The following is a 72,089-nucleotide window of genomic DNA, read 5'->3' as shown; positions in this document are numbered from 1 at the left end:
GGGAGTGAGTGACATGATTCTAATTCTGCCTATTAAGCATGATAGGCAACTGGAGAGCCAGCTGAGATGTGCTTAAATTCTGACAGAATCACAGAATAAGCTGAGTTGGAAGGGACCAACAAGGATCATCGAGTCCAACACCTGGCGCTGCACAGCACCATGCCCAAGAGTTCAGTGGAACTCACCGCCTATCTAAAAGGTAGTGGAATGCTCCTGTTCTGCACAGAAGGAGCACCAGCAGGAGAAAACACAAATTTACAGACAGACTACTCAAGAGAGCTACATCTCCAAAACTGAACATTACATCGAGCACACGTAGATACTGGAAAGCAGCCTATTGTTCTGTCTGCAGACACAGTGAGAACTGGGAAGAGTAACCCTGGTCTTGATCAATATGCAAAGATTCAAAACCTGGGGAATCATTCCTGCTTTGGGTGATTTTTTCTAGATGTGAAGATAAATCAGATCTTGATAAGATATATTTCATAATTGTTTGGGAACAAGAAATACCAAGGCCAGCAGATCAGGTATGTATGTTTTGGTTGTGGTTTTGGGTGACTGGGGGGGAGGGGCATGTTTTGTTTTGGATTTTTTGTTTCTTTTAAAAAGCTCCTATACTGTAGGACAAAAATCCTTAGAGATATAAAAATATCTTTCCAAGACATCATTAATAGAAGAGGTAATTGTATCAGCAGATTATGAAACAGAGAAGAGACTGGAACACAAGTAATAAAAATAGTCCTGCCATGCTCAAAAAAACCTCTCAATGATAATTTAGGTAGATCAGTGGCATTTAGTATTCTAGGAACTTCAGTAGCTAGATTTCACTGGGAGGAGATGGTCACAAAGTATTTGTCCAACTATGGCAAAAAAAATCATCCCCTAGCTACTGAAGAGGAGATTTTGTGGCAAAAATATATGTGTTTGATATTCTGTATTTATTGAGATTTTTTTTCTTTAAAAAGAAGTTTGTTTGGCATGGAGAACTGTAGCTTTGCTGGCTTACATTTGGACTTAACTCTGTACCTGAAGTACAATCCCAAATAATATAAATAGTTGAAGCCTATAGTTGAAGGTTATTAAGGTATAATACAGAGGATAGTATAAGGTAAGATGAAATGATATAGGAACATAACTAGACACTGGTAAGTTCTGAAATCAGTTCATGTAGCAGATTTAAAATGCAACACCAAATACAAGACTAAAGAAAGCATATAATAAAGAAAGCATATAATTAAGAAGAAGTGTCTTGTGGGATGTGTCAATATGATAGAAGTGATTCCTTGACCTATAGAAATAAAATTAAGTACAAAAATTTGTGAAAAGATATGTTTTGGGGAAAGTTTTTTGCCTATTCACTTGCTTTCTTAAGGGCCTTTCTTAATAAGCAAAAGTTCAGAACAGGGAACAGATACCATCAAAACAAGGAGTTTGACATTCTTACTCAATTCCAGCAGAAGACAACTGTCCTGACATTCAAGCACAGTTAGTGCCAGACAAAGCTGCCACCTGATGCTTGTAAGCAGGGCCTCGGGGGCACACTTGCACAGAGGCAGAATGATCACTTGACACTCGAGCATAGGTTTCCAAACCATGGACTGACTGAGCAGTGGTGTGCAAAAGCAGAAAAAGGATCTCCAGTTTTACTGCATGCAAGGAAGGATATATGTTGCTTTTTTTTTTTTCCTGAGGGAGACCAGGTTTGATAGAAAAAGTTCATGAGTTTTGAAAGATGACTGCAAAAAAGAAGTTAAAAAAGGCTTCTGAATTTTAGAAACTTTCAGTTTCAGTTGTATAATTTACAAGCAGAGATGGAAAAGGAAAAGACTTTGTGGGAACAGGAAGCTTGTTTTAAGTTTGGGATAGAAATGAAGTAGGAAGACATTCAGGTCCCATACTGGAGCTGGGTGAGCCTGTTCAGAAAAAATTCTTCACGAGGTATGACCTCTCTCAGAGGATATGATCTGTCACTGCAGAAGCCACAACATAAAATCAAACTGCCAAAGTTAGTGATGGTAATTAATATCTTGCCCTTATAACAATGTTGAAGGTCTTTCTGACACAGATTATACTGTGTTTAAGAACAACAGACTTCATCCTCTGTTGATTTCTGGTTGCAATTTTCTACATATGGTAGTGCCAGAAATACAAATGTTAAACACAAAGGTCAGCTAAGTCTGTGGTTAAGTTACAGAGTAGTATCCTTGAATCTGATCCTTTCACCTGTTCCAGTGTTGTTCAAGTGAAATCAGAAATCAGATCATTAAACTCTTTAGCCAAAAGTAACGCTGCTGTACGCTGTTGTAAATACTGTAAGAGATTGGGTGTGGAGTGCTGTATAGATATATATGCATATATATGGAGGGAGGATAAAGATAGGCAGAGACAGCTAGGTCCAATATATAATTTTTTTAACAACATAGAACTGGTTTTCTGTGTATGTTATTGAAATTCAAATAAAACATAAGAATATGGGCAAAAACATAGGAATCTTTGAGGAATTTTGCCTTATTCTGGGGATGTGGTAGCTAAGCAAAAACAACTGTATAAAGAATGGAAAACATTTTCAGAGTCTTGATCAAGAGAAGACAGGAAAGAAGTGGATCCTGTGTGCCTGTCTTCTAAAAAAGAAAAACCTAGATACCAAAAAGGATCAGAGGAGGTTCTGAGCAACAAGACACAGAGGAAATATGTAGTAGTGTGCACTGTCTCTTTGTAAAGGGTTGTTGAAGGGCAAGTAATGTGTAACTTAGTGTTGCAAGGCAGCACCTCTGGAACATTCTTGTAAAACTGGTTTGACGTCTGTACACAAGGAGAGCCAATATGGATACAAGGACAGCTGTAGACCTTTCCTCTTCCTCTTCAGATCTTAGAAAAATATTTGTAGCTCGCTTCATAAATAACAAAGGTTTGCCTTAGAAATTAGTCCAGGACAGAAGTCTCATTACCTGCAGTAAAGCTGCATGGTCAGGGCTGATTCCTGGATCTGTGAAGGCCACAGAAAGTTGTTGTGTCCACTGCAGCTTCTGCCCTTCTAGCATGGCCTGGTTTTCTGTCAGGCAAACCAAGGTGTGGCTGGTCTGTGACAAGATCTCTTCTTGGATATGTACTGGGGAAAATGATAACTCTGAGTGAGCAGTGGCGCACACCATCCCTTCAGGGCCAGTGCTTGCTCAGAGACATTAACAGAGTTAGAGACAGTAACACTTAACAACATTACTTTCCCCTGGAGGCTGCCCAGTTTCTGACTGTTTAGTCTAATCCTTAATTTTTGGTCCAGTTCTAATGAACCTAATCTGACAGCACCTAAATTATTTCTTCTGTTTCATTACCAAATGTACTCTCCTCAGCTCAGCAGCTCCATTCCCTGAAGCCCTGCTAATTGCCAGTCCTTTTCCCCTTGTTTTGTTTATTTCACTTAGGATATTTTTTAATTCTGTTTTCTTCTCTACAAGATCTGTACCACAATTTTCTCTATCATCCATTTATTTGTTCCATCCATTTTTCCTTGATGAGCCTAGGATTTGGATCTTGTCTGCTCTTTTAGGTCAATGCTTAGACTTCGCCTCCCTATTTCTTGCAGGCTGGAGAAGCAGGGTGTACCACAGACAGCCTGTGAAGAGACAGATACCCTCTTGTTTTTTCCAGTTCTAGCATCTGTGCAATCCCACTCCTACTTTCCTGATGGTGAAAATTGCTAAATGGAAAATCTGACTTTCCATTTAGTGACTCTGTATCTTTAGTTTACATTTAGGTTATATGGGCCCATTGCTGAGCCCATGACTCACTGCAGAAGCTGTGAAAGAACATATGGTCTAGAAGCACTCTGAAGATATGAGGGGACTGAGCACAGTAAACTGTCCCACAGATCTGGTGCCTGCCCTGGCTGGTCTGAAGCTGTGATAAATTCAAATGTGCGAATCTTTGTTTCCTCTGGCAAGTTATTATTAAGCTTCTATAGGTGCTGTCAGGCCCCTGGGAGCACTAAGAGGTCTTAGATACCCTATCCAACCTCAGCTAGGGCCCTTCACCCTCGCCCTGCCCAGGACTGTGATTTAAGCTTGGGCTGGCAATCCGAATTTAAGGTATGACATAGTTGTGCCTATGTTAAGACCTTCTTCTGGCCTTGTCTCCTGGCTGGATCCCCGATACAGACTCCAGCCCTAGTTCCTCACTTGCTTTGTCTGTGACTGTCTGAAGACCCTATTAGCAACCCTAATATAGAGCAGAGCAACCACTGGGAGCAATATCACTTGTGACTTCTCAGCCCTGAGGGAGCAGCTATCCGTTGCTGAGCCCTGACTCCCATGTGACTAGGCTGAAGGTCAAAAGGAAAAGGCAAATATCAAATGAGAGTGTTAAAACAGAGCAATGATACTAAAAGAGTACAGAATTATCTCAATTTATCCTTTCTTCTGGCAGAGCTTCCCAGTGTGCAGCTCCATGGCAACTTTAACATCACAAGGAAGTTATTTATGGAAGGCACTGTAAGTGGGAAAACGAAAATTCCATCCGTTCGAAGAGCTGGCTGCTAATGCAGTTACTCTGAATGCTAGATATCTCTGGTAGGTGTTTGTCTTCATGGCAGATTTCTGTTTAATGTTGTACTACTTCCTGCGGTGCACTGACTCTCTCAGCCCTGCACTTTACTTTACTGACCTTGATTATGCACCCTTTTTGTGGGTAATAAGTGCAGGCTTTAAAAAAACCCACATCATTGTACTTCTTAATTCTCTAGCCAGTTCAAGATCCTTTCTCTCACAGAAAGTGTTTGAGATTAGTATGAGACTTGGGTTTGCCTGAAAAACTAATGAAGCATTTGTACCTTTGGCTTGTGGGTCTTTTATTTAATTTCAATCCTTCCTCACAGCTTGGATCATGGAGCTGGAGCCAAGGGAGCTAGTGGGCATGCCTTCAAATTGTAATTTGCCTTCAGCTGTAGCTTTTCCTGGCTCATGAATGCAGTCCCTGAGTGTCACTGCTGAAGTGCTTCTATTCATGCTGTGTCTAACTGAGCACTTATGGCATACTGGTATAGGTACCTCTCTTTGTTTAGGAATGTGTACACTATAGTTTTGTACAAAAGCTATTACACTGGGTAACTGTGGATTGTCTGAGGGGCTGGATGTTGTCATATCTAAAGAACTTTTCTTCCTTCTGGTTGCAAAACTTCCATTCAGCACACTTCTTACTCTTTATGATTCTTGTCATCTTCCTCTCTTCCGTCATCATTGTTTTGCCTACTTATGGGTAGGAGGCTATTACTATATTTATAAATGATGAATTTTCAAAGAAGAGAAGTTTTGGATTTTTTTCTTTGATTTCTTCTATGGTTTACCTCATTTGCTATTTATATCATCTAATCTTTCCAATCAAATTATTCTACTGCATGTCTGATCATATGACTGGATCAGTTTACAAAATTGCGATCCTTTTCTCCTTAAACACAAGAAGGGTAGTGTGCAACATTTAGTTGTCATCTAGTGAATAAGGCTTTTTCTTAACACTTTATTTTTTTCCCTTTGACTTGCATTTTTTTCCCCCAAGCTTTCAAGCAGAAATAGAAACAGCTGTTGAAGTGTAACTTCTCTTTCCACATTTTTTCTCTTTATAATTAAAGTTGGTTTGAACATTCAGTAGTTATATCTGAATTTCACTCTCTAATGTGGGATTGCATCTCAGTTGGAATGCTCTCAGGTGGAAGATTTCACCAGTGGAGATCTCACCCTGTATAAAATATATGTGATATGTATTAGGAGGGAATGGTGTTAGCAGATCTCAGTGAAATACTTTCAGACAGTAAGATGCATCTTTGTAATGACTGCTTATGAATGATTACACTGGGTTCCAGGGCAGCAGAAGGTTTATAAATTTGTGGAGGGGGAGTTTATTGTTTATTTTGCATTTTATTTTATTTACAATAAATAATTTACTTACAAGAATGATGGAAGAACCATTAGGCCATCACAATTAGAAATTCCAGTGATTCGCAAAGGATTCTTCCCATGTGAGTGGAGTCCTGCTCGACATTCTTGCTGTCCATAGATTCAGAAGTAAGTAATTTTTGGGATAGGGATGTTGAATACTTCTGAAAACAATGATAGTTACATGAGTCTTTGCAATCTGTTGGATATGAAACTAAAATGTGCTTTCATCACTGTGACTTATTGCAGCATCTTTGGTATGGCAGGTAGCATGGTGTAAAAGATCTCATTCACCCTCCTTCCCTTGTAATTCCCTTCAACCCACCGCAGCAGATCACACAGCCTAGGAAATGATGTGGTAGTAGTGCCTCAAAGAAGAATCTCAGAAGATCCGAGGGATCATAGCTTTTAGAGATTGGGAACTTCAAACTTCACTAGATTACTGGGGTAAAGCCAGTTACTAGCATTGACATCTGACCTGCCAGAAATGTGTCTGTCTCAAAATATTTAACATAATTTCTCACATTTACTTTCTGAATCACCTGTTTTTTGACAGTGTATTTCCAATGGCATCTGTATCAAGTAACTGGGAAGGTTTAACCTATGTACATTAGAGATGGGTGACTACAGGATTTTATATTTGCAGAGGAGAAAGGATTTAAAATTAGTTGCCTGCATCCAGTTTCCTAGTTGCTTTTCCAATATTTATTCTCATAGCATTACCTCCTGCTATTTCAATTTACACTGCCAGTTCTGGAAATTTCTGTTTCTCTGCAAAACTCCTGTAAAGCCTGGCCCATTTCTTTGCCACGTAAATAGAGCATTTACAAAGCTGAATGTCTACTGTGGTAGTAGCTGTTCATATTTGATTTTTTCTGAATATCAGAGTCATACTGAGCAAGGTGGGAGGGTGAGTCTACCCTGTGCATTTGTAATGGTTTGGAAATACAGTCATATTCTCTTTCATTTACTGAACTGGCTTTTTTTTCTTTTATTTTTGGTCTGGAATGCAGAAGAGAGGCTGCTCTTCCCATAACACTCTGGAACAGCAACACAAAGTCAAAGAACTGATTTATGCCTTATTTCCACTAAGTCATGCAAATTGGAAAGCTTCAAAAGCCTTAGCAATCTGATGCAAATGGTAAGATTATTGTTGGAACCTGATTTCCATGTGTATATGCTGTATGCATGCCTTCAGACAATATACAGACCTCTATAAGCAAAAAGAAGTTGCATGCATTTATTAATAACTAAGGACAGCCTTGTTTTCAAAGGGGAAACAAAGAAATAATTTTGCCATGAACAAGCACATGTGGAAGTAAAAAGAAGAAAAGATTAATTGATCATTTTCCGTAAGATGTATTCATGGTTTTTTGGAAAAGAATCAAAAGAACATCTCTAACAAACCCTGTATACAAAATAGGATTAAAACTGACTGTGGCCATTTAGCCCCAGTGAGCAACTAAGCACCAGCAGCTGCTCAGAAGGGGGAGAGAATTAGAACAGTAAAAGTGAGAAAACTCGTGGGTTGAGATAAAGACAGTTTAATAGGTAAAGCAAAAGCCATGAACACAAGCAGAGCAAAACAAGGAATTTTTCCACCACTTCCCATGAGCAGGCAAGCGTTCATCAGGAAAGCAGGGGTCCATCATGCATAACTGTTAGTTGGAAAAACAAAGGCCATCACTCTGAACATCCCACCCTTCCTCCTTCTTTCCCCAGCTTCATATGCTGAGCATGAAACCACATGTTGTGGGATATCCCTGCAGTCTGTTGGGATCAGCTGTCCTGTCTGTCCTCTTCCAGCTTCTTGTGCACTCCCATCCCACCCCGTGGTGAAGTGGAGTGAGAGGCAGGAAAGGCCTTGACCCTGTGTAAGCACTGCTCAGGAATACAAAGGCATCTGTGTTATCCACATTTTCCTGCGCAAGTCCAAAACAGCCCCATATCAGCTACTGTGAAGAAAAGTCATTCGATCACAGCTAAAACCAGCACAATGCCCTCGAAATTAATATTCAAAATACATTTTTTATTGCTGAGGGAGCTGGGGTTCTTTATCCTGGAGAAGGCTCAGAACAGACCTTATTACTCTCTCTGGTGAGTGGTGCCTTCAGTGCAGGTATCTCGGGGCGCAGCTGCAGTGGGAGCTGCAGGTTGAGCTCTGGGAGCCTGAGACAAGAGGCCATGAACTCCTGACCCTTTGCATAACAAAGGGGCTGGGGACCTGTGGCCTGACCAGGTGACCAGGCAATAGGAGACACAGCAGGAGGTGTATAAAAACCCAGAGATCACTTTGTTTGGTTGATCCTGATCTTGTTTCTTGCTCTAGAAGACCCCACACTGATATTCTTTTCCCTGGCCCATGTATGTCTTACATATAACTTGTTTAAAACTCCAGCTGTCCACATACACTACACACAGTGCAATCCTTACTTTATTGTAAGAATATAGTAAAATTAGCAAAAAACATAACTACATTGCATCACTACTCATACTACAACTAGGTTTTTATTCTGGGTTTACAGTCAGGATTAAAATGCACCTAGAAAGAAGATTGCTTTTTAAGTAGGGTCATCTGTAGAATCATGGAAAAAGAAGAAGTGTGTTTTGGAAAGCTACTCACTGATTCACAAAGAAAGGGGACAAGACCATTGGAGGGGTACGCAGATGCAAATCAGAAAAGGTAATTTAAGAAGACCTCAAGAGGAAGTCTTCACTGTTCTTAGAGGCTTTGCTCGCACCACTAAATAGAATTACCTTGTGGAATCAAGCACTAGTGTGTGACTGTATGTATAATTTCTTTATTAGCACAATGACTAACTGGAAGGATTTAGAATGAAGTAAAATATTTCAGAAATTTGGTAGATTTGCTTATCTCTCCTTTGGAAAGGAGAGTGTTTAAGCAGATGAATATGAAGTAGAGCATAGTGGCACATGTGACTTCAGGGTTAGAAATTTGCCCCAGCCTCTTTTAGTTTCTTTTGTAGACGTAATCACAGGCCTCAGGAAGGGAACAGAGCATGGATAATCCTGTGACAGCATTGCTGTACTGAGAAATGGATAGTAAAAAGTGTAGTCATTCAAGGTAAAATGTTGATTAAAGATCTGATTTCAAGCTTATTCTGCATTTTCAGCACTCCTATGAAATTCCATGGGGGCTTTAGAGGTGCCTTCTATGCAGACCCTAAGGAGAACAAACAGCTGCCTGCCCTTATAGTGCATCACTTCTAAATACTAATGGGATTTGCTAACAGGAGAAAAATAATTTGCACCTGTCTATGCCATCTTCAGAGCATCTGGTCAATTTAAACCAATTTACATCAATATTCAAAAAGTGTGAATATTGATGTAATATTACACTTTGAAATTGGTCCATTCATTATTTATAATGGATGTTGCTATGTGCCAGTTTCTTTATGGACTGGCTAGAAGGAGGTTTACTTGTTTCTATTGACCTACAGTAGTGTGGGAATTCTGGATTTTGCTACAAATCTGCATGAAGAACACACTTTCCCACTGAAAAAAAGCTGTTGATAATTGAATAAAATGAAAATTCTGGTTCTAAATTATTTTTGTGCATACAATTTTTAACTGGGACACAAAATAGTCTTGAAATATTGTATGAGGTTAAGTTTCACAAACATTCACCAGTTTAGGCATTTGGAATGAAACTTTCCATCTGAAAGACTTAGCCTAAATTTCACTGGAAATCATCAGTAAACTGTGCATGGCCATTTTCTAGTACAAGGCTGAAGAAAACTGCATTTTCTTTTCAAGTTAAAAACAAGTAAAAGAATTGCAGTGGTGTTGCTGTCAAGCTTTAGTAACTCTATATGGAAAAGGTGACCTGACATTTGGCACCGGAGCAGGACTGCATTTGGAGTGTGCCATTTACCTGCAAGTATCTGTGAAACCTACTGGCATAAATTGAATCTGTAGGGCAGATCAATATGCTGGATGAAAAGTCAGTGATATGTTCTATGAAGTGTGTATTATGTCCAAGAGCAGAGGCTGTGTCATGGATGAGTTGCCAATCATTTCTTCAATGCTCTTGAACATCAAGAGTATGTCTAGTGATTCTTTGATGTTTGGTTTATTATTTTAAATCAGAAGGCATGTTCATCACTAAGACAGTAAAGTCAAGTGCTGAAAAATTAGGAACTGATAGGGTTTATGTTTATTTGCAGCCTTAACCAAATACATATATATTAGGAGAGTATTTTGTTTTGTGTGCTTACAGTGTTTTGTTTTGGTGGGATATTTCTTTCATTCAGTGTTCCTGGTAAGCCTGATGAATCATCAGGGTGATTCCAAACCCTAACACACAGAACCACTACTAAACTTAGAAGATATGTAGTGACAAGACAGGGCACAGGAAGAGTACTTAATGCTGATTGCCTTAGAACTATAGTGTGATTTTAGGCAAATCAATGAGACCATGTTTTTATAGTTGTGATCCCTGCAAGTATTTAGACTCTTAATCAAGAACAAGTCTGGGCTTGCACTGAGGCCAACAGAGATCCATGAGATCTTCAAAGCACCTTTCTGACTCCCTGAAAATTTCACAGACAAAACTGCAAACAATGAACTTAAGTCTTTATTTACTCATTAGCTGGTTGCCTAGTTGCTTGTCCACTTTGAGCCAAGAGTAGGAAACAATGCTCTGAAGGATGGAGCCCGTCAGAGGTGTCTTGTCTTAAGTGGGATCATTACAGGGATAAGTGTATTGAAATGTACTTCCAGTAGGAGACTGGCTCTGGCATTTCCCAACTTGGCAGGCCTAAATTTTGCAACTCTTGAATTTTATGAGCATTGTGAAACTGAGAAATATTGTGGAGATTTATAATTTAAAGGTAAAATATACTCAAGTGAAGAATTTTATAATAATTTATATTTTAGGGAACAAGGGCTTTTCCTAGTTTTTTTTTTTGCAGGTTTGTTGGGGCTGTTTTTCAAAAGTAGGAGAATGATTACTTTCTTTTCTTTTACCCTTTACTTGTTTTCTCATTTAAGTTTGGGCACCATGTGGGATGTCCTTTTTCCATTTGTTTGGTGCCATTCACAGTAGGTTGTTCTGGTCCTTTCTCCTTCCAAAACTTTCAACTACTCAACACTTGTAGTATTCATTTTCTGATTGAGATGTCACAGCTTCTGCTCTGCAGTGTTAAACAGTGTCATCGCAGAAGAATATTGAGAGAAGACCAGTGAAGAGAAGGTGAAAATAGTGGAGACAGGAGGATGATGCAACTGGTGTCTACCACAAACTGGGTCCTTCTCAGTGTGCCTGGAAACTAATGGAACAGTGCCAGGAAGTGAAATACTGCAGTCTTGGGCACTCTCCCTGTTTCCGCAATAATTGTTGAGTCTGTAAAAATAAAGACTTAGCTTGAGGTGCACTGGCCTTCCTACCTGCTGACCTTGTCTCCCTTTGTGTGAACAATTGTTGCTTGCTATTTATCAGCATTTCAACAGATTCTCAAGTATTTTTTTTTTCCATTACTAGTTAGAAAACTGTATGCACTGAAGCATAAGGTGAAATCTCATCTTTGGCAGTTATTTAGAGACTTTCAATAGTTCTCCTTAGTAGTTCACTATATAAGCATGATCATCCCATTAGGAAGAGCCCTGGCAGATTACAATGGCTACTGTCTGTAATTCATGCCTGCCAAGCCTGTTCACTCAGCAGCAGGTGACATTTCAATGACAGTTTGAACAAGTCTCACCATTAGGCAGCATCTTGTCAGTTCTCTCATTATAGCAAGACCTGATTTCCTTCATTAGCTAGGAGACTTCTTTTTTAGTACAAATATCCAAGAATTGGCAATAACTTCAGTCCTCTGTTTACTATTAGGTTATAGAAATTGTTTAAAAGGAATTTACTGGGCAAGATATCTACAGCCAGAATACCAGTCTTTCTTTTTGTCATACCCACTCATATTGCCAGTAACCTGAGAAGGACAACATTTTCTGTTGTATTGTTAATAAAGGCTACATCTTTGCTTAGTCTTCTTTGATTTATGTAGTTCCTTGCTTTGCTTCCTGAACAGAGAAAACAATGACTAACTTTAAATTAATGGTTTGAGTTTTAATTTGAATTACTTTCTGATATGATACATTAATTCTTATCACCAACTGCAGTGTCATAAGTCTTCAGAACCAATTGAGGTGAAGCTAGAAAATCTTATACCTTTCTGGGGTCTGGAGCTATAGCATTAAATTATTGTTTTCTACTGCTTTGCAAACTGAAGGTACTTTAATTTTCCTGCTGTCAGGAAATGATGAAGGCAGGAATGCACTAAAAGCTTTTAGTTCCTCGTAATTAAGACACATTGGTACAGCTGAGTAAATCTGTTTCTCTCTACACACTATCCAGTTTTGGACATCTTTCTATTTCAATGCTATTCCTTTGTCCCCTGTAACACTGTGGTTGATGACAGCACAATGAATCCTTGCCCATTTTTATTTGGTATAGCTGAAACCTATGTGGCTTACATTTGTCCTTAAGACAGATTTCTATACAGAGGTTGTAGAGAAGTAGTCTGAGAATGGAAGAGTTAGATTGTGTATTGTATCAAAATATTATAATTTCTTCAGAACAAGTCACTCCAACTTCACCATCTTGGCATAGCTTTCAATAAAAAGCTTGGGGGAACTGTAACATGAATCAATGAATGGAGATCAACTGAATTTATGTATAAACCAAAACACTGATACTTAACATCTTCTGAATCACATTTGCTCAAGAAATATATTAAAATTAGCAAAAACTTAACATGGTGAGGTTGTTTTTTTATGAATATCTTATGGCACGTGGCAATCTGGTCTAAGGTGTCTCATTATCTCTATTCATAGGATAGTTTATGAACTTGTTTACCACAGAGAATGAAGAGGTTTCCTGTAAAATTTGTCCTAATTTAGGTGAATGCTAGTGACATTATATTTACTACAAAATCCTTCTTCTTTCCTCGCAGGTTTAAAAAATGAAAGCTGAGAAAGCTGAGAAAAGAAAATAAATTGACCTGCAGCATGCAAAAACTGCAATATAAACCAGTTCCTGGAACACTACAGTTTTGCCAGATATTTACAGTTTAAACTTCATTGTAAGATACTCCCTGGAATGCCAATGCTCCCACAATCTCAAAAGGATCTCCTGCTTTAGACTGGGTTTTGACAAGGATACAAAAAGTATGATGCACTTGTTCAGATATCCAGGGAACTGTTTAAATTCTCAACAGTTCTCCAACTATTTAAAATACTTAATATTTTTAATAAAATATTCAATATGTGCCTCAGCCTTTAATTTGTGAGCGTAACATGTCATTTACATGAGGGAAACTTGAATTCTCCTAAAAGAAAATTGAAGATTTAGATAAATGTTAAATACTTTCAGTGCCACCTATTGGCTGATAAATTGTTTCAAATGAACATCAGCTTCATAATTGTGGACAAAGTACGTAGGGCTACTTATAGTAATATTTCTAATTCGTACTGAAAGTAAAACCAGCATCAGGGTCTATAATAATATTTGAAGACATTATTCCATCTCGAAGAATTTAAAGTTTAACCACTTTCTTTTTCTTCACAGAAAACAACAAAACCTGGGGGATGCTTCAGACATATTATGGTGGTATCAATGTTCTAAAGCATTTAGAGAATAGGTATGGTGTTGGAAGATGCATGGAGAGGTCAGGAAGTGATTAAAACTTGTCTTTTTAGCCTGACAATGGGGTTTTACTTGTGTGAACCTATAATCCAATAAGTTTAGCTACAGTTAACTTCTCTGTAAAATTTCAAGTCAAAGACACTCTTCACTGCATCTCAGATCCCATTTCTGGAATATACTGAATTCTGTGGCATCTCTCAGAACTTAGGCCACAGAATTAACTTGCCACATTGATAATTTCATCAGGAACATGAGGAATACCATTCAATTACATGGTTAAATGTAATCTCATGATTGTTTTCTAGAGCAAAATTTGCCATTCTGAATGAATGAGGTTTATATATTTTATCATTTTTTAAATGTGTATGTTTAATAACTCTCTGAATGATCTTGAGTTTAGGATTTTAGGTAAGCTATCTAGAGGCTCTATTTATACAAGGAAGGCTTATTTGTTATATACATAGTATGAAGCTTGATATTTCTTTGAAGAAGTGATAATTCAAGATTATAATTATTTCTTTGTTCTAGGAATTCCACCCATAAGTATGATTTATACTTTTTTCCTCTTTATGCTGAGGTTTGTTGTTTGCCTGCCAGATAAGTTATGTCACAATAAGGAGATGGAATTATGGCTCATATTTTCAAAGAACCTAACTGCTTTGAAAACAAGGCTTGATCATAGTGCCCTGTGTCAGAAAGGGACTTAATATCCCATACAGCTCTTTGTATTTGCTGACACTTTTTTAAAGAGAGTCACCTTATCTCTTTGATAAACTAGATATTTTAGATCAGCTGCTTGGGAAAAAAGCAGAGCTACACCTATGCCCAGAGAGTCCAGCCACTACAGACTGAGAATGGTCAGTTCTGTCCTCGGAGAAGGAATTTAGCTAATTACCTCAGAGCTTACAGTCTGCTTAAGGTGAGCCTCTAAATTCCTTCTACAGTCAAAGACAACCTCTCCAGGTTGGCAGCTTGGAGAGAAATCCTAGTTATAGGACAATGATCCAGAACAGTAAAGTATTTTTACAAGGTGACTATCCTGTATCAGGAGTTATTCAGGGAATGCAGGTGACCTTAAATTTAACACTAAAACTTTTTAGGAGACTGACATTTTGAAATGAATCTTACCCTGACTGTCAAACGTTTTAACTTTGAACAGGTCCTTTGCGAGCATTTCCAATTGTCTCAGTTTCCTACAAAAAAAAAGAAAAAATTGCCAGGTCTATGTTACAAAACTAATCTTGGGATAAAGTTGCCAGCTGGGGGCAGGCAGGGCAGGACCTTTCTGGCTGAGGTCCCAGAGATCATGGAACTGGCCCTGGCTGTCGAGGTTCACCCTGCCTGGCCCATGGACAGCCTCCACCATTCCTGTCCTCATAGTGCACTGACACTGTCATTAATTTGGCACTGATTTAATTCATCCTTTCAGGTCTTTTCTACTCCTGGCATTAATTTTTGCTTCTCCTTTCCCCTTATGCCCTCTCTGAATCAGACTGCCCTTTTTTGGCGCTGAAGTGCAGCTAAGCAGCCTGAAGGCTGTGAACTTTTGGCCACAGACTCAGAAGCTGTGACAGAGGCTGAGTCAACAAAATGACTCAAGGCCTGAAACACATCAGAAAAAAGAAAAAATAATCTGTCCCATAGGATTTGAAATAAATTAGGTTTTTAACAAATTACAACAAATCCTTGGCCAAAGGAGGAAATCCAAGAATTGGAGCAATGTTTTTCTTCAGGCTAACCTGGTGAAAATAACATGAGCTTCAGTGCTAAACTATATCCATTGGTGAGGGAAGAATACAAAAGTGCAATATTTATTTAATGACAGAAGAAAATGTCTGACTCAGTGTTCCTCGGAAGCCCAGCTTACTACACTGGTGGTTGTACTTTAATTCCCATATCCAAACCTGAAACTATATAGGCTGAACAGAAACAACCCTCAGCTGTGGAAGATTATTTCCTGGCTAAGGGCAAAATCATATAAGGACATCTAATCTTGCCAAATATGAGTACTAGAAAATAAGTATGGAAGCTCATTTGCAATACTTCTGATGTTAGAAGCTTTTACTTATGAGTCACAAGATTTTGGTGCTGTCATATCCAAAACAAAATTTACATTTTAACTAGTGCTCTGGATAAAACCAAATGAGGACTTGGAATGCTATTCTTAACAGAAAAAAGCCACTCATAACTTACATAGCTTTTTTTTTATAAATGTTTTGATTATTAATAGATTAATTTATTTAGCTTAATCAGTCTCTAATTTCCAAAACAGGACAATTTTTCATGTTAAATTTTCAAGCACATATACATCTGTAAATAAATTTTGTTGGAGAGTTGCCCATGGCATCATCCTCATTTTAGTACTTCCCTTTCCCAAACAAACAGAAACCATGTAAGCCCTACCTTTCAGGTGGGTTCTTTACCCTTTTTCAGTGTTTATATCATTTGACTTAGAAAGTCATTCCTCCTATCCCATATTCAAATAATTTTTAACAATTTTCTAAGTGAAAAACATGTCATTACTATGATAAATCTCAACTGATGACAACACACTGCACAACTAAATTATCACTCTAAAAAACTCTTTATTTAACAGGGTTTCTTTGGTCATGATACTTGTTCAAGTATTATGAAGTTCATAATAAATTATCTCCACATGGTATTAACCATGTTCATGTTAAAGACATAGGTCTCAAGTGTGTTGATGTAAAATTTCTACAAAAAATGTTTTTGTAGAATCAGTGCCTTGAGAACACAGTAGCAGTATAACTTCAGCACTAATTTGCTGTCACCAAGACTGTGTTAACATATGCACTGAGCGGCTGCTTTCTTTAGATAGTGGTTCTGGGCTGTCTCTCTGCAAAGTACTTAGGTACAGTTCACTCTTTGTTAAAGATCTCAAACAACCAGTGTGCTACTTGGAAATAAAGTAATAAAAATCGAGTAAGACTTCTTTATACCCACCAAACTGCTAATTCTGTGTTCTCCCTGCAGTTCTTCACAAAGATTACTGCTACACAAATTAGGCTCAACTGCAGTGGAATGTCAGGAGGGAAAAAGAGAGAAGTGTGGGTTTATACTGTTGAAGATTCATAACTATGGAATAACCTTGTATGAATCCTATGATTCTATGCTTTTTAGATCCAAGTTGTGTCTCCTTTTACTAAAAGCGATGATTCTCAATCACAGCCTGGTATTTGTTCTGTATCCAGAACAGTTCTACAATGTCATAGAATCACTGAATCACTGAATGGCCTGGGTTGGAAAGGACCCAAAAGATTATCCAGTTACCACCCCCTTGCCATGGACAGTCTATCACTGTTTATTAATCAGAGAAAACTATTTTTATATTTATTCCTGAATGTTTTATAAGAGGCAAGTCGGAATTCCAAGTTTTCAGAAATTGGCAAGTGCATAAAAAGTGAACTAGACTTATTTTGAGAGGCTTATTTTAGTTTTGTCTTTTAAAAAAGTAACTAGATTATGGGGTTTAGGTAAAAATGTTATAACTTTATTTCTGTTTTAAGTCAACTGAAACCAGTCTATTTGTTGATGAGCCAAATAATTTATTTGTTTTAGCTTAAGACATTGCAATGTTTGTAGTCCAAAATTATGTTCCCTGGATATCCTTAATGTGATGTTGTTGGTTTGTTAAGTGTATCCCAAGAAGAGATGAGAACAAGAAAAATCTTAGCTATCTTTCATAAAACAGCTAATATGACAGTTTCATGGTATCTAAAAAATGTTTACTACCATTTTAAAAGATTATGTCAGGAAAAAATTCAAATGCATGAGTGTGCTTCTGGACAGCTTGACTGTTATGTCACACAGCTGTGTCACTCATATTTTTTGGTACAGATTTATGCTGTAGAATTCCAAAATATGCAAGATTCCAGGCCAAATGGATCCAATCTGATAATGCATTCTGAGAGTGGTACAGTTCCTTTAATTCTTGTTTAGAAAGGCTTCTCAGTCTTCTTCTGAGTACCACCAGAGTGACTAGACTCCCTGCTATTACTACAGTGTCAGGTTGCTTAATATTTGTACCTCATGTTGTCACTAGGAGAATGTACCATTTGATGTGCCCACAAGTCTTTAAAGTGGGAATTATTTGGTTATTTAAATAGTAGCTTGTTTTTCTGTGAAAGTTTAATAATGATGACTGTTCTCAAGGAAAAAAAAGAACAATCCCTAAACCCTTAGAGTGACTTAGACTAGCAGCTGGCTTAGTCAATTAGCTTACAGCATCATCTCTACTGTAATGGTGTTCTTCTGGATCTTGACTTTCTTTTATGCCTGATTCTGGACAGAAAAATGATAATGTTTGTTTTATTAATTTGTATGACACAGATTACCCATGAAAATTCTCACAAGTGATGCCTTTTTGATGGAAATAACTCTTCTTGGGTCTTTTCTGAAATATATCTTGGTGTATTGATTTAGCAGTTGAAAAGGACCTGATAAGTCAGCAAAAGGAAAAGCGAGCCCTAGAAAAGAAATAAATACATATTAAGCACAAATATAATTTCTACCTGAATACATGCATCATATTTTCAATGTTTTTCAGTGTTTTCCATATAACACTCTAACGTTGTCCTGCTATTAATTCAAAGAAACCCAATGCAAATTGCTTCAAGACAAATAGCAGTATCACTGCATAAGATCAACTTCACATTACTATGTTTTAACTGCCTTAAAGTCAAATATGTCTCAATGCTTCCTTCCACTCTGTGCTCTTTTAGAGAGCAGTTCAGCCAGAATCTGAGTGAATTGACATCTGGAAGTACCTGTCTGTCTGTTTCTATTTGTGTTTGCCTCTCACTTGGGGTTAGGTGAGATGGGGTGCCTTTCCCTCACCTTCTTCTACACTCACTTCAAGGTTATTTGAATGAAGTGAGTATAGGAGAAATTAATGTACCCTCCACTTTTTAATAACTATTTTATGGGTAAACACAGTTCTATCTTTTTCTGATATTAGTTATTATTTCCATTTTGTCATTACTGTCCTTAAAACCACTAACCTTTTTAATATTTTCAACTGAAAAAAAACCCCTTCTAATATAGTAGATGAGAACCTTATTTCATTGTAAAGGTGGAAGAAATGCACAAAAGTGCTACATATTCACATTTTTATCAAATAACTGAAAATTTTAAAAAATCTTTTCTTAATTATAGCAAAAAGATAAAATCGTATTTACTGTTCTTTTACAGCTGACAGTTGAATCCCTTGTTGACTAAATTTCTCTACCTAAACAGATCCACAATGACATATTTGGGAATCAGTCTTTTATCATCCACAGTGATGGAGCTTTCACTGTGAAAGCCGCAATGATTAGTGAAGTACAGCTTGACTCTTTTCAAATTTTGCAGTGTCTTGTAAAATAAAGGAAGATTTATTTTATATTTACACATATGCTTTGTAATTATTTAATCAACCAAATCAAAATTTTACAAATAAAAAACATTTGTCATTTCATTATGCATTGTTTGAGGCTGAAAAGGCATTTGATTATCATAATTGAGTAATGGATATTAGCTACAGTGGTAATCAAAATAAACACAGAGCATTTATATAGCATCTTTTCATGGTCCTTTTCCAAATTATATAATCCATGTACAAACTGCACATGAATAAAGTGCTAAGGTTAAACAAACAAGCCTTTAATGATCAGCAATGGTGAAGTCAAGAGGTTTCTTCCAGACATATGTCTCAAAGAGTACCTTTAACTGAAAAGGCTAAACATTAGGTTTTGTCAACGTTACATATTTCTTGTCTCAGTTCTCTAGAGTCCAAATATATTTTTTTTAAATGCTTAAAAGCTTAACTTGTTCACTCCCACTCTACATGGTGTTCTACGGAATCCTTTCACATACTCAAGAGATGCTTTCCAGTGGTGTGTGATTAAAGTGTACTTGGCCTTGTACACAAACATGAAAGACACGATTATATCAGTCTGGAACTTTGCATTAGAAAAAGCTGGCTTCCTTATGATGGCATTTGTTACACTAGTTGCAGGTGTGCAGGTTTTTTCTCTTTTTATTTCTGATTAAACTGCAATATCAAAATGCCCCATTTAGGAATTCCATTGAAATGATCAAATATACTTTTTTCTGTTTCCAAAACTTTTGTGTAAGAAGCTTGTATATTTCATGTATTTTTAAATAATGAGTAAAAAGGCTGTAATAAAGTTATTCATTCTTATTACCCAGAAACACATTTTCTGATATTCTGTAAATGCTTTGTAACAGTCCCTTCCAGTACTGTTTGAAAGAGGTAAAATATTTCTTCCATTATAGATGAGATCCTGAATCCGTTGCAGAAAGTGGGAATGTTGTGACCTTCACTTGGGCAGGCTTTTCAGAACAGGTTGTTGAATGTTTTGTCTCAAATGCAGACATCTGATACCAAGTAACTATGCTATAGAAGTAAAATTTTATGCAGGCTGAATCTTAATTGAGGGACCTGAGTAAGGTTTAATTCCAGAAATCTGGAGACTGCATAGGGAATAGTTTGAATATTCAAAGTTCCAAGTACCAATGGTTTGAATATTTGTGGTATTTGAAAGATATCACAAAACAGTACTTCTATTGCTTGTTTTGTACCACATGGTTATGACTATGGAGAAATACTTTTCACTTAGCCTTGTTTTCATGTTAGCAGTATCTCTTTTCTCATTAAGTTTAGTGAAGATGTATAACATGTATAACCATTTTTCTCATATAAAGCTGGAACACTCATTTCTACAAGAGACACTTATATAGCCTGCAGTACATATAAGCCTTGTTAGAGCAGTCTAGGTAATTGTAGTCTTTTGCTGAATTTATGCAAACAGACACACTACACAGAATGAGAAGAGGGGCTCTTCAGGAAAGCCATTATTGTCTGCAACATTTCTTTTGTCCCTTTTTCATTTCAGAAGTGGCATAATCTTGTACTTAATCTCACTGACCCAGGTATTTAAATCCAGTGAACTTTAGGCCATACAAAAATTCTAGGGAGAGGCAGTATCTTCAACATGCCAATGTAAAATAAAGGATAAGATTTCAGGGCTTTTTCACTGTGAAACTGAATCAGCCATTAAACAAAAAGAATGGCTCTATGTCTTCTGAGCTAGGTACATTCAAATATTGCTATTTTTACTAGTCTAGTCTTTGGGAACTAGGTAAAATGGTAAATGTCAATTTATTTCCCCCAAATGATTTAAGGAATAGTATACTTGTTTTACGGTATTCAAACACCTCCAGAGAATAGATAGTAATACATTATGGATACCTGGTAAATTCCAGAACACTTTAAAATACATAACCATTGCAATTTGTGAAAACATTTTCTGCCTGTTTGGCCACCTCTATGTAAACTTAATAGTGAAAACCATTAATCCCTATATGTGGTTACTGTTAATATGTACTTTTACTTTAATCTCAGAAAGTCAGAAAAAAAAAAGGTCTTAGGTTATTTGAAGAATTTAGAGCAGTGGCAGATAATCTGTAGTTTGAAAAAAGAAGAGCTGGATGTAAATAAGTGGTAAAGTTTTGCCCTTACTTTCCTGATTCCAGTTTAGACTTGAGGGGTTTTTTTTGTGACATTCAAAATGAAAATATGTACCTTCTTGCAATAGGTGTTATGCTATACTGGACTCCTTGTAAAAGTGCAATTAAGGAGGAATTTGAAGAAGGAGGAACTTCTCAAGCTGGTTCTCAATGCTAATAATTGAGGAAGTTAATGGAAAGGTCTCAAGAGTGTAGGTGTAGCTTTGTGCTCTTAATAACTCTAGGTGTACTTGGTCCTATTGCTGTATTTGAGGAAATATTTGTCAGAAATCACACTATTCTAGGTTTCATATCAGGATGTTTTGCAGTTTTGTGGCTGAATCTTAAATAAGTTTAAAAAATAAAAAAATTGGCTTGTGCTGTATCTTGCCTACTGTACACTACTGTTGCATACATTTTGAAGTAGCATCACAACTGGCAGATCTTTCCATCATTTTGACTGCTTAATGAAATATTTTTCTCAAATTCCCACAAGTAAATAACAATCACTGTGATTCACATGCACATATGCACTTTTGTCATGGATATTAGACAGTAATACAGAATTCATGGTTTATCTGACACAGCCCTTGCAATACAGCACTTCTTCCATGAAGGATCTATTAGTCAGACTAATTCAACTCTGTCCATTCCTGCTGTCCAAAACATTATAACTCCCCTTGACAGAGGTGTGTTCTGATGCCAAAATTTTGTCAACCTCCTTTTCTGTTCAGTAATTGAAACCTGACACACTTTGCATGCCTTCAATGCCATTAACTGTTGTTTTAATTCTAAGTAATGACTGGGTCATTCAAGATAAATCTTTTTACAAGGCTGATTATTTTAAAATAAATTTAAATATTATACACAGTATCTTTCCAAAACACTTGAGATTAATGAAGGGTCTTAGTAGCATAACTGACAGTTTTAGTTATTTGACCTCTACATTAAATATCATGACATCTGCAGAAATTTCTGTGTCAGGGCCATAAGTGCACCAAGGTACTGGTGAAGTACCCTGGCAAATCTCCCCTGAGGCCTTTACCCATGCATCCTCTGCTCTCTGACTTGGGGGCTGCATCAACCTCAGACTCTTGCCCTTCTTGGTCCTTCCTGAGTTATGATGTAGGTTTGCTGCCTCTGGCCCTGCCATTCAGGCAGAGATTTGTAAATGGGTCTCTTCTGTGCTGTGTGGTAGCTCTGACCTCTGAAGTGTTGGAATGAGACTTTCCTTTTCACCTGAAGAAAGATGGACCTACCCCCTGAAGAGGGTTTGCAGTTCAGAGCCCTGCAAGGGGGATGCAAATCTAAGCAGTAGTTATTAAGACTCAAGTCTCTTCTGAAGTGGTTTCTTTTCAACTAATAATTTAGCTTGTTCTGTTCCCTAGAAGTCTGTTTCTGAACCATCCAGTATTGAGCATATTCTTCCAATGAGTAAGAGGTGGAAATTGATTTCTATCCTGCCTAAGAGTATTTCATCTCCCCACCACTACGTGCCCTAAAAGCTGCCAGCAGAAGTGGGTGGAGAGGTATCTTTTTCTTGTGTAGCATTAAGCAAAATAGGAAAAATAGAATCTGTTGCATATAAATTGCTTAAATAATTGGATGTGGTAAATTCACCTGAATACTAAATACTGCATTACACAGTTTTCCACTGAGAAAGAAAGTCTGTGAATCAAATGTATAATTTTCAAGCTTAAGCTCTTCTCATTATCCTGCAGCTTCTTTTTTCTTTGCAATATTATTTCACACTAAGCCATGGAAATATTAAGAATTGTGCATTTTTCTTACAGAAATTTTTCCCAAAGCCTAACAATACTAGAGGAAGATGAGAAGTGTGCATGCCTACTTCTTGCCAATAAAGATTAAAAACCAGGGCCATTATTCAGGTTTATCTTCTCTTCATTCTGAAGAGGGGTCATTTGGCAGTATTTTCAAACATTATGACTTGTGTGCCAAGTATGGATCGGTAACTGTCACTGAATTCAACTGCTTTCACTGTGCTGCTACTCATAATGGATCACATTCAGAAAAGTAGAGGCAATGACTTATGCTGTTCATAGAGGGATTTAAAATACAAATACATTTGGATACTTGCTGACCCTCCTGAAGAACACTGTAATGGTGAATTAACAGAGGAAAATCTCTCAGCAAAGTGAAAGGTAGAAATGAGTGCTTTTCTATCACCAAAACCCATGCTATTGTCCAGGCCAGGAGGTTAGCTTATAAAATGGTTCCTTGAAGAAAATAAGTACTTTCATCACCAATAATGCCTATGGATATTTTTCTCTCTCTTCTTACTAGCAAGGGAAAATCCTACATCAGAATTTGCTACCCAAATTTGTCCTAGTGTGAAGTAACTTCATACTGCATGACAAGCAGGCATAATAGCAGCCCCCGGAGAAAACTTGTTCTCAAAATGCTACATACATTTTCAAAGATATCTTTGTTCTTGTGGCCACAAAGATGGCAGTTAACCATGACCAGGCTACAAAATATTAAAGAATTTGTAGACCTGAAACTGAATGTCAGGAGAATACTATGAATTCAAATACTGGTATAATTAAACTAATTTCCTTAATACTGATATCTTTAGCCTTAAAAAGCAAAGAACTGTTGTTTGTATATTTGCAGTATTTTGATCCTGGATTGCATTGGGGAAAAAAAAGCAAGAAACAGTTGTTTTCCAATAGAAGAATGTCAAAAAGTTACGTTTAAAATAAGCTCTAGTTCTTAGTACTGTGGAATAGGCATCACTGTCTTGTACAAAGTTAACATTAGTTCTGAAGTTTGTTTTTTAAATGTGCCTACAAAATTAGTCAGAAATTTGACAGCTGTGTGCATACAAAATAAAGTGAAGTTCGATTATATAGGGGAGTTGCTTCAGGCAAGCCTTGACATATTTTTTTTCTATGCCTAGCAACATTTCATCAGAATTATATGTTATAATTGTATCTATTTATGTTATGTACCTATGAAATTTTCACACTGTAGAAGGTTTTTTTAGTGAGTGTAATCAAAATAAGTCAAGAAATAGTCCTTTCTCAAGAAATGAAAAAGGTGTTCTAGAGATTCATAGCTGTCTACATTTTGGAAAGTTATCATTAGTATAGCCTTTTCTCCAAAGTGGAACATCATTCATACAAATAACAGGTATGTTCATCTGAATGTGCCTTACTGAGAAAAAGTAATGGCTTATTATCATGTCTTCTGGTCTTCAGCAACATATGAAATTATACAACCAGCAGAAAGGATCACATGAATTTCTAAATTTTCTTCTTTCTTTTAAATGACATAGTGTAAAATGTGAGGCAGAATATGTGAGGGAGAACAAATTTAGAGTTATATGAGTTACATTGTGTGGATGACAGCTTACAGGTGACTGCAAAGTGCACCCACATGTGAATGCACCTGTATCCATTAACAAAGTGCTCTGAAAAAATGCTTATTTAGGAACAATATGATGCTTATACCACATAGTTTATTGGTTTAATGTGATTTAATTGTTGACTTCAAGACACAACCAAACACTACATTGTTCCTTCGTGTCACAGGGAGCACACATTTAGGCAGTACCCTTGGCAATCTTCTACTGTAATCTGTTCCCAAGCAGGATTTTATGTGGCTATGTTGCTACAGCTCTAGTTTGAACATGGCTGGAACATTTCCCAGATGAGAGGGAAAGAATGTCATAGCCAGAATTACGATCTGCCTAGCAGACACAAAAATAACTGTACACAAGTGTATACATGTGAGGCCTTTACTAGGTCCAGATTTTGTCTCACTTATTTATATAAACGCCAGATCTATGGCCAGGCAGTGTCAGTGTCTGTTGGGTATTCCCCCATCCCACTTAAAGTGCCATCTGCTGTTTCATTTATCTGCCAAGTGTATGGATTAAGTCTGCTGTTTCCCATTTATGTCACGTTATTAATAATGGTAATGAATGTTTGCTAAATGATAGTTGCACAGGCTGTAGTTGTAAAATTCATGGTCACACATTCTTGTCCTTTTCTTATTTGTCTTATGAGTGCCAGAACTCTGGACATACTTCTCAATTCTCAAATATTTATTTCTCCTGATGATCCCTTCTAATATTCCAACATATCATAGTGCTTTAAAAAATATTACTCCCTGATTCTATGAACTGACTGCATGTACATACCCATGCATTTTCAACCTATGCAGGCAGTGAGTACAGAAATATAACCAGCTTTAAATGCAGTAAGGAATAATCTGATAGGGTTCCCCTGTTTCACATATGATTTGAGGAAGCCCATCTTTTCAAAATCCCAGAAGTAAAGATATTAAAAAAAGAGACCTTCTCCATACCTGTCCTGGTATCAAATTTATTGACACATTTTGATAAACAGTGTGCATCATGTTTTGGTGTTTTAAAACATGATAAAATGCAATAATTTAATTTTTAAAAGCCTCACACAAGGATATTTTTTCCCCTTTCAATAGATCTTCCTTTTTAATGCCTGAGCTCTGAAGACTCTTACATCTGTAACATAAATGAAGGAAGTTTCAAAGGGACATCCCATGTGCAATTTTATGATATGTAATTCAGTTTCACTGTAACTGTGGATACTTATGATGGTTGCATGATATACACTTCACATATTTATTGTGATTATTTTTCCACTGAAATCTGATATCAGACTTCTGTAGTGGGACAGTGCAGAGTAATCAGAAGTAATCATGTTTTCCCCATCAAAACTGTCTCTCCCAATATTCCCACGTGTGTATAAAGAGCCACTTAATCATGAACTCTAATATGTTTGTTGGCAATTTCATTTTTTGTTTCACCTTGAGAACTATAGTGAGGTCAACATGCTTGAGTACAGTTTTATACTCTGCTATAATAACTTGAATATTTTTAAACCTACATACATATGAGGTCAGTGCAAACTGTAAATATGTCTGTCGTTGGACCAATAGTCTTGATTTTGTCCTTGTTTTCTGACAGTTCTAGTAGCTTGTAATAAACTTTTGGATAGGATTTAGTAGCTAAAGCAGACTTAACTAAGACCAGGTCACTAAAATCAAAACCACAGGAATGAAAAATGGTGGTAACTTCTGCTTAGCCTTGGAGGTGTCACAGGTCCATGAAAGATTTTCTTTTCATATGCAGGACTTTGAAGTATTCAGGAAATTATCAGGAAGTTATCAATCCATTAATTAATTAATTAATTCTCCTCAGTTTTGCCTAGCAAGCTTTAATCTAGTAGCTGTTCCCAGCGCATGCCTTACGCACTTCCACATAGAATCCTAGGATTGTCTGAGTTGGAAAGGACTTTAAATATCATCCTCAACTTCTCTGAACAACCTGTTCCATTGCCTCACCACTCTTACAGCAAAGATTTTTTCCTAACATCTAATCTGAATCTCTCCTCTTTTAGTTTGAAACTATTTCCTTTTGTCCTGTCACAATCTGGCCTTGTAAAATGGTGTGAGAGGATGCTGCACAGATGGAGGGATATGTGTTTGGCCAGACTACCTGAATTCACGTTCCTCTTTGGACCTCATTGTGAATTGCCCTGTTAGGCTGGAAAATACCTGTGAAAGAGGGGGTCTTGTTGAAAGCAAAGAGAAAATGCTGAATTTCAGTGGTCAGGCTGGTTTCAGAGCTACATGTATTAGAGAAATACTGAAAAATATCACCATATCCCAAAAGAGGAAACACATGGGGCTAAAAATAATGATTCTCCTCCTCCTGCCCTTTGCCCTATGTGCCCTTCTTTCCAAGACAGCACACCTTGGCAGCAGGTGGAGGAGGGAATGAACACAACCACAAAACAGCCATGAGACAATGAGCATTGGTGTAAAAGCCACAGAAGGCAGAAGTCTACCTCTCACCATCTAAAAACTGGGCTGCAAATGTGAGACCCCCACTGCCCTTGATGAAAGGTTACACTTTTACCCCCAGGAGGGTGCTGCAAAATAACAAGAAATTTTTCCATGTATTCAAGAGACAGAATGAGGGTCGATGACTTGTCTTTGATTTTCTTGTTGAGCTGTGCTCAGTGACAGCTACAGATGATTGCATGCTGCTAGGTGCCCTCTCACTGTATGTCTGCTTTAAACTTTTTCCTAAAGCACCTGGAATCCCTTAGGGATCTACTGGGGAGAATAAATGCCTATTTTTGGACTCCAAATCACATTTTGAATCTGGCATTCTTCCTTTTTTTCTCATAAGGGATGCTTACAAACTGACACAATGCCCTGACTTTCGTTTTCTTTTTTTTTTTTAACTAATGGAAACAATGTATATGACTAGTTAAAATTACAAGAAAGCAAAATAATAAAGGTGGTCTAGCTTTTATCTCTCTGTTTCTTTACATATGAAGCGCACTCAGAAATATTTTTGGGTGTTGTTTTCAGTGTACAACTTCTTTCAGACAGCTAAGGAATAATATAAAATAACTTAGTGTCCAAAGAAAAAAATATACATATATCATACTTAATTCTGAACCTTTAAGATAGCTAAAAAATAATATAAAATTTCTTCGTGTCCAAATAAAAAATTATACATATACTTAATTCCAAATATTTAAAAAGCATTAAAAATTCAGATTTGGAACCTGGGTCTTGTTTTCTTATTTTGGATAATGACAATGCTAGCCTTCTAAATGTAATTCTCTTTGTGTAATATACATACATATACATATGTCAATTCACAGAATGGTGATTTCTAAAGTAAACAGCAACACATTCTACTTTTTACTGCTCTCCAGTTGAAAACTGTATTGACTTGCTAATTGAGTGTCTTCTGCATAAGACTTTAAAATTGGAAGTGAGCTCAAACATTTGAAACTTCTCAGACTTGAATCTTAGATCTATTTCATACAGTTTATCTCACTGGAAATTAATACTTGTTTGTTAAAAGTATGATTTTCATGTCCCAGTGTTCATACTCCCAATTATTCCAATTGTTTGAATTCAGTTCTTTATTATAAGAATATCTACAGTGAGTACATTGAATAGAGCATAAAGCCATTTTTACTTTTGCATGTGAATATAGCTCTTGTTTCTACAATTACTCTACATATTCTACTTAATTTGCAGGATATAGTAAGAAGGTTAGTTTGGTTGGCCCATTTGTCACCTCTATAGTCATCCTAAACAATAGTTAATTTATGCTATGTATTTCTAGAGTAAAAAACGAGATAAACTACGCAAGATGACTGTATAATCATATTCAAGGATATTGGTAATGTAAATGCTTCAGCATGAAAATCTTAATTAGCTTTCAAACAGGCACACAAGGAGAGGATGATGGTGAAGACAGCTGTAAACAGTTCTCAAAAAAGAGAAAAATAAAAAAAAAAAGAGAAAACCATGCTCTCATTTAGTCTAAAAAGGGAACAGAATTTTTCAATTGTATCATTGTGTCCATAGATAGCTATTTCACAACATAGTTAAAGAATTATATCCACTCAGACTTGCTAGATATATCAATGCCTATGTTCCTTTACTCATTTTTGATAGCTAGGTTCTGACAGCAAGTCTCCATACTGAGACTCTTCCTATGACTTCAGGTTTTCTTAATCTCCTTGTATGATCTCTGATGTAGGCCCAATGCATGTAAAAATGTGATCCACATGTTTTTAAGTTCTCTTTAAAAAATTATTACTACAAAAACAAACTAATTCTATTTAATAGATTCTGAGAAATATAAATATCAAATCCCCCTGCCCATCTTACAAATTTATTTTTACAAAGGCATCATCATCCTTCAAATAAATTTGTAAGAGCATTTCTCATAGAGAAAGAAAGTGGTAGAAGTGGCAGGTGCTGTATGGGTGGTGAAGCAAAAGTTACAGGCTTTCATGCTGTCTTCATCTGGTCAATTTTAAAATGGCAAATACTGTCGAACAGGTTTTCCATCAAACTTTAGCAGCTGTGAAACAATGAATACAGAAAGCACACCTGCCATGTTTTTCATCACCCGACTTGGCTCTTGGCTCCCACCTGGAACTGTGGCACAAATTCTTGACCTTGAAAGCAAGTCACTTACTGCTATTGTGGGCCCTATCCACCAGACAAGTCTATCTGTGCATATGGTCCTAAGAAGCTGGTGTCTAAAAGCAGCAACCCAGAAAGAAAAGTACAGGTCATTTAACTCATCAGATACAGCTTTCACTGGCACTTGTATTAAGGTAGAATATTCTCACAAATTATTTCAGTGTCTCTACCAGTGTATCTCTTCTGCTTGCCTTTCTCTTTTAATTTCCTCTTCTCAGCATCAGTTTGACAAATGTTTGGTAGGTCCTTTCTGTGCCAATGAGTCATTCACTGCAGAATTACTCTGCTTCTGTTTGCTTTCAACTGGGCTCCACTCCAGATACATGGAAATATGTTCCTTTGATGCAATAACGATTTTTTTTTTCTGGATATCTTGTTTGAACTATTGGCCATTTGTTTTCTCCTGATTTCTGGATAAATCTACCTCATAGCTAAGGTAACCAACAAGAATTTATCATGCCTAATGGTGAGACAATAAGGCTCAGCATACTAAAACAGAAACAGATGCTACTTCTGCAATGCTCATACTTTGCTGGCACACTGGCTGATTATGATCTGACTCTGCCCTATTCCAACTTCCCGTTGTCAGCCCAGAAAGTACCAAGTGTGTTTCACCTCTTTATCAGTTACAGAATATATGAAATACAGTCTGTATATCTAGTTTTGTGAATGAATCTATTGCCAAGGTTCAGGATTAAAGTTAACAGAAGACCCTTAGAAGTTTTAGGGTAAGCCATATCATTCAGTGTAAACACTTCTTTGACAAATTCTCCTTACATGTGGAAAACTTATACCAGGGTTTATAATTTATTGCACAGGAAATGATTAAAAATATTGCCACAGTTTTCAAAGAGTTTCAAAGAGAAATCGCAGGGTTTCAAAGAGGCCACAAAGACCCATCTTATTTATTAATCATGGTCATTGGTTTAACATCCTAGTTTCTTTTTCCAGCTTTCAGAATTTTGAAATTAAATGTCCCTAATCAGTTTAAAGCTCATATTGTTGTCTCAGCCTGAAAAATGGTAGTTTAAAATTTTTTTTTATGACTAAGCTTTAATTGTTAGCACAACATAGAGTATGTAGCACTTGCTTTTGGAAAGGTGATGACAGGAGTCCATTGTTGGATCTCTAGTAAAATTTTGCTCAGAATACCAGGGTAACTTTCAAATTAATCTCCAAATTCTGTATTTATCTATTTACCACGTGTTGCTTTAATTTCCAAGTTGGTTTTAGTTAGAAAAACCTTGATTTTTTTCTGGAGAAAATTAAGCTAGAATATATTCTCATGTTGTAATTTACTATCTTTCCTTTTTTCCTGTGTAATACATTTGAATGATATAAACAACCCAAGAAAATAAATAAGAAGCCCAAGAATGTGATTTATGCTGACAATTTTCTTCCTGAAAAAGACAGAAGAAAGGACTATGCTAAGCAACCTGTTTCATTCTCCTCTTCAATTCTTTTCATTTTTCACTGTACCATCTTTTGGCTCTCTGTCAACAGCTCCAGCTTCCAGGTGACTTTTGCAATTGCAGATAGCTCTGGTGTTTGTGTAGTTCTTTATTTATGCCTATCAGATGGAGAAACAGGTAAAATGAAGAAAGGGTTAGTCCCTGTTCCCTCTGTTTCTGACTTATCTGTACATCCTATTAAAAAATCATTATAGAAAGCTGACTGAATCCCAGGAAATGGCACAGGGTTTATAAAATCAGAAGCCTATTTTCTGCATTAATTCATGCAAATGATTCATGACAGAAAGCAAAAATAAGTAGTTTGACTTTCTCTTCTCAGAATGTTTTTATTTTCCCTTTCCATAAAATGTTTTAGTATCTTTTAATTTTACATTTACTCTCAGATACAGGAACATACCTACACTGTGGCTCTGCTCCAGGACTTAAATATGACCTTCACAACTGCTCCCCACTCTTGCCTTTCTTCCTCACTCTCTGCTTTGGAAAGAATTCTAGATAGATGGCCCAGAAGACAGTTTCTGTGCCTGCCAAGAAGCTCCCTAACTGGAGGAATCAGAAGACCAAGGCAGGGCAACACACTGTGAGGCATGGCTGTCTGTGCAAGTGTTGCCCCCATCTTTCATTGATCAGATACATTCAATACAGACTTTGCTCTTGCCCCTTGTCGGTTCTCCATACTGTACAAACATTGTGATTTCTTTCCTGTGGAGTGGAACCCATGTGAAAATAGACATGAAAAGATGGTCATGACATCTGTACCTTCATTGGTCTAATAACAATTTGTCTGCTCAGGTTGTTGTACCTGGACCGAATCATTCTTGAGTTTGAAGAATATGGAAATAGAAATATTCTTGAATTTTTCTCTCAAGTTAGTATTTTTTCAAGCAAGGATTTATTTGGTCTTTAAGTACAAGACTGATAAAAACTGGAGTGATCCTGTGGTGTATTGCCTGACAGTTCAATTCATGCAGTGTTTGATTCACTGTTTCTCAATCCATGCAAGGAAAGTTTGTCAATTCAATGAATGACGTGCAATAGTTTTAAGCCAGACATATTCAGTGATACTTTAAAAATGAATATATTGGGTAAATCTATTATTGCAACTTTTAATTTTTTTTTAGTATGACTTCATATCCACATGACTTCCTTCTATAGGAGGACAATGATTGTGTATTGTGTCACAGTTATTTTATAGAAGCTGTAACATTCATTTAAAAGTAAAAGGTAGTCCCTAGTAAGTCCTCTGCTGTGGTCTGCCATGACCACTGGTTTGGAAATATTTTTCTAATAAAATACACCCTGATTTTTTTTGCCTTAATAAGATTGTTCTCAATGCAAAAGATGGTGATTAAAATTCCATATCTGAAGAGTGCATATAAATGGCTATTTATCTTTTTGGTCTATTGCATACTGTAGTGAAATTAGATAAAAAGGTGGGAAAAAAATGTAGCCAGTTTATTTTTTCATAAAGCTGCTGGGAGATGCTGACATGCAAAGGATGTGTTCCAGGAGTTGTGCCAAGGAAGCAGCTAGCTGATGTGAGTGATGATGATGCAAAGACTTGGAAGGAAGAACAGATCATAAAAAAAGAAAAACAATCAAGGGAAAGAATTAGATTATAGGACTGCTTGTGTGTCTTTGCTTCTTCATGTCAGTTTTACAAAAGGAAATAACTGGTATAAGAAGAAACACTTATGAGCTGAAATGAAATGTGGATCTGAAGGCCAAAATGCCCAGTTTATAAGTAGTTTTACTGTTTCAAAATGACTGCAGCTGTTCTAACTTAGCAGCGTTTTTTACTACAGAGAAACATTATTGTTGTTTTACAACTTCTGGTTCCCTTCAATACAGATCATTTTTCTAGCTGTGTAAATATTCATTAGCAAAACTCGGCCCTCTCCCTATTCCTTGTTGCCCCAAAAAGACTCAAAAGGAAACTAAAGACTATAACTACTTTAGCCCTGAGGATGAAAATTAGTTTGGTTTTCTTTCAATTAAGCAGTTTAAATGATAGTTGCTATTAACAATTGTCTTCTTCAGCAACAAATCACAGCACATAAACAAGCAATGCACTTACTGAAGACAGATGAAAGGTCACAACACCTTTTAAACAGAAGTATCGAGTCCAAAGTGTGCAGCCAATTATCTGGATGATTTTCTCTTAAAATTGACAATTATTCGTAGTAGAAACTGAGCTGACAGAATAATCAGAATAAAAATGGCAATAACATTGTGGCAAATGCAGCCTGTATGAGATAAAATCTATCAATATTTTCTACTTAGCATTCTTGAAGTATTATTTCTGGTTATGAAGAAATGTGTGTCTTACAGAATTATGATATTCCAGTAAAGCATTTTTCACCAGTAAAGAATCTATGTTATCCCTCATTACTATACAGTAAAGTCAGCTCACAGCACCACTCTACAGTAAGAAAGTACCATTGTCTTGTTTTACAGGATAAAAAGATTAAATATTTGGCCGAGATCACACAGTCTGCAGCAGTACCCACAATTCTTGGACCCTGATGTAATCTGCTGCTCTCCCGCTTTGAATTCCCAAGTCAAAAAACAGAAAAAACCCCAACAAAACAATGCCAAAGAGTCCTGCATCTTATGCAGTGGTCGTAGGGCCACTAGTAGCTAGTTGATTTTTTAATTCCACTTGAATCAAGATTACAAATAAATCTGCCTCTAAAAATCTATAAACAACTTAAAGGCTGCTTTATAGTTTCTCTTTTGCCATTCTACTGTATATCAAGGGACATTACAAATACTCATTGACTGCACATTTTAACTGTTTAGTAAGTTTTTTGCATGATTTAATTCTGTATGCAATTTTAAGAGTTAGCAGCCTAAAGACTCATAAAACTCCTGACCATATGTTCTCTTGCTCTTCAACTTTTAGTATAAAATTCAAAGTATGCATTTTAAAAATATCCTTAGACTCCTAAACAAATGTTGTTGCTAAGATATGAATAGGCCATGAAAACATTGTTAAAACTGTCTAACATTTTCATTGCAATAGAGAAACAGCAGTGAAACAGCAGAAGAAAAAAGAAATCTACTTTCCTTTACTTATGCACCACTTATTTTCCCAATTTTAACACCATTATGTACTAGAGTTGTATCACATTTCATAAAATAAATAGCCTGAAACTCAGTCCGGTCTTTGAAGGGAATCAACAACTAAAATCTAAAAGCAGTAAGAAGCTTGATAATAATTCAAGCTTTCTTATTTTTCTTCTTTATTGATCCACTCCTTGGCACCACAATGTTCTATGCTGCTGACACATGCATTTCATAAATTCAATGTCCAAATCACTTAGCACTTTCAAAGATAACGTAGTCATATATATATATATATATATATATATATATAATGAAGGAATTGTTCAGAACACATTCTAGCTTACATCATCCATATTTTCTAGAGATTCCATTTATTTTCTACGTATATTTTTCTCAAAGAAACCCATGTAGTAATGACCTGTGGTGTTGGAAGTTCTTTCATACTAAGTTAACTGACCACAAACCCCATCCCCATCTCCCTGTGCCATTGGGAGGAGGAGGTACAGCCTGGGAAGGAGGGAGAGGTGGGGGAAGATAATGGCGGAAGGAAGAGGTGGGTGTTCTTAAGAATTATTCCACACTTCCAAGATAAATTACAGCAAACTAACTTTCACATTGGATGATCTCAGACAGGAATGTTGTGATAAAGTAGAAGGAAAAAAAAGGAAGGATTTTGAACAAATAACAATGCCTTCTTTTCAAAAATGTTCAAATCTCAGGTTTACTGTTCTCGCTTGTATCCTATTCTCTGAATGGACCACTGAAAAAGGTGATCACTTCCTACTTCATTTGAGAATTCTTGAGTTACCCTGTTCTAAGGACCTCTTGAAAAAATTTTTGAACAACCACCTAAACATTGAGAATCTGGCTATCACTGCAAAAAGAACATCAGTCCTTATATTACCTTTATTCTGAATAATTAAAATTCTCAAGTCAAGTTTGTTGCAAAATTGTATAGTTTTCTCTCCTGGAAGGTACTGCACCCCTTCCCTTATGGAGAACTTATTCTTTTAGTCATGAAGAATTTTGAGCAGTCTTCATGAGATTGATTAGTTTCCTCCAGATCTTGTCATGAGGTTCAGCAGGTCTGCACTGACCAGAAGGGAAAATGCCACAAGAATAATTCACACTGACAGGCTCTGGTGACCTCCATAAGGAGCAAAGCAACAAAGTAGTAACTGCAAACAGGGACAACCAGGCATCCAGCTCTTTAACTGGCTGCTGACCTCTGTGTTCAACAGTGCAGACATGCTGTAATGCCTGGAATGAGGTGTTCCCAGGCTGTATTAAGATTTGGAAATCAGCTGGCAGCACCTGTTCAAACAAAGGCCCTCAGACTACTTTGGTTTTGCAAAGTCTCTTGCTTAATTCTCTTTCCCTGAGCCTATTCTGGCTCCTGGACATTATAACTGGAAGTTGCTTCATTTAATTCCCTGTCCTTAGAAGAGAAAACCAGGGGAACAATTTTGATGCAGATAATGCTGCTTGAGGGGCACACACGTCAATTTCTACTTTTTTATTCAAAATTAAGTATTACAGTTGAAGTAAAACCTCTAAATAAATCCAATATTTTAGACCTCTGTAATGTATTTTTTGATGATTTATACATATCCCAATATCAGTCTCAGAGAAGGACAGATTTTTTTTTACTTTTTGAAGTCTGTATGAACCCAAAGCTTGTGAGAGAACAAGAGGGGGAAAACTTCATCACTCTTATCAGATGGTAGACTGTCCATTTGGCATTCTGCCTGGAAACTTGCAAACTCAATTAAATGCACATATGGTCCATAGCAGGCAGAATCAGTCGTTGCCAACACACATCCCTCTTACAGGACTTCCAAACTGTACCCACACTAGATAGCTTTTTCCACATAGATTATTTTTTCCACTTCTCCAGCAGCATCAGCTCAGCATATTGTCTTCTCAGCCCTGGAAGGATACAGGGAAGAATGCCAAGATGAACATCAGTTTGAACTCCACAGGGGTGATTTTTCTATCGAGGAGTTTTGTTGAGGAAGACAGGTATGTAGATACCTAGATTTAATGAGCAGTGCTGGTAGAATTAATAAATCTCCTCAATACTCCCTGAAGCAGCTGCTCTATTTTGAAATAATGAGCATATGGTTTCATTATATTTCATTGATTTGATCCCCTTCAGCTAAAGAAATATTTCAGGGGAATGCAAACAACGTACAGAATTTCTGCATATTTCTCACTCCTTTTATTTTTCCTGGCTAAACAGAAAGCTGACTAGCATGTAAAAGGAAGAGCCAGAGGCAGCATTCACATTCCTTAATAGGGGTTGTGTGAGGGGTGATGGGGCCTCTAACAATAACACGGGCTTGTGTGTGTCTTGAAGCTGCAGTGCTGGGAGGTTTCCTTAGAGGTTCTGTTTCTGTGAAAGAAACTGAAAGAAACAAGCTCAAGCTGGACTAACACAACCTATAAGCTGTATTCTATATTTAAAATTTCTCTTTAGGGGCTCAGGATGGGCAGGAAGGAGGCTGAGAAAATATCAAAGCAGCTTGTTGATTTAAAATATTAAAAATTTATAGAAAGAAAGGAAGTTATGAGTTAATTTTCAATTGTTTACAAGAACAAACCTTTCAAAGCACAGCAAAACACATTTTACTTTCTTAGTTGCTAGAGCCATTTCCCTGCCCAACTGTTTAGAGGGGAAACTGTATTCATACTTTGTCCACTGTGCATCCTGCTGATGACGTTAGAAAACCAAAATCTGGAGTGAAAGTCATTTGCAATTTTTTTTTATAAGATCCTTCTAGAAAGTGATTTTGAGCAGCTGCAAGCTCATAGGCTATCCTTTTAAAGGAGTCAGAATAAATAAAGAAAATGTACATAAGTTTTCGTTAGGTAACTGGATAATCTTGGCACCTCTGGTGCCTGGAGGGCAGTAGCCATTCCTGGAAAGTCTGGTGACTGAGAGAGAGGTACCATGTTCTTTAGGTCAACTGTGAGGAAGATGTACATTCTGCTTCTGGTTTCTTGACCCTTTGCCCTATTCATTGCCATTACATTATTCTGCAATATAAGTATGTTAATGTCTTCTATCTATATTTAACCTGTCTGTTAAATATGCATATATATAAAAAACATATATATTTGTGCCATATATATGTACAGATACAGTGTATACATTAGTTTGCGAACAGCAAATCATGTCGTAACAGTCGATGAGATTCTGTTTCTTTATCTGAAAAAATGATACCACATTGCTGAAAGTACTTCAGTTTTCCTTTTTTATTTAAATAAATTCTGGTTTTAAGAATCCCTTTGAGACTTTTAGGCATTTTCCCGTGTTGGTATCTTAGAAGAAAAAGAATCCATATATTTTTTAATCCAGCAGGAGCTTTCTGAACTGCCTTAAACACCTAGTGTTGTATCAGGTAATTTTTGAAATTGTGAAACAAACCAGAAGGATTCAGTTCCGGTCTTTGCCACATTTGAACAAATAATGCCCAGTTGTAGATTCAGGCCTAGAAACTACAAGACCAAAAGGAAGCCCATGGTGGTACTTTTCATATACAAGAATTCTATGCTTCTTAGGACAAGAAGCAATATTTTTCAATTTCTTTCCAGCAGAAATAAAAATGGTCTGTGTTTTGATGGATTGCAAATTGATATTAGGATCAGTCAAAACCATCTTTTTATCTACTAGAACAAGCAAAATAAGCTTGGACATCACAAAAAGTGAAACAAACAGTCTTTAGAAACCAAATTAATCTCCACTCCCCTTAAAATGTATGAGAAATATTATATTTTCTATCAAAAGCAATTGAAAAATTTATTTTAACCTCTGTGGTCCTGCAGAGATTGTGGCAGGTGATGTCTGCTCTTTATTTCTGATGTGCAAGTGGCAGGGAGACAGATGAATGCAGCACCTCTCTTTTTGTGACATAATCCATATGCTACTAATTTTTGTTGTTGTTCCCCTAAAGCTGTGAAACAGATGCTATTCTGAACTGAAAATCACCATTCTGATATGAGCAGACACAATCCCTGAGCTACCCAGTCAACTAATTAATGCAGCATAATTTAATAAAGGATGGTAATTACTCAGTTTTCCCCAATCTTGTTCCCCTCCCTGCTAATGATAACCCTATCGAGCTTAGACAGGGGGTTGTGAGTGTGTGTGTGTGTGTGGAGGGAGATAATTTACAATTGAAGAGGATGAGTAAGCAGATGAAGCAGCAAATTTTTCAATCCAGGAACAGGCTTCTAAAATCTTCTAATTTCTTATATTAGGGGAACTGCAAAATGGCAGTATTAAGTAGAACAATAGTGACAACCCAATTGTTAAAAGAGGTAGAGGGAAAGCAGATAAAAAAGGCTACTCTGCATGCATTTATTTATCAAATTTCATTTTTATTGAAATCTTAGTAGGCAAATGTATTTGTGGACAGAATTGGAAAAACTTCCTCCACCGGCTTTTTTCTTTCTCCCTTGTTATGTCTGAGTGGGCAACAAACGACGTCAGTTACAGCAGGATCAATCTTGGAAGCAGAAATAATTCCCATTGGTGCAAGTTTTTCCTCTTTCAAAGGAAGGTGCCAAAAGGTGTTGCAAGCATCAATACACTAATCCAAACTTCTGAATTTTCATCCTGGCACATTAGGACTCTTTTGTGTCTTTAAAAACATCTCAGAGGACTCCTAGCACACCTGTATATCCTCTGTCCAAATAATAGAATATTTAAGTCATTACAATCTGGTCCCATTTTCAATCTTTTCATTTGATAGAAACTCAAAAAAAAAGTATATATATTCTCCCAAAGTAAAGAGTTGCTGAGCAACAGCAAGTTATATAGTAACTGCACTGCTGGAAAAATTTGATAAGAAAAAAAATTAAGAGGTTTTTCTGCATTTAGAAGCTTCACCTGTTTAAAATACATATTCATTCAATCATTTTCCTAGAACTCAGATTAGATTAGATTACGTTAACTCTTCCTAGAATTGCTGTGCTATTGTTTATAATATCTGAATTTTTAGCTTGATTTGGAGCCTAAATATCTCACTGAGGAAGGAGTTTAAAAAAAGAATAATTGAATTGATTTATTTTTAATTTGAAGAATTTTTCAAATACTACTTTCTATTGATAAACATGATAGAGTATTGCTTAAATGGTAAATTTAAATTTAAAAAATTACGTGTAAAGCTTCATGTTTTCTTAAGTTTTTCATAGATATAAAAGAAGTATTTTCAGATCAAAAAATATACTAAAACTGCTTTGAATTGGGAGCCTATAAACACTTATAGATTAACTTCTCACATTCAGCCTGATTCTCAAGACACTTACCTGCCTGCTCAAGGAGGAACAAGGACACTAGAAAGAATACTTCAGTGGGCAAAGAACTGGTATATTATTATAGTATATATATATATTATATATATTATTATAGGTTCTCTTACCTACACCATATTTTTTGAGGTTTTGTTTCCTGGGTCTCATATTTGTATTCCTCTTGAGCTCACTCTTCCCCTTATGCATTAGACTGTCATAAAAGAACTGTTTCAGAAATTAAAATTATTTTCTATTTCTTTTTTAACTGTGTATGCTTGGCAAACTGATCTGAGGTAAAGTCTGTAAAGCTTCTTTTTTTTTCATTTCCTTAATTTCAGAAAATAAGACAGTGATGGCCATGCTGCAACAAATCCAGATTGGCTGCTACTTACATAACATAGAAGAGAAAGAAGACATGTTCCCCATCATAGGAAGGACATGGACTGGTGGGAATGAGCCCAGACCAGAGCCACAAAGAAGATAAGAGGGCTTGAGCACCTATTCTATGAAGACAGGCTGAGAGAGCTGGGATTGTTTAACCTGGGGAAGAGAAGGTTTCAGGGAGATCTTAGAGCACCTTACCTAAAGGGGGTGATGTGTGGTACAGTTTGCCCAGAGAAGTTGTGGATCCCTGGAAGGGCTGAATGCCAGGTTGGATTTTGGTATTTTGAGCAACCTGGACTAGTGGAAGGCGTCCTTGCCCGTGGAACTAGATGAGTCAGAGTCTTTACCTCACAGTCTGTGGGAAAATGACTGGGGACCCTGTGGACAGGTAATTGGGGATACAATTAGACAAGACTGAAGAGTTATATTAGCATCTTAACAGGAGTTATAACAGTAGAGAAATTATAGGGTAAATCACAGTTTCTGCTCCCTGGATGGAATGCTGTTGGCATGACTTGAAACCAAGTCCATGATGATGCTCCACACACACACACATCTGCCAAGGGGGATCGAATGGAGGGTGGAGCAGAGTAGAGAAAGTGCAGCCAGGGTCTGTGGAAATCCTTTCAGGAAAGGGAACGTGATGGTACTTTGCAGCTGATAAACCTCATATCAGGAAGATAAAGGAATATGTCCTACTGCTGAGCCAGCAGCTGTGGCAAAATCCCTCTCCTTAGATGAACTTACTTCATTAAACCTAACAATAATAATAATATTAAAGCACACCTCCATCCCAAAGTTACCCACCTCCAAGATACAACCACCCCTCACTGGGCATGTGCTCTGTATTCGTTTTGACTATCTTCAAAAGTGAAATGAGAGAATTTTACACACATCAGTGGCAAAGGTATGTATGACTAGAGTCAGTCAAGTTCCACCTAAACACAAAGAAATAGTACAAAATAAACCAAGAATGGTGAAAAGTCGGGGAAGACTCCATCTGTAACTGCTGGGATCAGGCGATGGGCTGAGCCTGTCTTCGCCCCCATAGGGATGCCTGTTGGGTAAGAATCATACTCTATGCATGAAGAATATTTTGCTGAAGATTAGAGCTTCTTTTATATTCCTTCAAGTATATTTCTGCAGTCAGACACTATCACTGACAGTCTTCGAACCTTAACATGTCATGATTTTATATTAATAAGACTGTTATTCCATAAATTGTTGGTGTGAATCCTTTGCAGACACTGGCAGTCACCAGCAGCAGGTAACACACCCTAGTAAAGAGGAAGATCTGCTGAAGGGGTCTCCCTTATGCTGGTGGTGTGTTTCCCTAAGTCAGTTGAACCACCCTCCAATCCAGCAGGACTGCTCAGTTGAGGAGCCCCCTAACAGGTCACTGACAGACTAGTCGGGCACAAGGATCTTGACTTTCCTGGGACACTTACAGACAAATTAAACACTAGGAGTTGAGTAAAATTCCCCACACTAAGGGTCGAGGACACCTCTGCTTTTCACATGACACAGTCATTATAGATGTGATGGTAAAATGGACAGCATTGGACTAAACAAAGGGACATTCACACACTTATAGGCATGAACATAAGAAACAAAAATGTAAATCATCTCACACTTCAGCAAGAGCCTGAGGAGAGAGCAGGTTAAAGCTTCTGATAGCAGAATTAGAACTATTTAACACAAAATGCAAAGTTCTTAAAAGCACTTTCGTTTCACCAGAAGGTTTAACTTTCCTAGTCACTGTGTAGTCAATAGAAACATGACAGCAGAAATGTGCACACAATAGTGATCTCAAGCAAGGGGAAGTCCGGAAGGGGAGACACAATGCAAAGTTTGAAACCAGCCAAATAATCCTGGCTGCAGAAGATTAATAGCTCTTTAAAAATGAGTAATGCCAATTTCCAATGACTTGGCTAATGGGAACTGAGTATACTCACAAAGGAATATGTGAAAATTCCTTTAAATCTTAGTAGGAATTAAATTCATGAAGTGTTGAGTTGCCCCTCCTGTCAGCAAGTGGGAAAGCCGGTGACTGGGCTTAGGCCGTGACTTTCTTTTCATTACAAAGGACACACTGGCCTGTCTAACAGCACATATATTGTAAATTATGAACACCTGCTTAGTAGCACTCAAGTATGCACAAGCAGAGACTCTCGACAGAGAAGCCTGTCTGAGATCCCTTACAAATAAAACATAACTGAAAGTACAGCAGTCCCATGTCACAATCTCATAACTTTAGAAAAAAAGTATTTAAATTAATATATCCCTTTGTTTTACTGTAACCTAGTCATGGCTACACTAAAACAGTCTGATTCTGTTAGCTGCAAGCAGAGCAGGCTTGAGGCTTTAATATTCCATCTTGTGAAAGAACCTTTCTGGTATATATTAAACATTACGTGCATCTGTCATATGGTATATAGACAAAACCAGGAAGAAAAAGGTGCATTTTAGAAAGACTTTGGGACTTCAAGTTATTCTCATATTGTATGAGATCTAATGGGGGATGGGGTGGGTGTGTGTGGCGTGTGTACGAAATCTAAAATACAAAAATATCTTTGCAGAAAATATTTTTAAAACCTTTTGGATTCACTGAAACAGTGAAACAAGTAAAACTAAAATATTTTATAATGAAAATCTGAAAATAGCATGTTTTGAAAGTTTCAGAACCTTTCCCCTTCTTCTCCTTGTTTCTTTTAAGAAAGAATGTATCAGGGAAGTAGAAACATTAACTGACATCACAATTTTACTATCTAGGTGTTTGACAAGATGCAGTATGAAGATTTATTTGCTTTAGTTTGTCTGCCAATACCAAATGAAAAACAGAGAAATGCAATTGCAGTACTTAATTATATTAATTAACTTAGACTCCTCATCTTTAAAGTCTATAGATGCATCTCTGTGGTAGGATCCATGCTTGTATACAGACCCAGTGCCTTCAACCTATTTCCTCTTTCTAAATTTCCAGCAGTGTCAATTGTGCATTGTGTGGTTACAGGGTTCCTTCCCCTCAGGTTTACTGACCTAAGCCTTCACTGAAAGAAAGCTATTTGTCACTGTTAATATGTATTAGTAATTAAAAAACATTTTTAAATTTCTTCCTTAGTATTTTTTGCTCTCTCTCTCTCGCTCTCATTAAGTAAATTGGCACTTTAAAGTAATAAATGCAAATTTTAAATAAGATTGGTCTGCAAGAACAATACAAAATAAAGCAATATAACAACACCAATAGCAAGAAAAATTAGAGATAACGTTCATGCAATCAGAATCTTTTAGGGTATAGAACTGTTATAATGGCTCAAACCCACTACCAGAGTTTTGTTATCCCTCTAAAATAGTGTCTGTTGGGTAAGACACTTATTAATAGAAATAAATACCAATATTGTGACCCAAGAAGTTTTAAAGGCAGATGAAATGCCCGTAGATTGAAGTAGAGCTTTCATAAACTCTGATTTCTTGAGCCAGAAATCTACTTCATTTTATTGCAGTGAATCTGGGATGTTACCTTATAAAACTGCAGACATAAAATACAATACAAGTTGTTTCATGGGTACCAATTAACATGTTGTATGTTGATAGCTATTTGATAGCTCTGAATGAGCAATGAGGAATGCTTCAATTAAACAAAGCATCATTATTTCACAATATGAGTATGAATAGCAAAAAGCCTGTTATTACAAGGCAAAGAATGTATTAAAGTAATAAATAGAGGGTTATCTCTCAAATATTCATGAACTAAGTCCTGGGGACTCTATTCAGTCCACAGCAACCAGCACTACATGGCTAAATCTTTGTATGACTTGGAAGGTGGCACACATTTTGCAGGAAACGTGTTGCTTTTGGTTTGTTGTGATTTGTAGCTCAATTTTAATAGGAAAATGTTACAGAAGGTTATCTTTCACTCTAATACTAAAAGTTGCTTTGATAGCACATAATGGTTATGAATGTAATTGCTTATGGATAACACAGCAGGAAAATACATGGAATCTGGTCATAAAAGCTAGCAGATGATGACAGACTTCCTAGGTCTGTTGTTTGATTTGTCTCTTCATATCAATTACCATTATAATTCCTATCAATCTATCCTCCTATGTTCTGATTTACATCCAACTGTTAAATATAGTCGTTACCGTACTCTTGAAATACCAGTTAGCCTTTTTTTGACACAAAGCTACTTATTATGGATATCATGGCAATGTTATGAGGGCTTGTATTAAAAAAATAAGAACAAAACAATATTGCACCACTGAGAGCCCAGGTGCTATGATTCAGTGAGTAGATGCTTTAAAAAGAGGCACTATGCATTTTTCTGCTGTGCTTTTAGTAGAATTTTACTGTGATCTTTGTATTCCATACTGTTTTATTGTGCTTAATTATCTTCCATGTCTTCTGCCCTTAGAGGTAGATGAGTGGCAGCTCTTCAGTTCTTGAAATGGAGGATAACACATGCATTTCATCTCATTTACTCAAAGCATAAAAGGAAGAAAAAAAGTTGCTATGGACTTCAAACACCTGCCAGTGACAAATTACTTCAGATCCCCTTTGGAGCTATTAATAACCACTGCTGAAATTTCAGCCCTTCCCAAGTGAAGGGAAACACTTTAAATGAACTAGTGCAGTGGGCGGTGAGAAACTCCTTGACGCATCTCATGCATTTTTCATCATTATTTCATGCAATTATTTGCCAAGAAAGAGTGCAAAAGCAAAGACTCCCTTTCAATTCCTTCAACTCCACCCGACTACATTTTAATTTCCTAATTAATTATTCTAGATTATATATATATATATGTTACTGGTTTTCTGTAGATTTTGAGCACCTTATCTGGAGATTAAAATTGTAATGACAGTCACAAAGTCACCCTGGGCTTGTTGGGTGAGGAGGGGGAAATTTGTGTCTTCCCTCCTGATATGACTCAAAACTGCTGTCAGATAGAAGGAAAGTTTCAGACTGCTGCACAGAATTTGTTTCTCAGAACTCAAGGAGTCTTGGACAATCTTCCTAACTTTTTCTAGCATTTTGCTCTTTTCAAAGTTCAGTTCGCACTTGAGGGTACAGACACAATTGCCGAAGAAGCAAAAGTGATTGCTGGCAAACAAAAGTGAGATTAGGACTGATTCTCTCTGCCTTCAACAGATATTGTTTAGATGGTCTCTATAGGTTTACTGCTGCTATTTTGTTTATTAAAAATAGTAATAGTTTTCAGTCTGGTCCATAAAGATTGTCAGCAGTAAGTATTTTACTTAAAGAATATTGTCAGCAAGATTCATATTAACAGGCGTTAACTTCTGACAACAGAATAATCATGCTCTTGCTTAAAACCTTACCAGTTAGTTATATGAGGCGGCTGCCATTACTGTGGTATTTCAGAGCTCTTCCTGAGGCAAAAACTGCAGCAAGTGCAATGATAATTTTATTTAGTTATGGAAAGAATTGGAAAATGTTCAGTTGCGGCCAACAAAAATTTTAGCTAAATGCTGAGAAAGCATCAAGCTGGTTTACTGGCATATTCAGAAAGATCATGTAAAGTCACTTCCACAGGTGGTGTTTTTGTGAGGAGAACTAACTCCTAGAAAAGGGTAGAAGTGATTAATCCTGGGTGTTGTGTTGTATGTGAATGTCTCATTTTTTTAGAATTTGTGTGTCCATTTCAGGAGCAGAAACAATGAGGCTGATACCATGATAGAAACAAGCCACATTGAAGCATGGTTACACCTTGTAAAGCTTTAATGGAATATCATGTCTGTCAGTAAACATCCATGACCAAAACTATCATCCAAATCAACCACTGTGCTTAGTGCAAGATGAGCTGTATTTGCTAGGCATGAGTCAGAGTCAGTCATTTATTATGTCATTTTATGTAACCTGTGATATCCAAGATGCACGCACAAAGGAAACAGATGTAATAAGGATAATCCACCTTACATCTTCTGGAACAGCAGCTGGCAGGCAGCTGAGATGCTTTATGGGGGAGAAAATGACAAGAACAACCTGTGCTAAAGCAGAAGATCCCACCCAATGTGTCTCAATGTTTGACTATGAAAGTTTTTTGTTCTCTGAGCAATGACTGTGCCGTATGCAGGATTTCTCAGTGCTTGATGGCTCCGTTTCTAGTCCTGACTATGCTCAGTTAAAATTCAGAAGAAATGCTTCTCCCTAAAAGCCTCATAACTGCACATTTTAACAAGATCATGTTAATTTTTAGCGGTCTGCAATTGAATTCGCTTGTGAGTGCAAGAACTAAGTTAATTTTCTCACTTAACCTGCAAGAACATGTTTCCACTCTTTTTCAACTGCTAGGTAAGACTAAGGAAGACAAGCCAAGCATCAAGTTTAGCTTTGCAGCTCCTAGCTTAGGAAGTCTGGATATTTCCCTTGCAACAAAGAAAGGCCACCATACTTGGGATCCTTCAGTCAACCAGCCCCAGCTACTTAGCTTCAGCTGCTGAGTGTCCATACCCAGTATCTTTTCTGCACACTTAGAAAACACCCTCAGTTTAATATAATTTATGTTTGTACCACTGACATGATCTTTAAATTGTAGTAAGGAATGTGAGACACAGTTAAGGAACATATTCTGCTTCAAATTTCTTGGTGGAGTAGCAACTTTTTAGAGGATGGAAAAGGGATGGGAACAAAAAAGCCATTAAACAGCAAATTTTAAAAAAGTCCTGGAGCTGCTCAAGGGAAACCCATAAGTTGTGTCCCTGAAGAAGACACAAACATTTTTCTTCAGAAGTGCATGAAGGGAAGCACTGAGAGTTTGGGCTGTGATAAGTCTTAACACTTTGGTAGACACTAACCTTCACATTCAGATTCAGTCAAAATTTTGTCTCACAGCAACAGCATAATTACCTGGTTTTGTGTGTGCTAGAAGAAGTCTTTTGTTTACTTAGTTTCCTTTCTTATTTATGTCCTTTGCCTTCTTTGCAGTTGAATATTCTGCCACACACATTTTCATTTCATGTTATAATCTGAACAGGAACATTACTGAATGATGAGTGACATAGAAACTACCAACCAGCATCAAAAAACTTTCATTTACCACATTGAGCATTTACTGTTACAGAGCGTAGTCTAAGGAGTTTCAAGAGTATAAATGGGATCTACAGTCTCTAGTCATGAAGTAGAATCATCCATTTTTATTGCACAAGTAATTAATTTGAAACTGGAGTTTGCATTTTTGTATCATTGAAATAAGGCAGAAATGGCATGGTGTGACACATCTCTGTTGAATCAAAAGTTTCAGAGCCAAATCACAAAAAACCAGCAGGGAACAGTGGGGGGAATATTGCCTTGGAAATCTGATTGTAAGAATCAAGACCTCCCTGAAAAATGCAAAGGTGAGAGTCAGTAGAAAGTGATGTAGATATTTCTGTGATTCTGGAGTTACATACTAAGTTTCAAGAACAGAAGTGAAAGATCCAAGAAAACTAGAAGGTATAATAGAAGTTATATTACAATAACAGTATCTACTGAAATACATTTAAGGAGTATACCTGTCTGCTTCATACATTGGTGGAGGTGCATGTTTCAAGTATGGTAGAGTAAATCTCAGAGCTGGGAAAAAAAGGCAACAGAGGAACAAAGACACTGAAGAACAGAGATATGGTGATATCTTTGTATCTGCTGAAGACAGACATAAATCTTCTAAACAGTGATTCAATCCACTCAAATGCTTGTATGAGGGATTTAGCCAGTTGCATCTGCCCATCACTGTGAACCAGAAACCCTTTATGAATGGGTTAAAAAGACACGTCATTTTTAGATGGCTAAATCTCAAATAGAAAGAAAAACCCAAAACCAAAAAAGGAGTCATGCACTACACCCTCTGCATATTTAGTCAGTTACTTTTTTGAAGACGGGTAGTTATAGTTTTTCATTACTACAAGATCATGCATTGCTTGGTAGGTTAAATGCAGCCAGACTCCTCATGCACAGCTGGAGAGTATCTACTAGCAGCAGGAAAGTAAGATGAAAGAACTGGGATGAAAGACTACACATAGAGAAAAGGAAAATTATCTTAAAAAATAGAAATTAATTTTAAAATATTCCGGAGTTACTTTTAAAGCATAATTTATTTTTTCCCACGAGACACCTATAACGTAATACCTAATGTTTCCTTTTGCATTTATTTCCATTTATACTTTGATTGTAAAGATTCACCTGTCAGCAGGTGCTCACCGAAAAGTGCGAAGCAGTAGGATTTTGTAGTGACTGATATATTTTTCATTGAAGTACATGAAATAGGAAAAAATCAATCAAAAATAATATCAAAATCTAGTTTAGAATATAAAAATGCTGCATCTGTTGTCTGACCTAATTTACATTCTTTTTAGTGTCTGAATTTCCCGATGGAATGATGAATATTGAGACACAGTAATATTGTTCCTTTCAGTAAAGAACCTGAAAGGCAGAAATCCATGAAAATAACATTTAATCATTGCACAAGAGCACAGTTTTACAGATTTTTTTTTTTTTTTTTTACCATGCCTTTACTACTGAGTAATAGACGTAAGTCTATTTCCTTAATGCTTGCAAGAAAAAGAAAACAAAAAAAAATGGACGTGCTGGAAATCCCACAAGACTCAGCCTTCTGCATGTTTTTTTATGTGACCTCACGTCTCTTGCAAACCTGAGACAATACAGGAACACACGAAGTTTGTTAAAGCCATAGAAAACTAAGAGGTGAAATAAGACTTCAAAATGCAAAAGGTTGTTTCAAAAAGAAAAGTAATAATCGCAAGTGGTTACAGGTCAGATTTGTGTTGGATATTAGGAAAAGAAGAGCCTACACCATGAATATAATTAAAAATTGGAATGGGGTGCTCAGGGAGGAGCATAGTAAACAACGATAGGGAGCACATGGAGTATCTGTGAGGGTATTTGGAGAGGTTCTGGAGCTACTGGGAGCTGGCAGAAGGGGGTTTCACCCCTCACGTGCTGACACAAAGAAGCCCGGAGCTCAACACTGAAACCCCTCTGGAAGGCGGCACCCAGTGCCCAGCACACAATGAAAACAGGGTAGAGCTCCTCTCCCAAAAGGGGCTGTACCTTCCTGTCGCTGTTAAGCAGGCACGCAGGCAAAGAAGAAAAGAGAGAGGACTCTCTGTATGTGTTCCACGCAAGCCTACTCCAGCAAAATGACAGGGATGAAGAAACCAGTTGGTAGGAGGGTCCAGGGATCTTATACTGGGTACAGATAGGCGGGGAAAGAGACCTCAGCCAATGGGATAGGGGCAAGCAGGTGGGGTTGACAGGAAGAGAACCAATGGGAACAACACATAGGAGGGACTCAGGGAAGGATCCAATGGGGCTTCGAGGAACAAGGAACTTTCTAGAACTGATACATAGTAAAGAAAGGAAATGAATATACATAACTTTATACATAAAACAGGAAGGGGAAAACATTAATTAATCAGGGGAAAACATGCAAGAGACAGAACAAGGGAATCACGGGTTCTCACCATGACTGAAGTTACATGCTAACCTTGGGTTGCTGACCACCACAGCTGGTTGTCTGACTTCTCCTCAGGAAACAGAGTGGCTGGAGCCGCTTGCACTGCTGTGGCTATGCTCATCTTCTTTTTTGAAAATATGCAACATTTTTTCTGGACTGGTTTCAATGCATTTGTTGCTTGTGTTGGTAAGCAGTTGAACTAGATTGACCTCTTAAGGTCTTGCTGAGTTATATATTCTGTAGTTCTAGGAAATCCAGATTACTTGTTAGCACAGAACTGAAAAATGGTGATAAACAAGGTGACAGTTAACTCACACATAGTTATTTCCATGTTGAGGTTGAATAGATTACATGCCATTTAATGTGAGCACAGAGATATAAATGTATGCTTGACAATAGAGAAAATTGAAACTCTGACTATTTGTAAGAAAATGCTATTTTCATCAGAAAAATATCAAAATACTCTGTGCATTCTGATTTTAAAAGATACATTTGGTGTAGCAGTAGTGTCCTACTTATACTGTAGGCCAATAAAGCTCCTTTTTACTTACCTGAATGAATATCCTCATTCGTGCACCAGAGAAAAGCAGAGAGAGGTGCTGGCTAACAAGCAAACTCAGAATTACACAGTCGTAGAGCTGACTGGCAAAAAAGTGCCATGTGGATCCTGAGTCTCATGGAAGCCTTACTTGGCTACTGGGATGTTGCACATTCATTTACAAACTACGGCATTGCAGAGCCTGGACAGTTAATCTGTTTTTTCACAATAGGTGTGAAGACAAAGATAAATAAAATGTTACTGTGCTCACGATGGCCTGGTTTCAGCTGGGGTATAGTTAGTTTTCTTCCTGTCAGCTGGTATAATGCCATGTTTTAGATTTAAGGTGAGAATAATATTGGTAACACTCGAATGCTTTAGTTGTTACTGAGCAGTTTTTACACTAAATTGAAGGACTTTTCAGCATCTCCTGCTACCCTGCCAGTGAGTAGAGGGGAGGCACAAGAAGCTGGGAGGGGACACTGCTGGGACAGATGACCCCAAATGACCAAAGGGATATTCCAAACCATATAGCATCATGTTGAAAAATAAAACTGGGTGGAGTTGGCTGGTGGTAGTGGAGGGGTGTGAGGCAGGCATCTCACTGCTTTGCAACTGCCTGTTTAAGCTCGACCCACAAGTTTTATCTTTTGACTGATTCTTCCCCCTGGCCCAACGAGTGAACAGCTGTATGGTGTTTAGCTCTATGACAGGTTAAACTATGACACCGGAAGACCAAGAAAAAGTCACAGTTGTTTGCAGATGGATTTGTCTTTCACTGTGCCAGGATTTTATCCCGTAGATGTCTAGCTTCATCTTGAATTTTGTCTTCATCCTCTAGTGTATGAAATTTAATATGTAAAATTGTAGTAATATATTTTTAATTTGCAGAAAAAGATGAGAGAAAGTGGAGTTTATATGAAGTTGGTTTGGAAATAATTATGAAAACTTTTTCTTCCATAATAATGTGTATAACAGAATTAATTATAATTTATTGAAAATTAAATTGTATTTATTATCATTGTTGTATTTTTTTTTATTATGGCAGTCTATAGCTCCTTTGTTTCCTTATGTCTGTCAAGAATTCCATGAAGCACTGAAAGCAAAAGCTAGTTTATACGCCTTCTAATCTGAGACACAATGTCATTTATTTTAATTACCAGAGTTCTCTCTATCACTTGCCAGTGAGTCTGTAACTTTATTAGGCTTGTTCTTCAGTAAGGCCCTGTAAGCACTCACAGCATGGTGAGTACATGGATATGTTCTCAGGATCAGGCTTCAGTTCAGAAAGCATTAAGACAGAACTATGAATGAGAGTTCTGAAAGTCTTCTTCACACCAGCATAACCAGTAATTTCTCAAAGTATGAGAAATTGTACTTCATCCTCTACTTCCTTGTTTCACACATCGAAATGCCAAGGATTTTTCTTTCCCTCTCACAAGAGTCAACGGCAAGTGTCAAGCAAAGAGTGTCAGCAAGGGGATGCTGGCAGCAGAAAGAGGTACTATTAACAAAACTGCAAACGTGCAGCAGTCAATACTGGAGGTGCAATGAAGCCCAAAGACTGACTGGGTTGCTGTGTTCTGCAACAGATAGATGAACAGGTAACTCATCAGGAATGAGCAGCCCTGCTCTGTAACAGTGGAGTCTTGACATTTTCAGGTAACACCTACGTTTCCTAAAAGAGCAAGAATGCGTAACTGGGGGGAAATTTTCATTTCATTTTCAAATCCTCATTTAGTATGCTCTATAACTGGAAGATAGACCAATAAGTTCTGTGTTGAATTATGAGCACAGATACAGAGATGCCAAGAAATTTTCTCATATTCAGTCCACACAGGAAACTTTTGGTGTTCTCTACTTTCACTTTCTTGTAAGTAAAGATTATGCCAAGTTCTTCATGAGATGATGACCTACTGCATGCTTTGTGAGACCATTTTGTAACCTGATGATATGGTTCAACCACTTGAGCACCTCAGAAACTTTTCAGATATCATCCTGTGTAATTCTGCCTGATTTTTAATACTGTCCAAGATTTATTGGACCGTGAAAAAGCAAGGAAATAACCACTGTTGTGTAATGCTTCTCCTTCACATGTACTAAAGAGACCAAGTACAGCAAACTGAAGACATTAATCATCTGGAAAGGTAGGAAACAGATCTTAGCCCAGCATTGGAAATTATGAGATCTAGGTCACATAACCCTTGACAAATTGTGTTCCTGTTGACAAAACAGAGACTTAACTGCTCTTTTCAGGGTGGTAAAACAGAAACAAGAGCGTACAGCTGATCTATCTCCTGCTTTCCCATTCTTATTTTCACAAGTGATAATCAGCTGAAAGGGTTTGAGTATGTTTTCTAAAACTGAAAACTTGAGGCCCTTCTCCTTAGGATAATCCATAAAATATTAAGGTATTTGGTGTGGGAAATCATACTGTGAGTGAACAGAGCAGTCTGGGGCTGGATTAGAAATCGGGACTCATTTGCAATTCCTAGTACTCCCTCTTCTCAGAAGTCAAAGTTTATCCTGGAATCCTTGCAGACACCAGGGCCTGTCTTGACAGAATGGATGTGAGCAGGGAAGGATTGGACTGAAGCACTGCTACCAGATGTAGGGCATGGCCATGGCACAGAGGTGTTGTCTGTGTATAAATGAAACCAAAGAAATGCCATGGAGGTAGCCTGAAAGACATATGTGTCTCTCAGTGTCATCCTAAGGGGGGGAATGAAACATTATGCTTCAAACCAAGCAAGTTTAGGGGTTATTTTGCTTTGGTAATTTGGTTGGTTGGTTGATTTTTTTTACTACTCCATAGTAAGTTGCAATGACAACTCAAAATTGGAAACCTTCATAGAAGTCCAAACTAATAATCTTCTTATTCAAAAAATGAAAATTATTGTGATACCATATGACCTCAGCAATAGTTTGGTCTTGTTTAAAAGTACAGACTTGGGAAAGAGCACTAAATTACCAAAATAATTCCCATATCCCTTTCAGAATATAAACAAAGCATGCTTCTATACTGACAATGGGGTAGGCAGACGATCAACAGGGTTGGCACCTTTTAAATAGAATCACTAATGCTTTTTGTGTGGCAGTGATGTTGCAGCCTTATTGGAATTGCAAAGAAGATGAAGAACGGCAGGAGAGGTGAACAAAGTGATAAAGGATTTTAAATGATCCTTTGTGCAATATGCAAACTCCTCTTTACTGTATTTGTTAGGTCTGGCTGAATTACTTCAGGTGAATAATTTATGTCACTACTTTTGGATTTTTTTTCCATCAAATGGATTATTTCAAGGTCTCTACATGAAGTTGAATCATGCCTGATTAATACTTTGGTGACCTTATTTCATATTTACAAATTATTTCAAATAACACCAAATTATTTACAACTATATCTTCATGTGAGTTTAACCAATCAACACTAGAGACAAAGTGTTTTCAAAATAATAAAAATTCATAATGTAGAAATAAAAAAAATCCCTTTTAAAAACATACTTTAAATTTTAAAAAGCACCTATAAATGAATCAGCAATAAGATTTTTTTAATGCCCTTCAGGGAATGCAGGAGACATGGTAAACATAGTGCAGGTTTCTTTGGAACTCCCTGTCTTCATAGCTGATTTGGGATACAAAATAAAGTTTCCATCTAATTGTATAGATTGCATAGAAAATAAAATACAGGCAGAATTTAGAGCTGCATTTCAAATGGTCCACAGGACAGACAATTTCTGGGGCTTTCAAACTGGTATGATTACAGAGAATTCCTTGTTAGAGGAGCAAGGATTATTCCTCCATGGGTGATTTGAATCTTGAAGGCAAGACAGAAACAAAGCACTTGTACCCAGATGTCCCTTATCTCCTTCCTTCAAACATGTGAGCTGCATGCATTACAGTCCTGCCACAATTTGTCTTCTGCAGGAACCACACAGAATTAGTATTCTGCTTAACATCAGTTTCTCTGGGGTATCCTGAAAGAGGGGAATGGGAATCCACAAAGGTCCAAAATGTGGAGATCTTTCGACTTAACAGCCTCACTTATTTGCAGGCAAAGCCCCTGCAGCCTATAGAAGCTGAAATAAATTAAAGTGTCCTAGCTCTTATTGTTCACTCTGCAACTTTGATTCTGTGAGTGGATATGAATTCAGGATCTCTTATAATGCTATATGAATAACTAAACATCTATATCTGCTCTTATTTTATGAAAATATCAGTATCTTAAGAAACAATTTACCGATCACATAGGAAATGAAAAAATTTGCTGTTCAGCAATGATGTTGACTCTGCAGTGACATGAATTGCAAAAGTGGGTACTCTAAAAGTACAAAAAGAGGTCTTTGACTAAAGCCAGAATGCTGCTTTGTTGACTGGAATTGAATAATTTTATAAAATTACTCTTTATTATTATGATTCCTCTTTGAAATAGTTGGAATTGTCGAGTTGTTTTGATTCTTTCGCTGAAAAGATGATTGGAGTTTTAGATTTGACACAACAATCCTAATAATTCAGAACTGCCAGAATTTGTATTAATTACTTGTATTTTAAAATTTGTGTTTATTTATTTTGCCTGTGTGAATTGTACCTAGCAGATGATTAATATATTTAACATAGGTTTTAAGAGAAAGGTAATAAAAAATGGTCAGAGGTAGGAGGGTGCTAAAATGCCTCATAATTCAGTGCATCCTTTATTGAAGTGATTTGACCCTATCTCCCTATTTCAAATAATGTTCTACAGAGTTTAAAATATATATAATAAATAAAAAAAATCTATTAGTTGTATTTCTTTGGGCAAAAGAAAGTTTGAATTGGATCATATTTCACAACTCAACTTCAGAGCACAATGCCTCTGAAAGCTTTGTCTGAGGCTTTGTCCAAAGGACACTACCTAAAGGAAGAACTGTATTCTGTTATTAAATGGTTTTGTTGTTAGCATTTTTAAATGAAGGCTGCCCTCATTTTTTTTTGGTCTTCATTGAGACATTTTAGCAGATAAGAATGCACTGCATGCACAGAGAAACAGGAAACACCTTCTTTAAACAACTTCAATAAATTGTGTCCTGGCTTTCTTGGTATTGTTTTGCTGGAAAGAAATCCCAGACTATAGGTCCAAAATAAATCAGTGTTTATCGTAATGCTTTAAATGCCAATAGATTTCTATTGTTATTGTAGTAAAAACAAGCTACCATATTTAGCGGTTTTATTGTTAGAGAGAACATCAGCAGAACTGAGAACACAATATTTATATTTCAGTGTTGTCTTTAGGGCAAACAAACCTTTCTGCAGCTAAGTGTGGTGTGTGATGAAGATGATGATACATTAAGCCTTGATTTTGTAAATAAGTGAAGGTAGTTTGGCTGCACAGGGATGGTCAGTCTGTGTGTGACCTGCTATAAGACTGGATCTTATTTTTTGTGACTTATGACAAGAGGTTTCATATATCTTCCCTCCATAGCGTTTGCCTGCCTTTCTTATTTTTTTACTCACAGAATCGCAATATCGCAGAATCAAGATTGGAAGAGACCTTCAACCACTTAGTCCAATCATCAACCCAGCTCCACCATAATCACTCCTAAACCATATCTACCTCCAGACACCTCTTGAACATTTCCAGACAGGGTGACTCCACCACCTCCCTGGGTAATTTATTCTAATGCCTAAACTCTCAGTGAAAAAATTTTTTCTACTATCTAATCTGAACCTCTCCTGGTGCAACTTAAGGCCATTTCCTCTTGTCCTTTCACTTCACACAACAGAAGAGACTGATGCCTACATCACTGTAACCTTCTCTTTATGTCTTTCTAATACAAATAAAATTTCTCAGGGGAAGCAATGATAGGACCATGGCCAGTTGTTTGCAGCCAACTACCTTGTTCCCAACTAGATATGCACCAGTGCAGTGTTGCTCTTAGATAAAAATCTCGTTTTGTTTTCTAGCTTTTCTCTTTGGTTACGGTTGGTTGCTCTTATATGCTCGCTGGCATCTATGTTCAGGTTTATATTGGTCTTAATTTTTTAGATACTGCCTTGCAGTAATTTGCTCAAATGTGTGGATTTGAGGATGCTTTGGAGGGTCCACCAGTTTTAACATCAGAGTTTTGTTGAGTGATTTTTAGATTTCTTTTTTCTTCTCTCAAGAATAAGGGACAAGATTTAATTTTATTTCCTAGATTTGGATGTACTCACAGAAATTAAAAAGTTGAGCTCCTGTAACTCTTGTGTTGCTTACTGGCTTTGAATTACAACATGACTTACTTCATCTGTCTTTCTGACTGCAAAGCTTCTTACTCTCTCTCCACACTCCTCTTCAGTCAGATTGCAGCTCTCACCATTCTTGGATATCACATGAGAGCATTCAGCAGTGGGTGCCTGGGAACAGAGCAAGAGTAGGAAAATGCACTTCTCCATGCACATTCAGTGATAATTTGAGTGTTAGGGGGTGATAAGGGATATAGTCATCTTCAGGAGTACTGTAAGTACTTGCAGTCTAAAAATTTTTAGCATATTTCAGTTTTAAAGAGCCTTTTACAATTTGGGCATCACCATATCCTGTGAATTTAATAATACTGAATTCAATACTGAAAATTTAAGTTCTCAGTTCTTCTTCTCTTGGAAAGACATTAATGATCTTTTATATCTTTTTCATAACACTCCTATTTTATCAGTTCTCATAAATCCTAATCTATTCAGTTCTTGTACAGAAGCAGTTTCATATCTCCAGTCATCCTTTTCTTTCTTCTCTGTGTTGTTCTCGGTTCTGCTACATTTTTTGACACAGAAGTGATCAAAATAATCCACATAGCATTCAAGATGTGGACTTTCTCAGAGCTGGATTGTTGTTTTTGTCTCATTTTCTAGATCTCTCACCCCCATTTCAGCACCAGATACATGTTTGTAAACTCTGTTGAACAATGAGAAGATGAACAATCCACAGTGATTCCAAAATCTCTTCCCTAAACAACAGGAACCAGCTTGGTGTCCATCAGGCTATATGAGCTGGCAGGATAGTTTTCCTGCATACATTTTTTGTATCTCTTCACATTTCCATCAGAGAAATTAACAGGTAGGATAGTAAGCCCTTCTGTTATTCATTACTTTATTCATTGTATACCTTCTACCATTATTTCCCTTGTATGCCTGACCAGCAGATTCACTGACTTTGGTTGCAGCTCTGTTCTAAGATGTGATAAATGTATTTGTTTCACTACATTCATTCCTAAATCTACTGCATTTTTTTGTTTGTTCCCCATCACAGACAAAGCTTAACCCTCTCTTTTTTTTATCAGTGTATATCCCCTGCAGCACCTTTCTCCCTCTGAGCTGAACTGGTTTATTGCTTGTAACTTTGCATCTTGTTTGCTGCTTTTTAAATTTGCCTGGGGCTTCTCAAACTTATTACAGCATGTTAATAAATGCCATCTGCTTTTCTGAATTATATGATGAAAGATATGGGTCTTCGCCATGTATCTGCCATCAGTTCTGACTTTCAAAGATGATACTTTCTCTTAAGAATGTAGAATTATATTTTCACTGGTATCTCTTGCAGTGACTTGAATCTAGATTTATCTCATTTAACTTCAGGGACCTACCTGAGGTGCCTATAATAAGAACACAGTTGCCTTTGGTTCATTGTGGAGTCAATGCAGCAGAAGTACGCATAAGATGATTCACTCCATGTAAGAGTTTGCTCAGAAATCTCAGAAATACCTGTCTTTCCCTAGTTGAGACTAATATGCAGGACCTCACAGACTTATGCTGGTAATTTAGATACTCCAATTGCATGCTGATGTTAGAGAATTGATTCCAGGCTGTGGTATTTTAAAATGCGAATTCTTCAGAGTGACAAACTATTGAAAATCTTAGTCTTCAATAAGGAAATAGAACAAAAATAAAGGGGGAAAAAAAGCAAAGAAAAATAAATGAGAAAAAAAGTCCTACTTTATCAAATCAAAAAAAGGTATACTATATTCTCAGAATTATCCTGACAAAGATCAGTCACTGTTTTTGTGAGCAGCTTACACAACAGTTGTTATGGCTGGTACTTCTGGACAAGAGAAATACATGTGAGTATAAATATAGTGCATATGGATAAAAGACTATAAAAAAAACTCAAGTGCCCCTTAAATGAACTTTTAAAAGAAGAGGAATAATTATTTAGCCATATTCTTCCCCTACTAGAAGTGGCCAATCTCACCTGGCCTTGACTCTGGAAGAGAAAAATAAAGGACAATTGGCAGGGAACAGGTTTTCTATAACAGTTCCTTCAACAAACAGAAAACTAGGTATTTCTGCTGGATAGAATAATAGGGATTTTTCTATTCAAAGTACAGATGAATGCCCTGTAAGATGCTTGTTTATGCATAATGACACATATGAAATTATTCAAAAGACTGCCATGACCTGTCACATGGGCTGCATACACTGTGATACAGAATGGAGAACATTCCCAGCCACATGCTATTTAGCTTAGAAATATCTGAGCCTGTGCCAGGATAACCTTTTTACCTTAGTCGAGGGAAGCCCACAGGAATATGGCCCTTAAAGGATCAGTGTTGTAGTTTGGAACAAAAATGTTTGGAAATATCATAAAAGAGTCCTAATTTTCTGTAGAAATTATTTCCTTTTATCTTTTTTGAATTCTCTGTGCACTCTTGAGATTAAAGGGGATAATAAATAGGTTGCTTCTCGCATTAAAGCAAAAGGGGATTTTTTAAATAAGTTTTCCTACCTATTATGCAAAACACCTTTGCTGACCTACTACAGAATTCAGTAATTACTGACTGAAAGGAGCCTAGCCCCCCCATTACAGAAGGTAACCTGATAACTCTGCTATTGTTACCATTCTCTGATGAGGGCAAGGGCTGCACAGAGCCCTGAAACCATCTCTACCTCAATTTTGAAACATGAGACACCTAACCTAGAAGAACAAGTCCTCTAGACCTCTTCTTCATTCAGCAGTTGCTCTCTGGAGGTGCCAACCTCATTCCTTCTTCAGGTTAGAAGCTAAGGTGGTTATACTCAGAAGACTATTTAGATTAAGTTTATGGAGCTAAAATGCTCTTTCCTTTTGAAATGAAATATTTCTGGAAATGTGACACTGAACCGTGCCGTAAATCAAATCTCTCCTGATGGGAGAGGGAATTTTAAAAAGTCCTTGCAAGGAGTTTGCAAGAACAAACAGACTCTTTCTGGAGTTTCACTGCTGCCAGATAGTTGTCTATTAAGACTTATCAGAGGAACTGAGCCACTAGAACAGACCCAGGCATAACACAGAGCAGCAAAAGAAGGAGAGAAGTGTGTGTTTATCAAGATTTACACAGCCTTTTAAAGATAATTTAACCAATGGTTACTAAAGATGTACATTATTTTCACTTTCCTACCAATTATTTAGTAACACAGCCAGGAACTGCAGAATTTTTTGTCTGATCATCCCAAATTACTTTTACTGCAGAATATGGAGCAGTAGAAGAAGAAGAAGATTTGGAGAACAACAGTCCTCCATTTTGATGGTTTTTGCTCTTATCTATTTACTATAAAGAGAAGCCCAAAACCTCTAAATTTTTCACCCTGCGACAATCTAGCATAGTAATCTATCACCTAATTCACACCACTGTATTTTCTAGTTCTTGTCTGATCGTAGGCAGTTTTTTCCAAGGTTGGAGGTTAAAACAGTGTTGTTCAGGGGGGTAAAAACCCTTCAAAACAGGCAGAGAAATATTCCTGGCACTCTGGGTTCCTACAAAATGCTTTGCTTCTATCACATGTTTGTAAGTAACCACAAGGTTTGAGTTAGATGTTTGTCCCATCTAATCCTTACCTGTGTGCACAAAGGGGCAGAAGGCCAATAAGGTTGGTAAGTTTTCTATGTTTGTTCTCTGTGATGGTTATTGTAACAAGGATATAAATATGAAGACAGAGAAGTTAATTGATCCACTGAAAATGTACAGGATCTCCAATTACTTTTCGATTAGATAAATCATAAACTGGAGAAGCATACAGAAACGCAAGAAATAGCTGTCCACCCATCTCAGTATTAAAAGTGTGGGGGAACAGGAGCATTGCAGCAGACCTCTGAAAAGACAGACACAAAAGAGAATGAAGGGAAGATGGAGATGTCACTGCTGAATATAATTTAGTGTCTAAAGTTCTGAAAAGAGCTATTATTCTCTTTTAAATAATCTCTTCTGAATGTACCAAAAAATAAGCTAGCCAGATGCTAGCTCCACTGTACAACAGCCTTTTTATACTGGCAACACTAGAAATAATTTGTATCTTCATAGCATCAGGCAAATTAGCTCTATTGAATAGTCAGATATAAAAATGTGTGGGAATCTGTTGTCAGGGAGAATCTTCCACCATTGTTCTTTACAATAGGAAAGAACTGGATGATGTGAAATGATTCTTGCCCAGACCTAAGAGATTTGGCATGGATGAGGCTAGGCAGAAGGGAAGGAGGTAAATTTCTTTCTCATTTCTCAGAGCATCTCTCAGATATTAAGGAGGGATGCTGAATCCTTGAGCTCCACAGACTTTATGACTGTGCTGGAGTATATTCAACAGCAGATTCAGAGGCTGTTTCAGCAATACAAGTGCACATAAACTCTCAAAAGTTGTAAGACAACTGGGCTCAGGTGAGACAACACAATTAGAAACATATGCTTGGTTTTAAACACTGCAGGCACATTTTGTGGCTGGGAACAGCTGTTGTTATGACTGTTTTAAATATCTAAGCACAGGAAAGGACAAGGGACCTCCATAATATATGTGAGAATAATAAAACTACAGCCTTAATGGAATTTTCTTCATTTTATTTTATTTAATTAAGGGTGTGGGATTAAGAACCAAAGCTATTTTAACATTTATTACCTAGAATATGTTTTATATGTTTTCTCCTGGTCATTGCTCATGAAGAAATTTTAATATAGATGTTTAATTTTACAAAGCCTTAGAGTTCAGTCCTAATCATGTCAGCTGTCCAAAACATCTCACAGGAGTAGACTTATGACAGGATTTTTAAGGCACACTCTCTCTTCTCTAGAGCTAGTTAGAGTCCAGGCTAAATACTCTTAGAAAAATGACTCTGGACAGCAGGAAACTAAACCTGGGCATTGCTGTATGGGTCACACAGTCCTGTGCAGGAGTCACAGGACACCTGTAGCCACATATTCAGTATGTTTCTGTTGCCTAGGGAGACCCATATGAAGCTTAGTCACATGTACACTCAGATGCCACATATATTTAATAGGGAGATAAATCCCAGCCTCTGGGCCTGATTCAGCTACCAATACAGACACCTAGTATCACATGAAATGTCCTGGGCTCTCCTGCCTAGCATTTGCTGCTATTTTATATGGACTTGGGTCTCCTGTAGGTCCTGTGTCATAACTGTCAGCTGTACGTGAACATCTGATAGTTTATATCGTGATGACACTAGATGCTCATATTTCAAAAATCACTGTAGCTGAATCAAGCACAATTACCTTTCCAGTGATTCCAGATTCATTCAGAACTGACCAGTTAGTAACTAGAGATAGAAATGCCCACTTGCCTTTAACACAGGAGATATTTTGAGAAAAAAAATGTTACTTAGCTGTTAAGTTGCTGTTCTATGTGTTAATAAGGGTCTAAGCCTTTGAAATTTTTGTTAAAAACTCAGGACACTTCTCAGTTTATCCAAAACCAGAAAATAAGGAAAGACTTATGCACTTCATAAATCACCAGCATTTAGTATTCTCAGGCATCAATAGCAACACCAGCTGATATTACATGGATGAATTCTCATGGGAAAGGTTCCTTTCTCATGGGAAAGGTTCCTTTCTCATGGGAAAGGTCCCGATTGTAACAAGAAGTTACACAATGATATCCTATTGGAAGTTACTGTTTCATAACACTTGGAATAAGCTGTATGAATGTAATAGGATAATATTTCTCTGGGGGAAAAGAAATTACCTGATTACCTTGATTTTCCTATAGTGGTAATGTTAAAACATATTTTGTTATATAGTCCTTGTTTACATTCAGGCATTGCAGTTCTGAATTTTATTTGATATTTAAATTATTTTGTTATCATAGTATATAAATGAAATAATAGTTCATTTATATGAGATTGAACATTAGAAAATTGTTGTTTTCTACTTGCAGGGTTTAAAAAGTCCAAGTTCATTCTTCTGGGGAGCTGAGGGAAGGGTTCTTTTTACTAATGATTACAAAAATCAGGCTTTTTTGGTAATTTGAAAGGAAAACAATCTTAAATGCTGGACTTCCCCTTCAGAATGTGAGATTTGGTTGAAATGTGAAAATATGGTGTCCAGCCTGCTACATAGCCATGAGTGCTGTGTCCTTACTACTGCAAGTAAAGCAATGAGCAAAAGAGGGGAACTGTGTCACTGTTATGTTCTCTGCTAATTGTCAGTCCCCTCATCCAGCTCTGTATCCAAACCAAATTCTCTGCCACAGTTTTGGAGAGAGAAGGGGAATGCTGAGCAGCTTGAAGTTTTGAAAAAATAATGAAAAGCAATATATCTCCATCCTCATTCACATAACTCTATTGTTCATTCTACTCATACCTTTTTATTGAAAACATATACACCAGAAATGGATCTCATTTTTCATTCCTTTTTTTTGCTAAGAGTGGCATTCAGAAGGGCAGACCATTTTAATTAGCAGCTTCTAATATGTCTAAGGTCTATTATGTCAGGCTTGGAAGAAATTGATCCTTTCACAGTGAGAGCATTACAAAGAATTCCAAAATCCTTTTTCAGTCCATGTGATCTGTGCTGAGGTGTATTCACTGGGAAATATCTTTCATCACAACACAGGGAAATTCATGGTAGTATATTAAGGTTAAGAATACATTTCTATATTTTTTTCCATAAAGCTTTTGGTAAGAATTTATATGTGCTGTCACAAACTAGGGTCTCTGTGTGCATGTTCCTTGGCATGTAGAATAACGATAGCATAAACCTGAGGTACAGCATAAATGTCAGCACCCTCCCTCAGCTATCTCATAGAAACAGTTCAGCTTCTTAATGTGTCGACTTAAAAGTAGCTGCCTTAGATCTACTGTATTCACCTACAATAGAGAGGCATCCACCTCTGTATTGCTGCTATTTTATAAAATAACTTAAACTGACAACAATTCTGTTTTCCTTTAGAAAATCCTTGAAACAAAATGGTCATATCTGTTGCTTTCTTGTCTAAAATAGGTATCTGTCATTTATACTACACCAGACCCTTAGAGAGCACTTTTCAAAAGGTAATAACTATTTTTCGCAGCACTCAGTGCATTAGGATTTGCTCATTTGTCAGCTGGGTAGCTGAAGATGTAAGGAGGATAACTGACTTAGTCAAGGCTGCACATGAAGTTCATGACAGCAATAGGTATAGAGTTCAAATCTTTTCACTGCTCTGTTGAATGCTTTTCCACTTTGTGAATAAAAGACCATTTTCTTCTGTTTTTCTCAGGACTGAGGAAATAATTCATCATTGAGGAGAAATAAGCTGTTCTTTTTTTCTTTCCTTTTTTTTATATACAGAAATTTTCTCAAATTTTTAAAATTACTGTACAACTGGACAGCAATCAAAGTTGTTTTGCTATTTGCTTTAGGGATGATTTTTCACCTAATCCAAATTAAGTGACAGACTCCAGTACTTTGTCCAAAGAAGGAGTTCCGGAGGTTTAGGATGGGATATCAGATTTTCCAAAGATAAAAACTCTACTTGTCAATACACAGTTGCTTGCTTCAATAAGGAGCTATCTTTTTTTTTTTTTATATATACAATCCATAAAAGTAGAGTGGGAATTTATAATATTCATTTTGTACTTCCCTCTGTAAAATAGAACTAAGGGCTTTATTTTCAACAAAGATGCATAACTGCATGAACAGTGATTCATCTGGCCAAATGTAGTCATCTGGGTAATAGTTTACAATGCTCATGTATTAGAACTGCCCCTTTCAGGTGTGACAGTCCAGACTGAGACCTCTTAAGTTTACTGAGGTGAATGTTGTCAATGTTGCATTCTGTTGCATCCAGAAATTTAGGACCATTTATTCTTCTTAGCCTAGCTGAACCATATACATTAGAAAGTAGATTTTTCCTGTCCTTCTTATGGGCATAAAACGGAATATATTGAATTCCAGTGGCAGACAGATTACAGGAAAAATTGGAAAAAGTTGTACTCTTTCTTCTTCAGTTCTGAGGCTCTAACTGAGGCCAAAAACCAGATAAAAACCAGGAGAGTGGTAGTAAATCCATGAGGTGTTCTAAGGCTGACGGGCAGTAAACCCTGTTTGCAGAAGGTGCCATGAAGAATTTAATAATAAAGTCACAACACAGAGGTGCGTCTGTGATCCAATCACTTCACTTGTATTTCATTTAACTGCCCTATTGGGAGGAGAAAGTATTATTAGGAACAGTCTTAAGAACAGCCACTGGCACATTTTCCTCGAATGTATTGAATATTGTCTGGAAAAATATGAGGAAGCAAGGGTATAACAAAGCCTGTGAGGTTCCTTACAATTAATACCACAGATTGTTTCCTGTCACTAAACCCAACTCTGCCTTGGTCTTGTTTTGTTTAATAGGGCAGACTTAGCCTAAAATTCTAAATTCACCTTTGCCAAGTGCTACATTCAGTGAAGTCAACACCCATGGTTTTGGCTCACTATGATTTGAATGCTGTCTTTGTTTACATTATTTATTTATAACAATCTTTCTATTTTTCATTTCCATGTAATACACATGGCAGAAAAAAATTTCTATACAACAGTACTGACAAAAGTTGAACCTTGTCTTTAGATTATAAGATTGCATTAATTCTGAAAGATAGCAAAATTTGACCTTGTTTTTCGGCCTCAAATGAGATTTCTTCCTTTCTTCTCATCTGTGTCAACATATCCCTTTTATATCCAATTGATTTCTCATTCCATCCACATCTGTGTAAATTTACTGTTCCATAAATCAGGATGAAAATGCAGGCTGAACAGCCCTACTGTGTAGGTGTGAATAGGTCACTGTGGCCATAATTAGCAATACACTGGTTGATGTTGATGGTTATTTATTGTGCCATTGTTGTATTGTATCAGAAGAGCCCAATGATCAGTTTGTTATCTAGAATTCCTGACTAAATTTGGCAGAGAGCAGCGGAAAGGGAAAACTTATATGAATTTTATCTCACTCAGCAATCACCATTTTTTTAAAGGACAGGTTTGATGCACTGAGAAAATTCTTAAGATATATTTTACATTTGTGTTCATTTCTTAAAATTGTTATTTAATAGAATTAATTTACACTATTTGAAAAAGTAAACGTTTCCCCTGCCAAGTGCTAGTCCTTGTATAAAATTACATTTAGCCAAAAAAAAAAAAAAAATTAAAATTACATTGTTTCCAAAATAATTCTGGTATGTGCATTTTCTAATGAAAATTTTTCTAAGTAGTAAGTCTGGGTATTACAGGCAGTAAGCATTACAAATTTTATATATTGATATTCCTAAACTGAAATCAAAATATACCTTAAACATAAAAACTTAAAATATTTTTACTAATGCAGCCTGTTATGCAGAAGAAACCAAAATCTGCTCTGAACTGCATTAGTCACAGCCTGCCAGCATGCCAATCTCTGTTCAGCACTTGCAACATCACTTCTATTCTGCATCCCATCTTGGAATCACTTGTGCAAAGAAGACTTTCAAAACTGGGCTAAGTCCAGAAAAGGGCCCTTCTTAGGGACAGTTTCAGGGACTGAAGAACTGGAAAACCAAAGAGACACTGAGAAAAATTAGTTTATTCATTCTGAAGTCAAGAAGGTTTATAGGACTGAATGACTGTTTTCACCTATCTAATGCAGGATTGTGGAGAAGGAGGAGTCAGACTCCGAGGTGCACAGCAAATGCACAAAAGCAGAGATGCAAGTTACAGGAAGGGAAATTCAAACTGGCTGTAAGGAAAAAAAATCACAGTGATGGTGGTAAGAACAAGGAACAGGAGCCCAAAGGGGCTCCCCATCCACAGAGGTATTGAAAACTTGGCTGTGCAAGTTTGATTGACCTGGAAGTCATATTCTCTGAGAAATGTAAGAGTTCTGAGGATTTTCTGCCTCATATTATATACAAAACTGATTCTGATCATTTGAAGGAAACCCCAAACTGATCAGCATTGCTACAGCCTCTTGCTTTCCAAATTGTAATGCCTTATTTACTGCCAAAGAAAACTTCATATTCTCCTGAGGTAAAACAGACACATCTGTACTTTGCACCCTAAATTTCTGATGGAGGCTGCTATTAGAACTGATGCAGTCCCAGTGACAGATTTGCTTTATTGTGCAACTGCAAAGAAAGGGGCATGGATATTGACACAAGGGATTTCCTGTGATATGTCAAAGGCATTTTCATTTACCTGCAGAGGACAGCAAGGTGGAGTGTATGAGGATTAATATATATTTCAGGATGGTATATTTCCTTGTTCCTGTGTTTTGACCAAATGTTGCCTTTAAGCGCCCTGAAATGGAATCCCTGGGGATAAAAATGTTAGAAACAAGGGATTACATTGAGGCATTCAGAAGCCTGAATAGTGCTGCAGGTACCTGAATGTTTGTTAGTGATACTAAGGTTTTTGTGTACTCATTGTGTCTGTATATCTTATGAACTGTTATTCATAAGAGTTCTAGAATCCAATATTCTCTTAAGTAGTTTATTAAACACTTATATCAAATCCCTGTTGCTGATCACTGATAAGTCTCAAGAAAGTCCCTAGAGAAGTCATCTTTCCTTTGGGAATATTCTGTGGGCTTTTTGTAGTTCCCAGGCCACAAGGGACAGTGGCTCATCCCTATTCTTTACTTGCTGGACTCAGGATGCTAAGACAACATCAACCAGTCTGATTGAGTCAGGATACCTCTTCAGCACTCTTGTTTTATGTAAAAAAGAGTCAGGATAAATAAAAGGAAGCAGAGCAGACAAGCATAGTACAAAGGAATAATAAAAGTGGTAGATGTATAGAATGAGATTTTTTAGATCTTTCTAGATAATACAAGGAGTAGAAAAACAAAAAGGCTGAGCAGAAAATTAGTGAAGAAATTATGTTCTGTGCTTGGGAATCAACATACTACTTTGCAGCTTAAGAAGCCTGGAAGGAAAAGAGTCTTCTGTGCCTTACATGAGAACCTGAAGATATATTGTTCTATTGTACTATGCAATGTCAAATGTCTCTTGGAAACCTAAATAGATTACGTCTACCACATCAGCCCTATCTGCTCCCTGCATTCTCCTTTTGATAAGACAGAGATTTATATTCTTATTCTTCTCTGATAGGTGCATCAATCTCTGCTGTCAGGTTGCCTGTCCAAATAACAAACCTGCATATCACAGAACTGTTTTAAATGTAATGTTGATAGATGTTGTTTGTGTGCACTTGGCATCAACTTACAGTCACTTCCCTGCAAATTGCAACCTTCTCAAGAAACCCTTATTTATATCTTTTCAATGTTCTCACCATTAAGAATTAATTATGGTCATAGAGTCATTACTTGGGACATTTCTAGGAATTCTGTGCTTCTGTGTCACTAGATTGATTCCCTAAGCTGCTTGCAAGACCCGATGCTACCATTCTCTTTCTGGCTTCATAAAACATGGGTTGCATTGTGGGGACAGAAGAGTTGCCAACACTGAACAAAGCTGAATGCTTTCAGTGAAATCTCTGGTCTGATATAGCATTGCAAAGTGTTCTGGCTCTGTAACTGCTGCTGCTTGCCAGCACTCACCCACACCCTCTGATAACCTTTCAGAAACCTTGTGCTGTCTCAGCTCCAGGCAACAGCTTCCTGCTCCTCCCTCCTGCCTACACCATACACCTACTTCCACCTTTCATCTACTCCCAGGTAAATTATTTGTCCAAATACCATCTCTTTCTTCTGATTCATACCCTCTTCTGCTTGTTTTTCCCCCACAGAAGCAGTGAACAGCAACTAGACCTTGACCAAGCAGCTGTCTTAGCTGGTATAGTCAAGGGCAAAATCTGGAGTCCTTCTAAGATCCTGCTCTCATGGTCCTACAGCAAGGAAATCTCCCAGAATGACAAAAGCCAAGTTGTAATCTCTCTTGAGTGTTGCTGCACTGGCTCCTTATATAGAGCATATAGAAATATGCTTATAACAACATGTAGAAATAAAGTCAGAACATTGTTCTATGCAACTAATGAATTATTTACTGTCTAACACTGCACCATTATTAAAATGCCTGGATTTTTTTTTTCTTTTGAAAATATTTTTCTCCTACATATTTTGCATTCCTAATTCACCTCCCTCATAACTCAGAGGGAAGTGATTTCACACATTGCTCAGCACACTGCATAGGAACTGTTAATTTTTTGTCTAAGCTGCAGACACTTTCATTTGTTTTTCAGTTTCAAGTCTCTTGAAATGCTCAGTTTGCAAAACTGGTATTTTACCAGCAATCTGTCATTATAAAGTCACAGAAGGTCTGTTGTAATGCACTGTTTATGAGTTTGCTCTTTTCCTCCATGCCCTCATATATCCTTACAGCATCTATAGATGCTCAGTGCATATCACACACAACAGTATATTCTGAATGTTATTCATGGCATTTTAAATGCCTTTTGCCTCAAGTATTTCAGAATTATCAGATTAAAGATCACAGTCCTGTGGGATCAATATTTTTTGTGATTACAAGTCCATGTAACTTTTTTTAAAACTATTTGAACAGAGCTTACGAATATTATATCTTATTGCTGTCTACTAAATATATAATATTTTTCCTTGCTGTTCCTATCCCAGGGAAGTCAGTGGAAAACTTATAAGAGGTCACAGTGAATCTTTAGGCCAAACTTAAAAAGCTATGGCACTATCATTAAAATTGTTTAACAATGGCTGTGACAGAACGAGGATGGTCTCAATTCTAATGTAATTCCACCATAGCAAATAGAATCAAGCAATGGAAGCATATGCATGTTTATTGTAATAAGTCTTGTTTAATTTTTCATGAATGGCTGCATACTAGTTTCTAGCCGAATGAAGTCAAAATTTTGCTAAAGGAATCTGATGGAAGAATTCTGCCTATTGCAGTGGTACAACCATGGCAAGGATTTCTTATCAGTCTGAAATATGAACTCACAAACATTACAGTAGTAAACATGACTGGAAAATTTCCAATTAAAATATTAATTAATTTATTTATTCAAAACAACAGGCAAGACTATCAACAGAATTGTTTCAAAGTCTAGGCAATGACGTTTTCCCAGGTTTGGGTGAAAAATCAAAATGCTAAATCATTCATGTAAAATGGAATCTTGGAAAACATCAATTTTAAATTAAAAATTCAGATTTGAAACTCAGTTTTTCTATTTCATTCTGTCTCATTCAATTTCATTAATTTAAATAGCAGATTAACTAACTCAAATGCTATACACTATGTAAAAAATTGTTGATCAAAACTAGCCTTTTCCTGAATACAGTTTCAATTAATAATATTCTTTCCACCTATACATTTCCAATGAAGCAATCAGATACATTTTATTACGTACTGAATATTTCATTTTTTGAAGATATGATGCTTACAATGAGTATCTTATGTCACTTTTCCTGAGGGTTAAAAAAATCAGCAGTGCTGTCAAATTTTTTAGCTTAAGTGTTAAATATGACCACATTTTTTGGGAAGTCCTTGTTTCCTGAAATTAAGGAGTTTTTGAAGAAGATTTTAAAACATGTAAAATGTAAATGTCCAATTGCAATGAAATTCAGAATACTTGACAATATTTTTCTAAGTTAGAAAACAGTAGTATATCAGGTAGCACAGAACTGTGTTTTGGTACAGTATTACAGTTTGTTACAGTGCATTATTGTACTTCTGAAAGAGTCTAGTTTCTTTACAATTCTTTGGCCAATACTGCACATTTAGTTTTTTCTTCCTCTTCCTTGATGCATTTATGATTACAAAATCTAGTCAGAGAGATCAAAGGGTTGATTCTAAAAGTTAAATAAATTATTATTTAAACAAAGACCACAGGGTCTAATAAAAGAAGGAGTTTAATCCAGCAAATAATTTGGCAAAGTGACTAATAATCCATGAAAAAACATAACAAAATAAGAAAATACCCAAAACCAACCAAGCCAAGAAACGGAAGCAGCATACAAGTCTAAATGTTATGATGTGTTTAACCAGTATCTGGAAAGAATAATGGAAGGAAACATCTATTTCATTAAAAACATGAGTCAAAAGAAAAGTTCTTATGCCAGGTTCTCACCTAGTGGATGTTATGGCTGTGTTACCTTTGCGAAAATTTGGGAGGGACTATTCATATGGGTATCACAGTAAGTTTCACTGAGTGAGGATCTGTCTACTAAGTAGGGCAAATACATGTATTTTGAGAAAATTCATTGACTTGGTTGACTTGATCAATCTTATTCCAGGACTGCTAGTTTTGTGTCTCCTTGTTTCAGCTGTAAAGTGAAGGCTTATGCAATGTGAACTACCTGTTATCAATCACGGAGTTCACATCTTCTGTGATGTGACTGTGCTTCTTTGAAGTTCTGGGAGAAACAGAAATATTTATCATGTTCTCAAGGTGGTTTCTGAACCTTTCAATCTTATATCTAGATTACAGCCAATGACTCTTTCGTCAGCCCTTTCGTAGACTGTGAAATCAGCAGTTTGAAAAGACATTCTCAGCACAGGAAGCACAGAAGAAGTAGGACAGATAATCAATCTTCAGACTCCCATGGATCCTGCTAACAGGTTTTTATTTCTGTAGTCATCCAAAGGATTACACTGCTTGGTAAAACATCTTCGCTATCTCTCTCTCTGCCTTTCCCTCTTTGTGTGCTTTAGCCCTTTTCCCTCTCTCTGGTATATTGTTACTTGCTGCCTATATTTTCTTTTTGGTGAGATACCCATTACCACTTTTTCACTCAGCCAAGCACAATCTGCAGCGAGATCACAGCTGCTTATAACACTTGAAAGATACATTCAGCATGGTGTCTTTGGAAAAACAGAAAACCAAAATGTACTAATGGGTTTATTTTTTGCTGTTTTGGAAATTCAGCCAAAAAGAAAATAGCAACTGCACAGATGTTATATCTGTCATTAAGTTTATGTGAAAGGCAAGGATCATGCTATCATAGAACTAAATAAGTTCTTCTCATGCTAGTTATACCTTGTTCATTGATAAGTAGGAACTGACATTTACTGTGCAGTGTTTCAATTACATGAGCATTTTACCCACTCCTGAATGCATGATTTGATTCACAAGTATTGTTCTTTCTCACATGTCACACTATGCTCTCCCTTTGCTTTTGTTGCTTTCAGCCATTTCCCTCAGATGCTATAATAACCTTGATCTCTTCCAGTCACTTCCTTAGGCTCCCCTGGTAGCCATCCTCATAGTGAGCTCTTGACAGCACTCATCAATTCTGGATGTTTCAATTAATTGAGCCAGCACCAATCTGCTGGCTGCCTCTGTTAGTTCCTTCCGCCAATACTTCAAAACCTCCAGCAAAGCAATACTGTAGGATGGCAATAGCTCAGTGACCTCAACACAGTGAGACTAGGCTGGTAGTTTAAGCAGAAATTTTAGTCAGAAATATCCTGCCATGTCCCCTGCTCCAAATTCAATTTTCAGCTCTGTTCTTAGGGATGTGTAATTACATACAAATCCTGAAAGATTGGTGAATTAGTAATTTTTTGATTTCTTTTTTTCCTTTTTGGTAGCAGGGGTATGCTATTTCCTGGATAGATGAGCTCATGAGGGAGTGAATTCAGAGGCCTTAAAAACTATGTGCAGTCCTTTCTAGTTGTTTTCTATTCATGCATATCACATATCAACATGTGTTTGTGTCTCTGTGTGTGTGTATGTGTGTGTGCATGTGCATACATGTCTGGTGTGACCTGAAACTTCTAAGCAGGCTAAGTGAATTGTTCCACCCAATTATTTAATTGTGAATTATTATCTATGTAACAATCAAAAGTAATATTTGTGTGTTTTTTATGAAAATTCAAGTTAAATAAAAAGGAAGAAACACTCTTTGCTGTAAGCTTCTCTACTGGAGTATATATTTTCTAGTAAGAGCTTTAAAATTATTACTTGAGTATTTCCACATTAATTTAGTATTTTTACACTTTTAACCATTCCAAATAATTTGAGATGTGGCCCAATGCAAATACAAATTAAATCCACTCTTCTTCTGCAGCTGTTCAGTAAAATGTCACCAAGGTTTAATTTAAGGCGGTTACCTCTAATTAGAAAAAAATTAAACCTTAAAGTAATTGAACATTGAACTCAGTTATTGGGAGACTAAATGAGTGCACAAAGCTCCTCCTATAGCAGAGAAAGATATTAAGACATTGAAGTGAATACAGATAAATACTTTCTTACTGAAGGAAAGAGCAGTGTTATCTAAACTAATCTGTTACAGTCTTTGGTGCTGTCTCAGAATTGGCTCACCTTGATCCCACACACTGTTTTATAGTTACACGAAGTATCATAACCAAACCTTTCTTTCTACCTAGCTTGTAAAACTGAATTTGGAGGAAATATTCATCCTCAACTTCAATAATCAGATATGCAAGATCTGATCCCATCTTTGTATATTATCAAGGCATTTTTATAGATGTCATTCTCATTATGCTGAGAATTGAGTCATTTATATGTTTGGGCTAAATTCTAACTAATCTATCTAGGATATTTCACTTTCAAT

At 36.8% G+C, this 72,089-nt stretch overlaps 1 long non-coding RNA gene across 1 annotated transcript; it reads right to left on the bottom strand.

The window, feature by feature from the left end:
- Nucleotides 1–38,098: 38,098 nt before the first annotated feature.
- On the bottom strand, nt 38,099–48,525 carry LOC138104632 (uncharacterized). The gene is made up of 4 exons (XR_011148177.1): nt 48,439–48,525; nt 39,570–39,749; nt 39,116–39,212; nt 38,099–38,379 (listed from the first exon to the last, which is right to left on the bottom strand). It is a non-coding gene; the product is annotated as an uncharacterized lncRNA (long non-coding RNA).
- Nucleotides 48,526–72,089: the final 23,564 nt, after the last annotated feature.

The sequence above is a fragment of the Aphelocoma coerulescens genome, chromosome 1A, assembly GCF_041296385.1.
Source record: "Aphelocoma coerulescens isolate FSJ_1873_10779 chromosome 1A, UR_Acoe_1.0, whole genome shotgun sequence".
NCBI classification, from domain to species: domain Eukaryota; kingdom Metazoa; phylum Chordata; class Aves; order Passeriformes; family Corvidae; genus Aphelocoma; species Aphelocoma coerulescens.
This window is presented reverse-complemented; position numbering and strand designations above follow the sequence as displayed.